General features: G+C 41.6%; 3 protein-coding genes and 1 pseudogene across 6 annotated transcripts; 2 read left to right on the top strand and 2 right to left on the bottom strand.

The window, feature by feature from the left end:
- Positions 1-10,041: 10,041 nt before the first annotated feature.
- zmat5 (zinc finger, matrin-type 5) lies at positions 10,042-14,944 on the bottom strand. Of its 4 annotated transcripts, none has more exon segments than NM_001139637.1 (6): positions 10,042-10,940; positions 11,099-11,207; positions 11,525-11,605; positions 11,696-11,758; positions 13,667-13,843; positions 14,768-14,907. In NM_001139637.1, coding segments are annotated over 5 exon segments (531 nt in total). In that variant the 5' UTR covers positions 13,794-13,843; positions 14,768-14,907; the 3' UTR covers positions 10,042-10,789.
- An 11,264-nt stretch (positions 14,945-26,208) lies between these two features.
- LOC106564283 (cytochrome b-c1 complex subunit 9-like) lies at positions 26,209-27,503 on the top strand (annotated as a pseudogene).
- Positions 27,504-33,707: 6,204 nt separating this feature from the next.
- Positions 33,708-40,254, bottom strand: LOC106564266 (scavenger receptor class F member 2). Its single transcript, XM_014130312.2, has 11 exons — positions 39,906-40,254; positions 39,413-39,471; positions 39,168-39,269; positions 38,086-38,605; positions 37,456-37,674; positions 37,209-37,337; positions 36,975-37,078; positions 36,687-36,786; positions 36,467-36,570; positions 35,766-35,915; positions 33,708-35,074 (listed from the first exon to the last, which is right to left on the bottom strand). Exons 1-11 carry the CDS (start codon positions 40,007-40,009, stop codon positions 33,972-33,974), a joined length of 2,694 nt encoding a protein of 897 aa, XP_013985787.1. The 5' UTR covers positions 40,010-40,254; the 3' UTR covers positions 33,708-33,971.
- A 6,540-nt stretch (positions 40,255-46,794) lies between these two features.
- LOC106564257 (proline dehydrogenase 1, mitochondrial) lies at positions 46,795-62,748 on the top strand. The gene is made up of 14 exons (XM_014130303.2): positions 46,795-47,248; positions 50,955-51,163; positions 54,258-54,292; positions 55,144-55,293; positions 55,504-55,568; positions 55,692-55,808; positions 56,022-56,101; positions 56,224-56,305; positions 56,546-56,638; positions 57,288-57,434; positions 60,737-60,912; positions 61,176-61,274; positions 61,514-61,602; positions 62,023-62,748. Exons 1-14 carry the CDS (start codon positions 46,898-46,900, stop codon positions 62,211-62,213), a joined length of 1,884 nt encoding a protein of 627 aa, XP_013985778.1. The 5' UTR covers positions 46,795-46,897; the 3' UTR covers positions 62,214-62,748.
- The last annotated feature ends 8,309 nt before the right edge of the window (positions 62,749-71,057 follow it).

Genomic DNA, 71,057 nt, shown 5'->3' with positions numbered 1-71,057 from the left:
TCAAGAGTACGTTTAAAGCCGGACTGAGTTCCTGAACAAACAAACAAAAATATATATATTATTGTAATTTTTTGTGTGGGGGGGACACCGCGCCATCCCTAGCGGGAGCTCCCCAAAGTTTGGAAACCATGTGTTATGTTGTGAGCCAATAGGTGATATACACATTCATATAAGATGGTCTCAAAATCTACTCAGGGAAGTTACTAGAATGTGACAGAAATTAGGAAATTATACATAATTGTGTAGCTGCTTTCTAATGAAGTTTGAATATGAATCTTCAAGCTGCTTTCTGTGACAACACCATTAGTGTTGTGGCTGTATCTATACGGTTTAATCCCAACAGGACAGATGGTGGCCCTCCCTTCAGACATACGTAAGGAGCTCTGGGTCCCTGGGACTCAAACCCCAGCATGTGTAGACAGGACAACAGTTTTCAGTTTTATACTGAATAGTGGCAGACATCATTAAGAGAAATCGCTGGTTGATATGGACAAAATCCATTTCGCAATAAATTGCCTGAATTGATGCAATAACAATAAATAGAACGATACGTTTATAACAATGTGCACCACCGTTTAAAAAAAAGATCCTTTAAAGTACTACTACTGGTTTGATGGTTGTATGGGTCCCATTAACAATCACCCATAGTAGCAAACTTATTTCATTTCAAACTTCACATTTCTCTAGTATAGGCTACTTGTTGAATTAAACTACATCAGCAAAATGCCCACTTCTGTTAAGACACATCCCAATGTTCAGTAAACCATACAGTGATGGAAAAGGAGACAGACTGGGTAGGAGACAGATTGTAATTGGAATGTCAATGTTCTTGGTCCATTTCACCTTCTTTTCAGCCTACCATTATTAAATCACATGGGAAGTCATACCAGAGAGGAGAGTGAATTGAAAGTTCTGTTTTAGGTGACTATAATTATTAATCAATTATTCATATGGCAAAATACCAGGAAACCTGTATGAAATTCCCACCCACAGCCTCTAGGGTCTGATAACAACAGAATGGAACATCTTTCTGCCCTGTTTCCTAACATGATGCAAATTATAAAGACAGTGAATACTCAAGTGTGATTGATAAAGTGACATTATCTGAAGATAAATCAGCAGTAAAACATATGGCTATGCTGTTGTATGGAAATATATTTTCAAGGGATGGATGGGTGGCATATTAACCTGACAGCCAACCTAGCATTAATATTATATCACCATGAAGGTAAAATCAATATTAATAGTGTAAAATCAATACACCACAGTAAAGGCAAGGTTCCGTTGGAAACAGATGAAACATATTTGACAGTAATAAGTTACTGTCCCATTGCAAATTAAATCTGTCATTTGATCACGCGGCTCGATTTTCTATGAAACCAAGCAACTAAGCTAAACATATTGAAATTCCTACAAGGTATTCTTCACAGATACTTTGTTTATTGTTATTTCACCAGTTACTGCCCAAAGGGTTCCCAAATCTCTGGTTGTTTACGTGTCAGAATCCTACTTGATGATATCGTGTCTTGACAAGCTGATGACCCGAGAGGCTCTAACATGGAGGCTCTCACTGAATTCTGAGTTTAGTCCCAAACAAGGCATGCCTTCTCTTTACCCCTCTGACAGTGACAGGGCTATGACTCACACACAGGGAAAGCACTCCCTTTCTCCCTCGAGGCCCTCCATCTCACAACACGAGTCTGGCAGACTGTCTATAACATTCCCCTAAGGGGACTTTGGCAGACACTAGTTGCTGGCTTTAGCTGGCCAAAGATCTCTCAAAGGACTCTAATGGCGCTAAGGGAGAGCTCCAGAAGTGATGAGACAGAAGGGGATGGATGTGACTGGCAGGACAATTCAGACTTTTAGACAGACTTTGGATCATATTGACAACTGCATATTTGGTCCCCTGGGAGAAGAACAGAAATTAATTGTTTACTTGATCATAGGAACTTATTCTTTTGAATGCTGGTAAATAGCCAAAGAATACAATAAACTGAAATGATGATGTAATGGATCTAAAAGAGGAAATGGTGCCCATACACCACAGTGCTGTTTATAATGGCTTTCTTTCAGCAGTGCAGATATGCAGAAACTAATTAAAATTGAATGATGGTAATCTATGCCTTTATTCCTTTTCCATCTTTTTTCTTTTGCATATCCGGTTTCCTTATCGCCCTTCATAGACTGTAACACATACCATCTTAGAAAAGAGAAGAGTCTAAATAAATTATATTCTAGGGGACTACAAAATCTAATAATATCGACATCCCTTTGAAAACATCTAGACAACTTTCCAGACAATGGAAAAAATAAATTCCTGAGACACATTTTAAGTTTAGCATATTTTTGTGGATAGAGTAAGACTCAACACTTCTGTTTTAAAGATTCATACAACATGTTATTCTCCTGAGATTTGCCAAGCCGTTTAAAGTATTTATATTTGTTCGAAGAGAAACAGTGGAGGTCAGTGCCGTTTAAGATGAGGGAGGATGATTAGTTTTTTTATGAGCACGGGCTTATTTCTATTACAGCATATTGGATGACTGTCATTCATATTCCATTCATCCAGATCAATGTAACACCAATAGGTTTAGGCTACTATAAAATACTCAAAAATGTCCTGTGCCGATCATGAGTTTGCTACAACCTAGCCTATTAATTAAAGTTTACAATGTAGGTGCACAGGTAGAAAATTTTGAGTAATCAAGGTGACAGACAGTGACACATTCAATACCGCCTTGCACACTCTTGCCTGCATCTATCTGATCTAGGGTGTAATCATTAGTCCAACAGTTGCAAATTTGAGTTTCTATTGGACAAGTATGTTTATCTCCGTTTCATTCCGTTTGCTTCCGTTTACGAAACGACGGAATGAATACACCCCTGATCACACACAAACAGCTCACTTTCATAGCTGCCACATAAAAACAGCATGATCACTTTGCTCATTGTATATATAATTCCTTCTTGCAACTATATATGTGCTCGCCTCCTCTCTCCTTTTTCCTTTGCTTGTGGACTTCAGTGCACAACACGTCAGCTGTCTGTGACCAGGCGGAAAAACCTTTCCAGGCCAAACCTTCATATTATGACCGCTAACCGCTACACACAGCCTACATCATTGTCACTTCATAGTCAACTAGAACTATTAGAACTTAGTAAACACGTTACAATCATGAAGTACAGTGTAGAGTCAGAAAACAGTTAAGCAGCCACACCAACGGCCCCGGTTGCAATATATTAATAAAACCAAAAGCTTACCTTGACTTGGAAGAGTTCCGGTGTTGGATAGCTATAGCTAGCTAGCTAACATAGCATGCCTATCTTTTTGAGCCGGGTGTTTGAGTAGGCTAAACTAGCTAGCTGCATAAGCAGTCTAGCCGTTACACCGGTGGGCCCCAGTGGCAATAAATTCATAAAACCAAAAGCTTACCTTGACTTGGAAGTTCCAGTATTGAATAGCCATAGCCAGCTAGCTAACAAATCATCCCTCTCTGTTCGAGGTGGGTGTTTGAGTAGGCTAAACTATCTAACTGAATTTGCTAGCTAAGTAAATGTGAAAGTAAAAAAACACAACCAAATCTCTCTCTCTCTCTGTGTTGCGTCTCCTTAATTTTGGAAGAAATGAATGTTCAAAACTGTTCAACTATTGTCTTTCTCTCTCTTTGAGTCAACTACTCACCACATGTTATGCACTGCAGTGCTAGCTAGCTGTAACTTATGCTTTCAGTACTAGATTCATTCTCTAATCCTTTGATTGGGTGGAGAACATGTCAGTTCATCCTGCAAGAGCTCTGATAGGTTGGAGGACATACTCAGGAAGTTGTCATAATTACTGTGTAAGTCTATGGAAGGGGGTGAGAACCATGAGCCTCCTAGATTTTGTATTGAACTCAATGTACCCAGAGGAGGACAGAAGCTTGCTGTCCTCCGGCTAAACATGGTGCTACCCTACAGAGTGCTGCTGAGGCTACTGTAGACCTTCATTGTAAAACATTGTGTTTCAATCAGTTATTTGGTTAAGTGAATCTGTATTTAGTATAGTTTTATCTAAAAAGGATATATTTTTTTCTGTTTCACTATTTCAATTTTTATGAAATTCATTGAGGAGGATAGTCCTCCCATTCCTCCTCTGAGGAGCATCCACTGAAGAGAAAGATGAAATGGTGGGACGGTTTTAAAACAGGATCTATGTTTGGAATAGTGCCTGCAGGTACTGAATTACTGAGAGGCAAGAGATCAACTGGGGGTAAGCCTTGGACTCATTCCCCAAAAAGCGATGCAGAAGGCTGCTCGTCTCTTAATTAAATGTTTAGACTTTTGGTGCTTGTCTCGGGAAGGGGAGAATGTGCCCAGCCTCAATAATGATTAATTCATGCATCTCGGACTGCCTACCAATGATGGGTCCAACCAAGCAGCCGCCTACACTATGAATATATGAATATATGTCCACCTCCCTGCGGACCTGGCATCCTTTCACTCCCTCCTCTCTACATTCTCCTCTTCTGTCTCTGCTGCTAAAGCCACTTTCTACCACTCTAAATTCCAAGCATCTGCCTCTAACCCTAGGAAGCTCTTTGCTACCTTCTCCTCCCTCCTAAATCCTCCTCCCCCTCCCCCCCCCTCCTCCCTCTCTGCGGATGACTTCGTCAACCATTTTGAAAAGAAGGTTGACGATATCCGATCCTCGTTTGCTAAGTCAAACGACACCGCTGGTCCTGCTCACACTGCCCTACCCTGTGCTTTGACCTCTTTCTCCCCTCTCTCTCCAGATGAAATCTCGCGTCTTGTGACGGCCGGCCGCCCAACAACCTGCCCACTTGACCCTATCCCCTCCTCTCTTCTCCAGACCATTTCCGGAGACCTTCTCCCCTTCCTCACCTCGCTCATCAACTCATGTCCCTTCCGTCTTCAAGAGAGCGAGAGTTGCACCCCTTCTGAAAAAACCTACACTCGATCCCTCCGATGTCAACAACTACAGACCAGTATCCCTTCTTTCTTTTCTCTCCAAAACTCTTGAACGTGCCGTCCTTGGCCAGCTCTCCTGCTATCTCTCTCAGAATGACCTTCTTGATCCTAATCAGTCAGGTTTCAAGACTGGGCATTCAACTGAGACTGCTCTTCTCTGTGTCACGGAGGCTCTCCGCACTGCTAAAGCTAACTCTCTCTCCTCTGCTCTCATCCTTCTAGACCTATCTGCTGCCTTTGATACTGTGAACCATCAGATCCTCCTCTCCACCCTCTCCGAGTTGGGCATCTCCGGCGCGGCCCACGCTTGGATTGCGTCCTACCTGACAGGTCGCTCCTACCAGGTGGTGTGGCGAGAATCTGTCTCCGCATCATGCGCTCTCACCACTGGTGTCCCCCGGGGCTCTGTTCTAGGCCCTCTCCTATTCTCGCTATACACCAGGTCACTTCGCTCTGTCATATCCTCACATGGTCTCTCCTATCATTGCTATGCAGACGACACACAATTAATCTTCTCCTTTCCCCCTTCTGATAACCAGGCGGCGAATCGCATCTCTGCATGTCTGTCAGACATATCAGTGTGGATGACGGATCACCAGCTCAAGCTGAACCTCGGCAAGACGGAGCTGCTCTTCCTCCCGGGGAAGGACTGCCCGTTCCATGATCTCGCCATCACGGTTGACAACTCCCTTGTGTCCTCCTCCCAGAGTGCTAAGAACCTTGGCGTGATCCTGGACAACACCCTGTCGTTCTCCACTAACATCAAGGCGGTGACCCGATCCTGTAGGTTCATGCTCTACAAAATTCGCAGAGTACGACCCTGCCTCATACAGGAAGCGGCGCAGGTCCTAATCCAGGCACTTGTCATCTCCCGTCTGGATTACTGCAACTCGCTGTTGGCTGGGCTCCCTGCCTGTGCCATTAAACCCCTACAACTCATCCAGAACGCCGCAGCCCGTCTGGTGTTCAACCTTCCCAAGTTCTCTCACGTCACCCCGCTCCTCCGCTCTCTCCACTGGCTTCCAGTTGAAGCTCGCATCCGCTACAAGACCATGGTGATTGCCTACGGAGCTGTGAAGGGAACGGCACCTCCATACCTTCAGGCTCTGATCAGGCCCTACACCCAAACAAGGGCACTGCGTTCACCCACCTCTGGCCTGCTGGCCCCCCTACCTCTGAGGAAGCACAGTTCCCGCTCAGCCCAGTCAAAACTGTTCGCTGCTCAGGCACCCCAATGGTGGAACAAGCTCCCTCACGACTCCAGGACAGCGGAGTCAATCACCACCTTCCGGAGACACCTGAAACCCCACCTCTTTAAGGAATACCTAGGATAGGATAAAGTAACCCTTCTAACCCCCCCCCCTTAAAAGATTTAGAAGCACTATTGTAAAGTGGTTGTTCCACTGGATATCATAAGGTGAATGCACCAATTTGTAAGTCGCTCTGGATAAGAGCGTCTGCTAAATGACTTAAATGTAATGTAATGTAATGAATATATGATCAATTATCCCAATTCGTCTTTACCAACTATTATTGCGGCAGAATGCATTAATCAAACTTTATTTTCCATTCATTTTCAATCAACCTTTGGATTCCAAACAAAGCAGTGAAATGTTTATTAGATACTTATCAGCCAAATATTAATTTCCAATTGTTTTATGTTGTCGTTTTCTAGAACTGCATAATGATCTACATTCTTACCATGATAATTCCACGTGTTGACCCTAATTCCAAGATATCTACTAGGGGGATATATAAGATAAAAAGATTACATGAATGATTAATGACCAATCTGTGAAATGAGGTTTGACCTGGCTGGCACGTGCTGCTCCTCAAACAACTGAGTCAACATCCACATCTGTTCCTGGTGCATATGCTTTCAACAGAGAAGCTGAAGACTTGCTGCTAGGGAGCCATCTTTTACAACTGCGGGTTGCAAATCAAAAGTAAAAAATGCTAGTGTTGATTTGGTGTTTACTCTGCATTTAACCTTAAGCCCATAATATTCAGATTCGATGCTTGAATGACTGGATTGTGAAAAACAAATCGACTCACAGTCACAGCGAACGGACCTCTGCTACTGCCTGGTGCCTAGAGCACAAGTCAATAACGGAACATCTGTAGGGACTTCTGAAGAATAACAAAACAACACAAGCTGCTTTTAGTAACACCTATGTCAAACGCAATCACTCTCGCAAGAACGCTCAACATCAACCTGTTATAAAATAGCCTACTGCGATATTTCCAAGACACAGGCAACTTGTTTCATCATGGATTCAAGGAAGACAGCCTCTATGTACAACAGAGCTCCATTGGGACTCGGCTTGTAAGTCTCTCTTGCTGAGTTGAGAGAGAGCTTGTTGATGTGTCACATTTCAGCAGGGAATTGACTCAGTATTCAGTACTGCAACTTCTCATTTGTGGAGGTTAAGGTCTTAAAGAGCAGTTATGATGGTAAAGGAGAGCAGGGCACAGAGTGAACTGACAATTAAGCAATCAATGCAAGCTGCATATTAATGACATTGACTAAAAACTTTTGTACTTGGAATTGTGTTTGGGTACATGTTGGTGAATAGTTTTGAGTACATGCAAAACTACAAGTGTGGATGCAAGTTATCCACAGTAAAATGTAATAACTTTTTGGTAATTATCAACTTAATTATGTGAAGTTATTGTATGCCTGGGAATCTCATGGCCAGTGAAACATATCAAAGCTCTCGGTGGCAGTTACGCAGACACTAAGGCTTTGAGACAAGTCATTAACTGTAGTCCTGCTCCAATATTGGCCCTGCAAGTTTTTATCACAGAACCCAGAGATGCGAGACAGCCAGCATGGTCATAATATTCATCAGAATATTATTCACACTGCCGGCCAACCAACCAGGGAAGGATCCAACTGTCCTGTTATCTCCCTCAGGGAGACTATCTGAAACAAATTGAAAATGTTCTTTTAGGGTGTAGCGGTTTCGGTTTCAATCTGTGTTACTGTCACAGGAAAGGCAGATGCTGCCAGCAAAGGGTCCCTGTCACAGGGTGATGGGACATCCTACCAAGATCTGGTCTGGACCGCAGCTGTGTGGCACATACGGACAGTCCTCCATTAACACACTGAAGTAATGTCCTGAATACCACTTCTTCTGTTATCCCCTAGTTGTTCTTGCAAGTGAAACAGGGGAAATAACAATACGTCCAGTTAAAACACTATTTTATTACCAGAAGATAGGAAATTTAAAACCATTTTGTTACAAAAGTGGCCAGCCATCCTTGGCCAACATCATTGGCGAGGTAATCACTCGTGGACAAACTACATAAACATAAATGGTATTGTAGATCTGTCATGATACGGGAAGGTTTAATAACGAGCAGCATTAGTTCCGATGCTTTGGACAAATCAAGATTTTCTCTTCTTTCGAAAAACATAAGGGAAGGGGACATTCGGCCAATAGACTTGCCTGTAACTCAGAGAGAGGGTGGAGCTCTTTGTTCCGGTTCCGATCCTCGTTCTCTTAATACGGTCCCTGAACTTAAATCGGTGGTAAAACAGTATGCCATCCATTAGAAATAAATCATCCCAACATGGACAAACCACTTTCCCATCACATAGAATATGTGGAGGGAACCAAATCACAAAATACAAAAAGTATTTTTTTTAAATAAACTCAGCAAAAAAAGAAACGCCCCTTTTTCAGGACCCGGTCTTTCAAAGAGAATTTGTCAAAATCCAAATAACTTCAGAGATCTTCATTGTAAAGGGTTTAAACACTGTTACCCATGCTTGTTCAATGAACAATAAACAATTATGGAACATGCACCGGTGGAACGGTCTTTAAGACACTAGCAGCTTACAGACAGTAGGCAATTAAGGTCACAGTTATGAAAACTTAGGACACTAAAGAGTTCTTTCTACTGACTCTGAAAAACACCAAAAGAAAGATGCCCAGGGTCTCTGCTCATCTGCGTGAACGTGCCTTAGGCATGCTGCGAGGCATGAGGACTGCAGATGTGGCCAGGGCAATAAATTGCGATGTCTGTACTGTGAGACGCCTAAGACAGAGCTACAGGGAGAGAGGACGGACAGCTGATCATCCTCGCAGTGGCAGACCACGTGTAACAATACCTGCACAGGATCGGTACATCCGAACATCACACCTGCAGGAGAGGATGGCAACAACTGCCCGAGTAACACCAGGAACGCACAATCCCTCCATCAGTGCTCAGACTGTCCGCAAAAGGCTGAACTGAGGGCTTGTAGGCCTGTTGTAAGGCAGGTCCTCACCAGACATCATGGGCACAAACCCACCATCGCTGGACCAGACAGGACTGGCAAAAAGTGCTCTTCACTGACGAGTTGCGGTTTTGTCTCACCAGGGGTGATGGCCGGATTCACATTTATCGTTGAAGGAATGAGCGTTACACCGAGGCCTGTACACTGGAGCGGGATCGATTTGGAGGTGGAGGGTCCATCATGGTCTGGGGAAGTGTGTCACAGCATTAATGGATTGAGCTTGTTGTCATTGCAGGCAATCTCAACACTGTGCGTTACAGGGAAGACATCCTCCTCACTCATGTGGTACCCTTCCTGCAGGCTCATCCTGACAATGCCACCAGCCATACTGCTCATTCTGTGCATGATTTCCTGCAAGACAGGAATGTCAGTGTTCTGCCATGGCCAGCGAAGAACCCGGATTTCAATCCCATTGAGCACGTCTGGGACCTGTTGGATCGGAGGGTGAGGGCTAGGTCCATTCCCCCCCAGAAATGTCCGGGAACTTGCAGGTGCCTTGGTGGAAGAGTGGGGTAACATCTCACAGCAAGAACGGGCAAATCTGGTGCAGTCCATGAGGAGGAGATGCACTGCAGTACTTATTGCAGCTGGTGGCCACACCAGATACTGACTGTTACTTTTGATTTTGACTCCTTTGTTCAGGGACACATTATTCCATTTCTGTTAATCACGTCTGTGGTACTTGTTCTGTTTATGTCTCAGTTGTTGAATCTTATGGTCATACAAATATTTACACGTTAAGTTTGCTGAAAATAAACGCAGTTGACAATGAGAGGACGTTTCTTTTTTTTGCTGAGTTTATATCACGGTAGCCACTCCTGTTCTGCTGCTTTCCTGAGGCCATCATTTAAAAAGCATTAGAACCTCACATTCTGTACATTTCCAATTCAGAATACATTTTCTTTAATACAAGGACCTACTCAACAAAATCTCTGCATGCACGCAACTCAATTTTAATGTAGTCTGTGATGGAGAAAATCAATTAAAATGTGAAGATTACAAATTCACTCACTTCTATCAAGTAAAAGCTTGAGCCCTAATAGCAATTAATGATCCGTTCTTGCATCACCACATCAAACTTTGAGCAAGAAATGATGAACCAGCTTTAAAGTTCCCATGCAGTCTTAATCATTTTTAAATCACTGTATGTCTAATAAATCACTGTGTCTTTATTTCATGAAAATATTTATTTCCCTGGGGCTCCTTTTGCCATTGAAATGCTCAGTCTGATCGTGTTGATACACACTTAAATATATTAATATACACAACCCTGATTGGCAGATAGGATCATCTAGACTGAGCCTACCCTGCTCACCCCTTCAAAGTAGGATACATATGCAAATAAAAGATAACTGGTCATTGGTCAGAATAATCAGATCAGTTTGCCAAAAAAAATCCACCTTAGGTTGAAATTCTAGTTTTTTTTTTTTCCCCAAACAGCTCTTACAATTGTGATAATGCCCCTTTTATGTAACAAATTTCAGGATGTTATTTTGACCTCAGTGTGGGACTGCCATTAACTGCACTGCCCCTTCAACCCCATTCAGTTCTGACTTTGACTTTCCATCCTCCAGGGGGAGGGGGCAGAAGGGAGGGAGGAAGGTCAGGAATGGTGAGGAAATGTGGAGGTATGTCATTCTCTGGTTGATTATCTTCATCCTCCTCATCTTCCTCTTTCAGAACACTGTAGAGAGTATAATACTTTAAGAAAAAGGGGAAAAGTATATTTTCACACTAACTGTATCAAATCTGACTCCATGCAAGCGTAAATAACATATTTTAGCACTAACATGCACTGCATGTACATGCACTGTAGCCTTTGACCATTGATTCATACTGTACCTTCCACTGCTGAGGGCGGCTCTCTTCTTCTCTCTCCTGGTGAGCCACTCCTCTATGCTCCGCTCAGGGGACGATCTGTGCTCCGGGTCCTCTCTGCTCCGTCTTTCATCTAGACATTAGACTACACCTCTTAATATGGATTTCATTAACACAATCACCATGGGAACATTGAATTCTGAGTGAAATTAGTGAAGATGATTACTGTTAGAGATTTCATTGAACCACCTAAATTAACAGAGTGGCATTGTGTGTTCATAATTGAAATACCCGAGTAACTTGCCACCACAATGATGGAAAATTGTACTTCTTAAAAATGTTAGCATCATGCAAGGTGCGACAACAATGACAGCATTGCTCATAAATTAACACTCTCAATATGAGGACCATGTCCATGGCAGACAGTGCCATCTTGTGGAAACAACTTACCTTCAATCTGCATTCTTAAGTTCTCCATGTCCCTCTCTGACATGTGAGAGAACCTACAGTTGTTGCCAAACACACACTGGCCTGATGCAAAGGACAAAAAAAGAAGCATTACACACCGATAGTTGTAAGGGTCTTTCATTAAAATGTTCATTATATCTTTGTTGTCTTTACCTGTCTGAAGAAATTTCCTGCAGGGTTTCTTAGTTTGTTCATCATACAGGATGGCTGCTGCATCTGTGATGAGAAAAGAGGTGTCATATTGTCTACAGCCTGTTACGACAAGTATCTGTCAGATGTTGCCAGAAGATACCAACCCTAACGGAAAACATACAGTAGCCACAGCAACCACTTTGGAATGGCAGTGTCAGCCAATTATCTCCATTGTTGTTCAACGTGATGTGCCATTCAATAATGGCTGCTGTGGCTACTGCTAGCTAGCATGAAGACGATAAGGGCAGTTTTCCAGGAAAACTGGCAGTAAGTTTTTCAATCTTCTCGATGGAGCAGTGTGGATAACGGTAAAACATTTGGAGTACAGTGGCATATCCCCATCCCTGTACTGAGGTATGCTTTCTGACCACAGTGCAGCTCAGTGTAAACAAGCGTAAGGGTAGGATTGGTATCTTCTGGCAACTGTCATAACAACAATGGACTGCAGTTTCATTTAGAAAAGGACTCGAACTGAAATGTATTTGATCACATCATTCTGAATTGAACCCCAACCATCTCTTTATGCTGTTATTTTGTTTAATTACGTTACATGTCTTCTAATTGGTTACTGTGTCAAACCTTTAAGCCCCGATCTGATGATCTGAAGTCAAAACATGTTGGCCCTGCTATTTTTAAATATGTCTATTGAAATTCCAAATAAATAAAGCCTTTTTAAATCAAGACGTGCCTGCATTCGTTCTTTAAGAGCACAAGATAATTATTTTTTCTACATTTAACATTTCTGAAGTAGTGGCCACCATCCTTTTTCAAAGAGCACCTTATACCAAGTCTCCATTATTAGCCTTTTTTTTTTAAAGGTCAATCAGCAGTTGCTAAATCCATTTTTAGAGTTACAAATTAATGATATGTACCCACTGATTCTTAAAGATTATAAATGCCTCATGAGCTTAGTTTAACTGTCATCGGAATGCAAAATATGCTTGTTTTACTCCAATGTTTGTAAACAAAGTAAATGTAAACAAACACGGTATAGCCTAAAAAAAAACATGGTTAAAACAATAATTCTGATATTATCGATGGTCAGTCCCTGTCCTTGCGTCCAAAGCTCTGTCTAGGAATTTGGGAGTGATTACATTTCTCCAGCCCCATCCCTCAGCTTTCTACCGAAACAGTGGCTTTGTTATTGTTTTAACTACTGATTGGCCCTTTAAGAGCACCATGCAGTTTTTTTCTGACCCACAAACCATGTTGGACAAATGGTGCATGCAAGACAACTGGGAACTCCCACCCCCAAAGAAATCTGACTGGGAAGACACTTTTTACGGTCATCCAACTCGGAATTACAAGTCAGAAGCTCAGGCATAAAAAAAAATAATAATAATATTGAACCTTTATTTAACCAGGTAGGCCAGTTGAGAACAAGTTCTCATTTACAACTGCAACCTGGCCAAGACAAAGCAAAGCAGTGGGACAAAACAAAACAGAGTTGCACATAAACAAACGTACAGTCATTAACACAATAGAAAAAAAATCTATGTACAATGTGTGCAAATGTAGAAGAGTAGGGAGGTAGGCAATAAATAGGCCATAGAGGCGAAATAATTACAATTAAGCATTAATACTGGAGTGATAGATGTGCAGATGATGATGTGCAAGTAGAGATACTGGGGTGCAAAAGAGCAAGAGGATAAGTAACAATATGTGGATGAGGTTGTTGGGTGTGCTATTTACAGATTGGCTGTGTACAGGTACAGTGATCGCTAAGCTGGTCTGACAACTGATGCTTAAAGTTAGAGGGAGATAAGACTCCAGCTTCAGAGATTTTTGCAATTCGTTCCAGTCATTGGAAGCAGAGAACTGGAAGGAAAGGTGGCCATCATCCTAGATTTCTGACTTCCCTGACCTGTTAGTTTTTTTGTTCTCAGTTGTCTTAAACGTACCATGAAACTCTTGGGAAATGAAATGACTTACCCCTGAAATTGTCAAACCAGGCCTTTTTAGATCTGTGGTGTTGAACACCATACAGGTGTTTTTTCCTGTTGTGCATGTTGTCCTGAAAGGACCGGTCACAGTAGTCGCAGTAATACCGCTTCCCCATGGTTGAGATTCTGGTCTTCACTTCAGTCAGCTGTAGGTACCCTCACATCTCTGAAACAAAACACGCAATGATTTGCAACAATGACTACCACAATATAGGCCTAATCAAAGTGCTAAGACCTTGAGGTGCTTACAATAAATTTCACTTCAACTTACTGAGCCAGTGGGTAGGACAGTTGGTCCTTTAAACAGAGGGAATTTGAGTCAAAATATCTAAAGCAACTTATTAAACAACTTTCCAAACGTGGGTCTGTTATAGACAAAAGTCCTCTGCTTACCTCCTGTCAAAATAAAAGTCCCCCACAAGTATTCCTTTTTTGTCAACATATGGCGCACCTGCAGGACTGTTATTTTGACACGAGGTAAGTGGAGAAGAAATGGGTCTACAACAGAACCACGTTTGGAAACGCTTTAATAAATGTTATTTCTTCAGATATTTTGACTCAAATTCCCCCGTGTTAATGACCAACCGTCATGACCACCGGCACAGTCCGTTTGTGTAAGTAACGCTATATTTAACTTCTGAGGCGTATTCATTACACCGAACCTGTTGCAAAACGTTTCTTAAACGGAAGCAAACGGAACGAAACGGGGAGGGACATACCTTATTTTTTTCAATACAAACTCTCGTGTTGCTGTTTGCTTCCGTTTGGTTCTTAAACGATAAACTGCTTCCGAAATGAATACTCAATGCCAATACAAAAGGGACCAACGCTGTAGTGTAAACACACAAGCCTTGCTAATAGCAGCTACTACTGGGTATGCAGACTTTTGCTCCAACCTTACTCTACACACCTGATTATATAGGCTTCTAATCCCGCAACCCCCTGCTCATCAGGGATTTGATTAGTTGAGGCAGGGCTGGAGAGAGCTGACTGCAGACCCTCTCACTCCAGCCAGGAGGGGAGGGGAGGGAAAGGAACGGAAGCTAACGCAACCTTTGTCTTTTAGTGTAAAGAAATAAGCAATACGAACCCTTTTATGTGAGAATTTAAAGACAATCCAAGGGACACTCAATAAAAGTTTTCAGCCAACGTTACATTTTAGGAAACTGTTTAGCTCTAAACTGTTAAGTTGTTATGAATTCGACAAAAGATTATTCGGAGCGAATAAATTTGTCAGCATCTTATCAGCAACACTAAAAATAAGTACTTCCGGGTTACGGAACGGCGGACTATTTCAAAATAAAAGTCCCCCGCGTAATGGTAGAAAAGTGGCATTAACCGGTAGTTATTCATGAGGTATGTTTAAACATGAAGAAGGATTCATATTTGTTCATATTTAACTGACATTTGCATCACATTTGTGTTTTAGAACATGCTCCATGGTCAAATAAATGCCCCCAATGCAAATGTATGACATATTCGTTTATAGAGAAAAAAATATTATTTGTGCTAACACAAAAGTGAGGTGGGGAGTACTCAGTAGGCAGGGTCTACAGAATCTAGATATGGTGTCATTTCATGGGGCTCTGAATAATATGGAGTGTTGCTGGACTTTTACTGTGGTCAAACAGCTGAAAATGTGTTGACTGGACACTATATGGTACAAATACAGCACTGTACAGGAAAAAATATTATTTGTGCTGATGTAAAAGTGGGGTGGGGAGTACTCAGTAGTGTCTGTAGAATCTTTATAGGGTGTCATTTAATGTGGCTCTGAATAATATGGAGTGTTCCTGGCAGTGGCGTAGCCAGACATCCGTTGATTGCAGTGCCAGCAAAAATGTAGGTGGGCCAAAATTTGGGAACTCAAATCATCATTAAATAATCATAAAAGCCTAGCCTACCATATACCCAACTGTAATCGATTGCACACAACAAACCATCTAACATGTGATTTCGCATTACAGACCTAATAGTCTTGTAGGCCTACGGAAATCCATGACTCTTGCATTTTAACATGTGACTGACATAGACCTACACATAATTAACCATAAGCCTATAATTAATAGACTATGAGACTAGAACATAATGCCTTGGTATAACAATAATAATCCTAATGTAACAGAGTTCACCAACTGTCTGAACTTGGCCCAGTGGGGGATTTTATTTGGCCTCCCAAGTTTTGTTCTTGAACATAAAATACTGTAAAAACATCAGCAAATCAGCTCCAAGTAATTTACATTTTGGAAATCTGTTCTGAAGTATTCCCACCCATAATAGATAGATACATTTGTATACGATCACATATACTGTAAGCAAGGTTTGAAATGATTCTGTTTTAGTCAAATATGATATCTGTTTGGGCTTCTTGCGGTCAGTTTGCAGTCTACAAATTATTTGTAATGATGTTCCAGCCCCCTGACCATCCGCTCGGCTGAATGTAGTTCATGATCCCTGCTATATAGACTAGAACAGTGGTCACCAACCTATTTTTAGTCGAGATCCCTTCATGAGTCAAAATGCAAGCCGAGTGCATTTCCTAAAAATGATAGGCTATTTACATTGACTGGAAATAAATTTGTTTCATTCATTTGCCTATTTTCATATATAGTAAGAGAGGTCTGATTTTCTCCATGTCGGCCTATCCCTTATTATAAATAACGTAGTGTCCCTTATATTTCAAAAGTTAAGTCTTAAGCTAGGCTATATGATAGCACTGGTCAGAGGTCAGTTGTTGTAGCCAATTACTTACGAGGCACAAATTGAAATACGTTTTTTTTTTTTTCACTGGACTGATGGTCATGTCTCAACGGTGGAAGAGATAATGTGCAAGTCGCAAGTGGATAAGTGTTTCATGCTTTTTAAAAGTGCTGAATAAAAACAGTGCTGTAGTTCTGGTCATTGTCTCTGAATGTACTGAAACTGTCTTTAAGGACCACGATTAAATCATTGCAATCAGTGATTGGTATAGAAGGAGACTGGAGGCCCTTCATGTCGAAATTACTGATATCAAATTACTTGGCAAATTCTACAGACACGGTCTCTTGAAAAAATACAACATTGAGCTTTTGTTTGGCCATTTTGCTTGTTTTTGCTAAACAAGTTGGCTAGTGAGTCTTAGCTAGCTAGCTAACGTGAGTAGCCTACACGTTGTAGCCTAGCTATTGTTTAATGCACATGGATTCAGTTCGAAGTGGCAAGTGCAAGAACCTGCACATTATTTTATTATATAATATGTCCTTGAGTGTCCTGAAAGCCATCTGCCAAATAACATGTATTATTATTGCCAATATACACTGAGTGTACAAAACATAAAGGACATCTGCTCTTTTCATGACATCGACTGACCAGGTGAATCCAGGTGAAAACTATGATCCCTTATTGATGTCACTTCTTAAATCCACTTCAATCAGTGTAGATGAAGGGGAGGAGACCAGTTAAAGAAGGATTTTTAAGCTTTGAGACAATTGAGACAATTGCCTATGCCCCTGGTTCCTGACCTTTTACTGTGGTGAAACAGCGTAAAATGGGTTCCCTGACACTATTTGGTACAAATATAGCACTGTACAGGAACAACTAGTACTCAGTAGGGTCTGTAGAATCCATATACAGTGCATTCGGAAAGTACTTGACTTTAAATTTATTAAATTGCTTTCCCCCCCTTGTCAATCTACACACAATACCTCATAATGACAAAGCAAAAACAGGTTTTTAGAAATGTTTGCAAATGTATAAAAAATACAAAACTGAAATAAAACATTTACATAAGTATTCTGCGATTACAGCCTCGAGTCTTCTTGGGTATGACGCTACAAGCTTGGCACACCTGTATTTGGGGAATTTCTCCCATTCTTCTCTGCAGATCCTCTCATGCTCTGTCAGGTTGGATGGGGAGCATTGCTTCAACGCTATTTTCAGGTCTACCAGAGATGTTCGATCGGGATCAAGTCGGGCTCTGGCTGGGCCACTCAAGGACATTCAGGACTTGTCCCGAAGCCAATCCTGCATTGTCTTGGCTGTGTGCTTAGGGTCGTTGTCGTGTTGGAAGGTGAACCTTTGCCCCAGTCTAAGTTCCTGAGCGCTCTGGAGCAGGTTTTTATCAAGTATCTTTTTCCGCTTTGTCATTGTGGGGTATTGTGTGTAGATTGATGAGTTTTAACTTTTTTTAATCCATTTTAGAATAAGACTGTAACGTAATAAAATGTGGAAAAGGGAAGGGATCTGAATACATTCCGAATACACTGTATGAAATAGGTGTTGATGAGCCTTTACACATTCATGAAATCAGCTCATGGCCGGCCACGTGCTAACAAATGCACCAGGTCAATCGCTTGGCCTGACAAATAAAACATTTTTTAGGCAGTATACTAAAATCATGTTTCTATAGGTTTATATCACCCCAATTATACATAGCCTTATAACGTTTTTCTTAAACGGTCTTTGGTGGTCTACACAATAGCAATCAATCAAAATGTTTGCCTCTTTGACTTGGGTTTTGGACTGAAAGTCAGAGGAACCTGTGTTCTGGTTTTGGCAATTGTGTGAACATTTTATTTGCCTCATAAAATATGTGCTCACTAGGAAATGTCATAATCCATGGATCATATCGCCTATATTGCTCTATTGTCATTTGTGAGAAAAATACAAGATTATTACCTTGTTTCATTCAGCTTCAAATTATGGGTGGGACCTGCTTTGACAAGGTACAGTAAATTACCTAATGTCTTATTAGAAGGCTCTTTTAAAGTTCTAAACAAGCACAAAATGAGGATGAAATACAATCCCCTAGTATACTGTACTAGGGGATTGATTTGCACATAATGGTGGTTTTTAACTTGTGCTCCTCCTGTAGCACAACCATCAGCCTCCCTTCCAATTGCTGGGTAGCATTTCCTGCAGAAAACTCATATCCCCTAAATCAGAGAAACGGGACAATGGATATTTACACACACCTTGGTTGGACTTACCTTGGTTGACTCAGTTTGGGGAATCAACAGTCTTCAACTTGATCTCTTCAGCGACCATTGGAGAGAGGCCTTGTTGCTTTATCAGGTATGCAACAGGGTCTCAATACAGTGATTTTGTTGTTTATTGGTAAATTTTGTTGTTACTATTACTGTTTGTGTATGTATGCTTATGTGTTGTTAATTGGATAGAACTACATGAGTTAGGTAGGGTCAATTCGAATTGAAGACAGTCAGTTCAACGAGTGATTTGATTTACAAAATGGAGAGAAAATCATTGACAATTAGCTTTTTCTTATCAGCTTATTTAGAAGTAAATGAAAATACAGTTGGAGTCAGAAGTTTACATACACTTAGGTTGGAGTCATTAAAACTCGTTTTCAACCACTCCACAAATTTCTTGTTAACAAACTATAGTTTTGGCAAGTCAGCTAGGACATCTACTTTGTGCCTGACACAAGTAATTTTTCCAACAATTGTTTACAGACAGATTATTTCACTTATAATTCACTGTATAACAATTCCAGTGGGTCAGAAGTTTACGTGCACTAAGTTGACTGTGCCTTTAAACAGCTTGGAAATTTCCAGAAAATTATGTCATGGCTTTAGAAGCTTCTGATAGGCTAATTGACATCATTTGAGTCAATTGGAGGTGTACCTGTGGATGTATTTCAAGGCCTACCTTCAAACTCAGTGCCTCTTCGCTTGACATCATGGGAAAATCAAAAGAAGTCAGCCAAGACCTCAGAAAAACAATTGTAGACTTCCACAAGTCTGGTTCATCCTTGGGCTTGCAATAGTATAACATTGAATGTGATAAAGACTCATTAAAGCAGTATGAGAAGGAACCGGAGGGCATTCTTCACTCACTACAGAACTATCTGGCGTTACAGTATTCGGCATTACATGGAAAGGTTGTGGACATTGTTCTGAAATATGAATTTTCTCATTGTTGTGGCAATTTAAAAGCTCCAGTAGATAGATGGAAGTAGTTGTGGTCCCCATGTGTTTGTTTACTAATTCAGTCCTATTTGGAGATAACAGCAATGAATGCATTCACAATAACATGATATGTTGTACTTTGTATGAATTATCAGAAAAAACATTATTGCATTAATGTTATGTAAGAACGTGTATATCAGATTCATTGAGTATGATGGTGAACACCTTGAAATAATGCTTCCATGTAAATTGTCAAAAGAAGATCAATCTGTAGTGATTAAGTGGTGTAACCTGCAAATGTCGTATAGTTCTCAGATTGTTTGGTGTATTTCATGAGCTGACATCCTGAACGCTGACCATGCATATCATTTGAATCTTCTGTGTAATTGTTGATGATCAATTTGATTAATTAATTTCATTGTGATATTTGTTATGAATAAAGTATCAATCAAATGTATTTATAAAGCCCTTCTTACATCAGCTGATGTCACAAAGTGCTGTACAGAAACCCAGCCTGAAACCCCAAACAGCAAGCAATGCAGGTGTAGAAGCACGGTGGCTAGGAAAAACTCCCTAGAAAGGCCAGAACCTAGGAAGAAACCGAGAGAGGAACCAGGCTATGAGGGGTGGCCAGTCCTCTTCTGGCTGTGTCGGGTGAAGATTATAACAGAAAATGGCCAAGCTGTTCACATGTTCATAGATGAACAGTAGGGGCAGATAATAATAATCACAGTGGTTGTAGAGGGTGCAACAGGTCAGCACCTCAGGAGTAAATGTCAGTTGGCTTTTCATAGCCGATCATTCAGAGTATCTCTACCGCACCTATTGTCTCTAGAAAGTTGAAAACAGCAGGTCTGGGACAAGGTAGCACGTCCGGTGAACAGGTCAGGGTTCCATAGCCGCAGGCAGAACAGTTGAAACTGAAGCAGCAGCACGACCAGGTGGACTGGGGACAGCAAGGAGTCATCAGGCCAGGTATTCCTGAGGCATGGTCCTAGGGCTCAGGTCCTCAGAGAGAGAGAGAGAGAGAGAGAGAGAGAGAAAGAGAAAAAGAGAGAAAGAAAGAAAGAGAGAATTAGAGAGAGCATACTTAAATTCACACAGGACACCGGATAAGACTGGAGAAATACTCCAGATATCACCGCCGTTCAAAGTGTGTTGTATTATGATTCTAAAAGGTCGATGCATTAACTTTACAAAAATCATGTGATCAAAAGTAATTACGTTTTTGATGAAGCCACCTTCAAGTCGCTGCAGTGCAGTTGCTTCTCACCAACTGAACCATCCAGCCAGGTGCGCAACTTTGGTTTCCGCTTGGAGGCGTCTGCATGGTCCTATAGCACACCGTTGTCTTCTTTTGTATCACATTCCAATGATAAAACTGGGGGGGGGACAAAAATGCAATTTCAGAATGTCCCCCCCATCCCCAGTGAAAGTTGCACCCCTGCATGCAGCCATCACCTGCATTGTGGGGAGGCACTATTTGTCAACTAACCATTAGCGTGTTTTTGTTTGACCCACACAAACACAGCCAAATACATGACTGAAATAGGAACAACTTTGCATGATTCTAACACTACAGGGATACAAATGAAAAGTGATAATTAACCAATTAATTGTATACATGTTTTGTTTCTAGTGTATGACATGAGGGTATAGAAAAGTTTATTTAGACATTTTAAACAGACAAACTTGTATATATAATAGCAGCTGCGTTGACACTGCCACATTGATCTGAGCCTTGAGGTTGGAAAACCGCTACAGTGTCCGACTTTTGCCTGTCGCAGATGGACCTCCCCTGACTTCACTAGGTGACTTTCATCTACACTTGGCTTCGTTAGACTTTTGAATACACCCATTATCATTTCTTCCTGTAGTATATCACATGATGTTCTTCCTTGGTCTAAATTGGCTGAAAACCTGCATTTGAGTGGTAAGACTAAAGCAATTGACTGTAGACAAAAGACGAGGAGTGTTGTTGGGTGAGGTGCGTCAGCAACAGCCGAAAGTCAGACACTAATGTGGTTTTCCAACAGCAAGTCTCAGATCAACATGGCAGTGTTGCCATTGTTAATAAAAAAGGTTTTCTTTATAATGACGAAATAAACATGTCCAACACCCATATCACACACCCACATCATATGTGTGTACATTATAGAATCAATTAGTGAGACTCAAATATTTGTATATATTTATATATATTTGTATATATTTACTCTACCAGAGATGAAGAGGCAAAGTGAGAAGATTCACTTACGCTAAAAATAAGCCCAATCCTCTATGGCTCTATGGGTCTATGGGTCAAACAAAAACACCCTAATGATTTGTTGACAATAGAGACTCCTGCAATTCAGGTGATGGCTACATGATGAAGTTGGTGAAGATCAACTGCTGAATCTTGCAGACGACCAGTGACGACCCGTCATTCAGGGCAGGTGGGGCAATCAAGTCGACAATCTACTGGCAAATCCTTTTTAATCCTTGTCATATGAAGAGAAATAATGAAGAGAAATTATAGGTAAAACGTATTGGTACTCATCGGCCATTGGGCATAAACATTACACAAGTCGGAAATCGCAAATTCAACAATGAGGGGTTTGGAAGGAATCAGTGTGGCTAACTGCAAGCATTGGAAAGCAATCATTAGCCTGCTGTTCAGTGGAGTGGCTGTGTGGTCCCATGTCTAAGATTAAGGGTCTCTTTTACTAGTTTAAAACATTCAACATTGGTCATGCTGTCAATGAAGCATGACTTGTGCCGAGCTCCAAACAACAGTTAACTTGGAACTGCAAAATCTGACTTTAGTGAGTTCAAGATAACTGGTAAGTCGGGAAAAACGAGTTATGACTGGGAAAATACGTTTTGAACTTTCATCCAACTCGGAATTGTAAATTCGGAACTCGGGCATCTTTCTAGAGCTAAAACCTGAAGATCACTGACGTCATCATGATTCAACCTTTTTTTTCAGATTCCCCAGTTGTCTAGAAAGCACAATAAATCCAGAAAATGCAAGACTTTGATGACAAAGTTTGATGACACAATTTGCCACCTTCCTGTTGAAGTGAGCACAAGGTAAGTCCAAAAATGTCTTGTATGCTGCTGCATAAATGATGTAATATGCCAGGGAGATGTGTATACTGTAGCTAAGAAAGTAATAAAGAAAGTAATAAATGTGCCAAGGAGATGTGTATACTGTAGCTAAGAAAGTAATACTAAGTGTATGTTGTGTTAAGCTGTTAGTAAGCTGTTAGTAGCCCATGTGTCTCATTCTAATAATTTTGACTATTTTCACCTCTTAATTTCGCCTACTGTTCTGACTTGGTAGTGCACATGTAGCCTATAACCAGTTTTTGAGAAATGTAATCATCAAATATTGCTTATTTGCCACCTTTACTTATTCTACGGTTCTGACTTGGTCTACAGGGAGAACACTGTAAGAACAGCCCATGTTCTGAATTCTGTTGCTGTACATTTCAAAAGTGCTGAACAAATAGTTATATTGACTATGTCTGTCGTAGCTCGCTCATTAATGTTTTAATTGTTTTTACGGATTGCCTCTCATCCACTTGTCATCCCCTTATGCCATAGTTTGTACATCTCAATTGTCAGTAGAAACCACATTTGTTTAAGCAAGTCAGCCATATCAGCTATGTTTTTTTATAAGGCAGTAAATGAGGCTGAATAAACTGTTTTGCTGCCAGACAAGGCTCCGCTGATAAGGTGTAGCAGTGGTAAGGTGTTGGGACTGCAGTTGGGAAAGCTTTATATAGACCCCAACAGTTTGTGGGCACCGTTTGTCACCGTTATAGTGCAATTCATGTATTGTTTAGTGTTGTGTTGTGTAGTGGCTTTGCTGGCATGCATCCCATATTTTTTGGTTTTGCGCCACCAAGATTTACATGCTAAAATCGCCTCTGCAGACGACTACAGTCAAAACTTCATTACCTTTGATCACATGAGTTTTGTAATGTTCATGCAGTCGACAAGTTGGCAAAAATTTTGCCCCAGAATGCAACACACTTTAAAAGGCGGTGACCACGATGGTAAGCGACTTGATAAAAGTGATCCGCTGCAATGCGCCCAATACCTCTGCTGCTCTCCAAAAGCTGTTGACTGCACCTACAGGCCTTTTCCTCAAACCGGAAAACCTAGCTATAGAGAATGATAGAGGCCTCTAGTGGCCAAAAGGCAATTTTAGCATGGGCAGCGCCATTGAGGGCTTCCACCATGCTTCTGCCATTTTAAAATAGTGGGTATTCCTATGGGTTGTAGCCTCAATGGCGCTGCCCATGCTGTCACAGACGCTATAAAATACCACAGCATGAGTCCTAATACCCATAAAACCTAGCAGTCAAACAGGGAAATGGTTCCAATCATTTTTCGACCATTCATTTTATAATGGATTTTAGAAACACTTCAAATAAGGGCTGTGTTTTGTGTAGGCTTACCCTGGTGTGACATTTTGATAACCGTGTAAAACTCTCGAAGGTTACTTCTATCAATATATTCACCTGTATTTACCCTCAAAAAATGAAACACTAATTAGCTGCTAATGTGGCTATCATAAAGAACTACAAATACCATGGTGATCTGGACAGACTGCCGAATCGAGTCAAAGGTAAGCAACATTTCTTTAAATGTACAATTCTGTGAACTGTCTTTTGCAAGTTTTAAATGGACACAATACCTGTTAGCAAAGGTGTCAGCTAGAGAGAGATTTACATGGTTATCAACACGTCACGCAAGGCAGTGGTGGGAAAAGTACCCAATTGTCATACTTTAGTAAAAGTAAAGATACCTTAATAGAAAATCACTGAAGTAAAAGTCACCCAGTAAAATACTATTTGAGTAAAAGTATTTGGTTTTAGATATACTTAAGTATCAAAAGTAAATGTAATTGCTAAAATATACTTAAGTATCAAAAGTAAAAGTATAAATAATTTCACATTCCTTATATTAAGCAAACCAGACGGCACAATTTTCTTGTTTTTTTTTTATGTCTAGAATTCCCTATGGGGAAAAATGAATGGTGGAAAAACGTTTGGAATTATTTCCCTGTTTGACCGCTAGGTTTTATGGGTATCATGACACCTCCACTGTGGGGCCCTATAATGGCACAGATATAAAGATGAGTCCTCTTTCTTTCTCTATTGACCTAGACTACATGCAGAGACGCAGAGATGCCCAACTCAGTGGAAAATTTGCCTCCATCCAGCAGGCAGAGTTTTTTTCACCCACCAAGCAAGTTTTTGTATGAAGGTCAATGACTGTTGAATTTGGTCAACAACAAAAAAATGCATCACTTATTTGCTGCATGAGGTTTATTTGAGCTAGTAGAAGTTCAGTAATGCTTAAGTTGTTAGGAGTGTACTGATATAAGCAGCACACGTGACATCCTGGCAACTTGAGAAAAAACACTTCATATCGGAGATGGCTCCGCATATTCATAGTATGAGGCTAGTAGCATAGCATCTCTCTTGATTGACGTCACCCTCATCGAATATTTAAAAATAGATTACAATGGTGTAATGTATCCACCAATCCAAAGAAAGGATAAGCAACCCACCGTGCTGCTATGTGGACAACGACTCCCATTGTTAGGCTGGAGATATCTTGTATCTTGTCACCATATCCATAATCTTTGCTACAGGTTGGAGTCCTCTCTGTAACATGTTTGATATCTTTCCATCTTGATGTACACCACAGTTTGTTGTACTTACCGTAAATTCCGGACTATAAGCCGCAACTTTTTTCCCACGCTTTGAACCTCGCGGCTTAAACAATGACGCGGCTAATATATGGATTTTTCCCGCTTTCAATTTTTTTTCTAAAAATAAACGCATTCTGTGACGTGCTCAGTTTTTTGGCGGCATGAAGCTTTCATTAGACCAATGAAATTGCCGAACGGGTTAAGGTCAAACAACTTTTTTGTTTACTGTTTAGATTAAATCGAGCGCTCTCAAACTTCCCATCATTCTGATCACGGTAGTCATTTTGTCACCCTCATCATGGCAAAGACACGGAGAAATGCATATGATGCAGCTTTCAAGTTGAAGGCGATTGATCTGGCTGTTGGAAAAGGAAATAAAGCTGCTGCACGGGAGCTTGGTCTTAATGAGTCGATGATAAGACGTTGGAAACAGCAGCGTGAGGAATTGACTCAGTGCAAAAAGACAACTAAAGCTTACTGCAATTTTTTTTTTGTTACAAGCCATGTTTCGTTAAAGCCTATTTATTTTTGTTACAAGCCGTGTTTCGTGAAAGCCTATTTATTTTTGTTACAAGCCGTGTTTCGTTAAAGCCTGTGTAAAGTTCATTTGTTTCAATGTACAGGTAGGCACCTGCGGCTTATAGACAGACATGTAGCGGCTTATTTATGTTCAAAATAATATATTTTTTTTAATTCAGTGGGTGCGGCTTATATTCAGGTTAATAGTCCGGAAATTACGGTATATTTGTTAGACAAGTAAGTATGTATTTTAATCTTAAAGACCATGTATTATATCGTCAGTATTTTGTTTTAGAATTTCCTTTGGCGCACAAGGATATGACTCACGTTTACAACTACATTTCCCATCATACACTTCAGGTTTACGTTATTCTGAGGTAATTTCCTCCTTTCTAATCACCATCAGTCAACATGTCGCTTGCGAAAGGAGTCTAAAATTTGCTATTCAGAAGAACATCTACTTTTGCCATTACCATCATGGTCGGAGCAGTGTTCTTTGAACGAATGTTTGACCAAGGAGGAGATGCCATATTCGAGCAATTGAATCGGGGGGTAAGTCTATTGACAGATCTTCTCGTAACTTAATTTAGCCCGACCTTGCTTAGGACAACTGCCAGTGGTTAACGTAAAGCCCAAATCAAACGAAAAGTGTTTTACGCGCTGGAATGACGCCGCGTTCAACACAACTGGGAACACAGAACTTGGAAATCACCGAGTTTAGTGCTCTCTAAAGAACTGGGAACTCGGAAAAAAATATTTGAATGGTCTTCCGAGTCGGAGTTTTATAAAGCGGCCGGAGTTCCCGAGCTGGAATTCCAGTCAGCTCCCTTTTTTCCCGATGAACCAGTAGTTTTGGACTCACAGAAGTCGGAGCTTTCCGAGTTGCCAGTTCCCAGTTGTTTTGAACAGGCAGTCGAATGCACTGTAGTGAAAGAGCGCAGACGGGCCGGGGCGTCAAATTAGAAAGTACATTTCTCGTGTCAGAGCGGATACATTGGCAGAAAATACGTTTTGTACATTTGTTAGTTCTGGAATTGTGACATGTAGGGTTAAAAAAGTGTATTTCATGTTGATTATAATACTGCCAGTGCCAATAATATTATTATAGATTTTCATTACTATTAAGTTGGCATATGCTAAGCAGTGTATGTGAATTGAAGCGCTCAAATATCGTGCGCAAATTTTGACGCCGTTGATGACATCTCTCCGAGTGATTTCGGCTTTACCTGGCTTGTCAGTAGTTACTGCTTAGCTAGCTATGCCTATGTCCTTTAACTTGGTTGTTCAGCTAAATTCTCCATAGTTAGGATACACCATAAGTCGTTATAAGTGTGATCCAACTTTCAATGTTGTGTTTGTTTCGTAGAAACTCTGGAAACACATTAAACACCAATACCAAAACGAGGAAGAATAGAGAAGTGGCCATATGTTGCGGCAGAAAGGAAGCCAAAGCCACACTTCAATTTCCATTCCTGAGTCAGTCTTCGTGAACCATCACCTTCATTGATCTGTCACTGCGGGCTGATTGCTCTCTATCAGAAACTCCATGGCATGGGAGTTTAAAAAAGACTGGTCAAAACATCATGGAAGTGTTTCAACTTGACCTTGGATACTGTCATGATCTCCTTTCCCTCACCATTTTGTAAATGTACTGATACTTTAAAACTGTTAATAAATTCAATGTAAACATGTTTTGATTTGTAGAATCAGATAAGTAGCTAGCTAGCCATCAACTGTACTTGACATTTGTCTCTTGTTAGATATTGCACACTGTTACCCCACCACATCTACTATTTTAGTATTAGCATTGCGTTGTAGAAGATAACAAGATGTCTAGTTAATCACTTTAGTACAGTGCTGTAGAGTTCTGTCGTGGAGATTGTTTTGCATTGCACATCAATAACCTGGGACTGTGTGGCAGTAATATTTGGCCCATTTTTATTTATTAGGATTCAATAACTGGCAATGAGACCTGATTGTGTTGCCATTAGGTATGTGTATGACTATGGACTTATTGAATAGTGTTATTTATGGATGCTGTGAGAAGCACGCAAACTTCATAAATAACACCTATCCACAAGTCAAAGAAAGCTCAAGTCCAATACAGGTCAAAGGTCAACAGCACTGGGTTTATCCTTAAGTCAGTCCTAGAAGAAACACAGACCTATTCTTAATTAGATTTGCTCAACTTCTGTGTCCTCTCTAGCCTTCTTTTGAACAGGTCAAGGCGAGGCTGTGAGAAGACGGAAAGTGAACACATCCACTTGTATGAAATGACTCCAATTGCGCGTCGTCAGGCAAATGACTGTTACAGGGTGGAATCCCAAAATAAATGTATAAAGTGATCAAAACAAATGTATCTAGTTGTGCAATACATTTAGTAAAGGGTTAAGTAGCATATTGTTTTTAAATGTTTGCGTGCTCTTCTCCTTCGGGAAAATAATAGCTGATTCAAAGGGGGTAGGATACACTTGTGTATTCAGGTAGAATATACCTGTGCTTCCTTGCCAGAAGGAGGCTATTGATTAAGGGAGGACCATGGGAGATTCTCGTATGGGATAAAGACCATCCTCTTGCCTCGGTCCTCTGTGACCTGGAAATCGAAAAGTTGTCGAGTAATGTGTCATTTCGTTAGTAGGCAAATGAAGAGTGTCCTAACTTTTTTGTTTGGATCACTTTACACATTTTATTTGGGATTCACCCCTGTAAACATAATTTGCCTAATATGGAGGTTCTCCTGTAAATGTAATTTGCCTGATGCTCTTCTCTCCCTCACCATTTGTAAATGCTGATACTTTAAAACTGTTAATAAATTCAACATAAACATGTTTTGATTTGTAGAATCAGATAAGTAGCTAGATAACCATCAACTGTAGTTGACATTAGTCTCAATTGGAGGAGCCATTTCATACAAGCGGATGTGTCCACTTTCCGTCTTCTCGCCGTCTCGCCTTGATTACCTTTGACCTGTTCAAACGGAGGCTAGAGAGGACACAGGAGTTGAGCAAATCTGTGGAGAAGGACAGTCTCATTTCAAGCAAGTGCATTTCCATTCCGCTATCACTCCTCAATTTAACTTTGACCTTTTCAAAAGGAGTTGAGAGAGGAGGCAGGAGGTGAGCTAATTTAATAAAAGGCCCATCTTCTGAATTGAAACACTCAGCCACTTCTTGGTGAGAGAGGACGGAGGACAGACTTTTGCCAAAATGGGAGAACCCCAAAGGTTATTTATCAGAAGATGGTTGTCAGTAATCGTTCGCTCACAAGGCACTGCTGTCCTTGGTTTCCCTCACCGGGAGAATTGATCTATGGTCACAGGTGTGACAGCTAGGTCCTGCTCTATTGGGTAACACACAGACTCAGTCCCCAACAACTGGATGTTCAGTTTTTCCGGGGAAATGGAAAGAGCCTGTGAAGCAACTTTTTTAAAGTTGACAAGGTGACACTCAATCTTCACATTTATGGGATTGGTTGAACAATGCAGAAGAGATCCTCCAAACAGTTTTGTTTTCTTCTCGTCAAGACCAGTATGTAATGGGATCTATACAAAAAGAAAAATACAAACGAAACAGTTTCAATGATTTTAATAAGTTACAGTTCATATAAGGAAATCAGTCAATGTAAATACATTCATTTGGGCCTAATCTATGGATTTCACATGATTGGGCAGGGGTGCAGCCATGAAATGGCCTGGGAGGGCATAGGCCCACCCACTTGGGAGCCAGGCCCAGCCAATCAGAGTGAGTTTTCCCCCACAAAAGGGCTTTATTATAGACAGAAATACTCCTGTTTCATCAGCTATCCTGGTGGCTGGTCTCAGACGATTCCGCAGGTGAAGAAGCCGGATGTGGAGGTTCTTGGCTGGCATGGTTACATGTGGTCTGCGGTTGTGAGGCCGGTTGGATGTACTGCCAAATTCTTTAAAATGACAGACGCCTTATGATAGAGAAATGAACATTAAATTCTCTGGCAACAGCTCTGGTGAACATGGCACATCTGTGGCATTGTGTTGTGTGACCCAACTGCATATTTTAGTGACCTTTTATAGTCCCCAGCGCAAGGTGCACCTGTGTAATGATCATGCTGTTTAATCAGCTTCTTGATATGCCACACCTGTCATGTGGATGGATTATCGGGGCAGCAGGTAGCCTAGTGGTTAGAGCGTTGGACCTGTAACCGAAGGTTTGCTGGATCGAATCCCTGAGCTGACATGGTACAAATCTGTTGTTCTGCCCCTGAACAAGGAAGTTACCCCACTGTTCCCCAGTAAGCTGTCATTGTAAATAAGAATTTGTTTTTAACTGACTTGCCTAGTTAAATTGAAAAATCTTGGTAATGGATGTAAATAAATTTGTGCTCAAAATTTGAGAAGCCTTTGGTGCGTATGCAAGGTTTTTGGTATATTTTATTTCAGCTCATGAAACATGGGACCAACATTTTACATGTTGCACTTTATATTTTTGTTCAGTATAGTTTCAGGCATTTCTTTCACCCAGCTATAGTAGGTAACTCAATGAGGACAGTGTCCAGCAGATGGAGCAATTCCCTTTTTTTGTAGAGTCCATTCAGCATCCATCTATTTTTATCCATGTGCTGTTTATGTAATGCTTTATATCCCACATCTAAGGTCGGTACAACCCAATGATTTATATATGCAATAGTGCCGCCATCTTGGCACTCCCCCTCCATTGTAAAAAATATTTTGGAAGCTATAGAAATGCATTTATTAATTTCTACATTTATTTTACCAGGCAAGTCAGTTAAGAACAAATTCTTATTTACAATGATGGCCTTACTGGGGAAGAGTGGGTTAACTGCCTTGTTCACGGGCAGAACAACAGACAACAGACCTTGTCAGCTCAGGGATTTGATCCAGCAACCTTTTGGTTACTGGCCCAATGTGATAACCACTAGGCTACCTGCCGCCCCAGTTACAGACACCTTAATGCATACTTTAAAATTATATTTGGTCAGCTAAACATAAAAATGAAAGTATTATTTATTTTGAGATGACTAATGTTGATATCGCCACTACAATAAAGAAATACTTGTACATGTAATTTTGTCCTTGAAACATTGCATTGAAATACTGTAGAATTCCATTCATTCCAATGGAGGACTGCTTCTACTGGGGAGTGCAAAAATGGCCGACCGGTGGCTTCAAAGCCTCTCAATGGCCAATGCATAGCATCAGCAATCCAGGGTTTATATAAACCATTTGTACAACCCAGATGTTTTGACAGATTTTTCTATAGTATAAACATGTAGTCAGAGCACCTGCATGGACACTAAAATGAATGCTATACAGCCAGATTGCGGATTCTGGTGAAGTATAATCTCTGGGGGTAGAGAGAGATCATGAGCAGTTTTATTGCGGATGCTGTGATTGTGTCCAGAGAATAACAGATGAGTTTAAGAAGACTAGAATGTGGTCCTGACAGACAATGAACTCGTATGTTAGCAGAACAAGAATGTTAGCATGGAAAGATGGAGCCAGTTTTGGTATTGCTTGCAGAGATGAGATAACGTGTGCTTTGGCCTACATGTTGACGATGATAGCAGCTTTTTCCAATTTATTGTGGCACACATTGATTGACACCCTTATTTGAGTGGCTCCAATATGACCATGTGACTGATTAAAAAGTTATTACACAACATACAAAGGAAATTCCCTTTTTGATGAGTCACATCATAACACTGGTCCTGGCTATGATCCTGTTTGTTCATTGTGGGTCGCCTGCGCTGGTTTCCAATTATGATATTTCATGATGTCTGTACTTTCCATTCCTGTTTCGGAGAACAGAGAAAATGAAAAGATCATGGGGTAGCATTGCCTACACAGAAGGTTCCCACCATCCCGTTCATACCACAGCGACTAGACACTCACAATCATGTAGTCATTCCCATAGAAAAGTCCTGCCATTTGCTTGTGGTGTGATATACAGTACTTTTGGAGCCATGTATTTGACTTGAGCCAGTTTTTAGTTGCAAAATGAGTCCGTTAGTAATTGCATATTGTGCTTATTAGTAGTAATAATTTGTTATTGGTTAGGATGTTGGAGCCAGAGAGTGTTATTGCAGGGACAAAGGGAAGTACAGAAAGTGTCTATGTCCACATATGTTATTGTTGTATATTCATATTTCTAAGAAAGTAGGTAAAGAGCCACAGCTGACTCTCAGTTCCTGGTAAGGTCAGGTGAGATTCTGTGGAACTGGAACTGGATTCTGTGGAACTGGAGAAAGTTGAAGAGTGAAGAAACCTCTGGGAGATGGGCTAGAGGGGCCCATCCCAACAATACTCCAACTGTAGTCTTATCACACACACACATTCACATCCCTGCCCATGAAGGTTCTGGAACACCAATAGGAGGAACATACTTAGTTATTGCCCAGCAACACTGATTGTTTATCCTCGACAGACAAGGAGGTGACTCCTAATCGGAAGGCATAAATATATGCTTGTGTAAATTGTGTGCTATGCAGCTGCAGCATTCAGTTTGGATGGAATAAATCTAGTCTGAGCTTCCTTTGGTGTCCGACTGGATTTGTACCAGAACTTAGAATCTAACACATGTATGGCCCATATCCAAAGTAATTTTTTTATACAACATTTCAGAAAATACAATTCTCAATGAATGATCCTCTACCATCTTGGCATTCCAAAATATATTAAGACAACAAATTCAAACCCTATTTAGGTAACAACTTATGTTTTTCTGAGACCAAGGTTTCCAATTAGGTCATACTGATGTTTAGGTGTTATCAGCCTTCCCTGTAGCTCAGTTGGTAGAGCATGGTGTTTGCAACACCAGGGTTGTGGGTTCGATTCCCACGGGGGGCCAGCACAGAAAAAAAAAAATGTATGAAATTGTATGAAATGTATGCATTCACTACTGTAAGTCGCTCTGGATAAGAGCGTCTGCTAAATGACTAAATAAAATGTAAATCACTCTAGGTTTTCTGCTTTGCTTAGCACAAAATATTTGTTTTTTTCCCCTCAAGTCGTAAATGCTTTTCCATCGATGTAATGGCTACAAGATGTTAATGCTTTCATAGGGTGTCTCTATGCTAACCACTGTCTCCCAAGAGGATTCTGGGACAGGATTGAGTTGGCGGTTGCTTCTCAAGGCCTGGCATTCAGTTACAGACCAAGCTCCAGGGAGACGTTTAAACAGGCAGTCAAAACGTAATTCTAGTCCCCTTCCCACCACTAGACCCGATTCCCTTTTCCACAGTAAAACTTCTAGAATTAAATAACATGCAGCAATGCACACAGTCATGCCTTGAAAGCATGTTTGTTCACTAAACCATTGGAGCCTCTAAATGTGTTCATTATGATCTAACATTCACAACAAGGCAGCTGGTCTTTGAGGACATGTTCCTGTATTATTTCAAGTGATCTGCCAATCTTACTATGTTACTTACTTACAATGTTACTTATTTACATGTAATAACTTATTTTCAGGACCTTGCTGCTCCTAAATGTGTCTTTGCTTTGTCTGTGACTCCTGATAGCAGAGGGAGAGATGTTCCTGTCTAAGCAGGTCACATCATGGATTCAGGATGACCGGTGCCAACAGTCTGGATTCAATTAAACACCATATGATCTTCTGTAGTCTTTACAGCTTAACAAACTGCACACACACACAACTGTAGCACATGTGTCAGACAGCCACACGGCCCTCTACACAGACCCCAGACTGTTCCACCATCAATACACCACACCTCTTGTTTGTCTGAGGTCCTGTCGTGGCTCCAAAGTTCTGGGCAGTGGGATCAACTTTCCAACTTAAAACATTGATTAGATATGGGAGATGCAAAATACAGATTTTGGGGTGTTTGGTCTATTCGATATGAACAAATTAGAAAATGAATAAAATAACGAGGGTAAATAATTATTCTGATGTCTTAGCACTTTTACTAATATATTGATTTTACAATAACTAAAGTGAAGGAATATAAAAAGTTAAAATATAAAGAATACTGCATTGTATAATAACGTTTCTCAAGATCAAAAACATCCACCCAAGGGAAAAGATTCCATCGTTATTCGATTTGGTGCTAAACACAATGAAACATGTGTCCAATAAATTATTTCAAGCATCACAACATGTGCGTCATTGTTTTTCCAGAATTGAGAAACATCCAGACTGGCTGTGCTAATTTGCAGCCTTTGGTGGCATCACTGCAACCTTTGGAGCAGTAGTCTGTATTTTTGACTCTACATTACCTTCCTTGCTCTTTTTCCGAGGAGGCTTTTTCATTGGGGTCTTATTTTTGGGCTCTCCCTTATCTGAGCTGCTTTCAGAGTTGTTAGAGTCTTGTTTCTCTTGGTATTTGGCTTCTTTAGATGGACTATCTGGCAGAGGCTTCTGTGAGCTGTCGGATGTGGGAAGCAAATCCTTTCCAGCTCCAGGCTGGGTGCCCGAGGTCTTTTGGGGCGGGGTGGGCTTCTTTCTCTGGACCTGGAGGTGAGACAGGCTCTCCTCACAGCTGCCGTTCTCGCTCCTGTTCAGACTCTGAGTCTTCTCCTTCAGCTGAGCAGTTAAGAGGGAGGCTACCTCAGAGTGTATGTTCGGTTGGTTAACCTCCCTGTTTAGGGATAAGCTGGGCCTCTTCTCTGGGGACTCTTTCGGGATTGCAGCTTTCCGGTCAACACGGAAATTGCCCATTTTCCTCAGGACACTCTGCACTGCCCCATTGATGTGCTCTATCTGCAACAGACCTGGTCTGCTTTTATTAGGCTTCTTCTCACCTAGGGAGCTGGCCCCATCTGTACCTGCAGACTCTGGGGCGTTGGGAGCTCGCTGCTTGCTGGCTTTCTTTCTGGAACAAATGTTATCCTCAGCCACAGTCTCTTCCTGACTTATCTGATTCTGATTTGGCCCAGGAGATGCATGGATCCAGGAGAGCTTGGGCTTGGTGGAGGGGTCTGGTGGCTGTGGTTTAATCCTCTCAGCAGCTATAGGCTTTCCATTATATTTGACGTTGTTTGACCCTCCATTGTTCTCTGGCTCCTTGCTGGACTGCTGTGGTGGCTGAGGGGCAGACACCCTGAGGCAGAGGGTGCTGGTGGCTGACTCTGTGCCACTGCAGGAGCCCTCACTCTCTGATGACTTCTGGAGTGGCAGCTCACTGGTGTTAACTGAAGCCTGCTCAGTCATATCCCTGTCCTCTGGCAATGTGTCTACCTCAGAGACATCATCATCAGCTAGTACTGTAGTTTCTGTTGTGTTGATTCTGTCCCCTTTCTTTTTGTTCTCTTCTCAGAGGGCGAGAGAAAGGGCGAGAGAAAGGGCGAGAGAGGTTCAAACGTCAATTTGTATTAAATTAAATAAAAGATAATCAGAATCCAACTCCCCTTCAGCTCTAAAGATGTTAAGGAAATAAATACAAATACTTTGGGAATGTTTTAAGTACTGGATTACCTACTAGTAACATTTTCCTGTTCATGCTTACTTTAGAAGCAAGGGCTTTAATTGGATGATATGGCAGCAGATTAGGCAGTGGATTTAGGGCAGATCAGTATAATTATGATCTATCAAGAACTGTAGTTTACACAATCACCCTCTGGATCTTACACCGGATATGACTATGCAGCAGTTGTTTTGACAAAAATCTCGTCATTGCAGAAAATTGGTGAATCATACAAAAACAAAACATTGTGTGCAGCCAAGGACTCAACATCACCTCATAATGTTCTGTCATTCCAAAATGATCTCTTGTTTTTGGAATGACATTCCCATCATTATTGGAGCTCAATGTGAAAAATGTAACCTTCCTTCACATATTTTGTACAATCATTTGCCTTAACAAATTCCCATCACCTGCAGAAATGAAGGTTCTAAGATAGACAGGTGGGACTGTCACAGACAGAACAGACAGAGGGGTTTTTAATGCAGCACTCACTATCATACAGGAGTGACAGGGAAGATTTACTCTGGGACACTCACCGTCAGGCACAGCATAGACATGTCCATCCTCTGTGGTCTCTACGGAAGAGAAGGACGCTCTGGATGACCCGGAGGCGGTGGGTTGCTCCACTGCAGAGGGGGGCTCAATGAAACTACAGTTGAAAGTATTCTCAGGGTCATGGTGGGACACTGTGGAGAGCAGAAACAGAGCAAACACTTAGCCTCTTAGCCTCCTAACCGTTAGAACCTACATTCACTAAAGCTTTGAACTTATTTGTTAACAAAAATAATCCTTCACTACATTTTGTCCCTTCAAAGAAATTGTGTTACACATGGGACCTTATATTTCCCCCTGACTTCCTGTGTCATACATCAGTCCACCCAGACCAAACGTTCCCCCTTCTAGCCCCGCTGCCCCTGTTCCAGTAGAGAGAAATTGCAGGTTAGGATAATTTTTGCCACTTCCTGTCGGTGGTCCAGAGGGGCCCTCGATGGAATGTAGAGAAATGGGGAGGGTGAAGAGGGGGGAAGCAGGACGCTGTTGAAGTATGGTTTTAAATAGACGCTGAGTTCACTGTGACAGCCATTCAGAGAGCAGGCAATGTAAAAAACCAAGGAGAAGGGATGCTACTTTGATTTTGGAGCGAACTATCTTTGGGTATTGGACTGGTTTATCATCAATCATGAGAACCCAGTGAAAACAGACATTAACATTCATAGTTTGTGCAGGTAGGACCTACCAACAACTTTGGGTAGCTTCTGCCGTCTCAGTGGGATACGAGGAAGTTTAGAGCTGATTCGTGTGAACCCTCCACATAGTCTTCTTTTGGACCTTTTCTCAGGGCTAAATGCAATCAACAGAGAAACCAAAGAAGATGTGAAGTATAAGTTTAACTCCAGCTAATGTGACAATACATTTATGATGTACTGTGCCCCAATACAAACAACAATCCTTCTTACTCATTCTGTCTGCAGACACAGCAGCAACACAGCAAGGAGAGGAGCAGGAGACAGGTGACCAGCACCCCTGCTGCCATCACACCCATCCTCTGGTTAGGCTCTGTTCAAAGAGCAGGGGTCATACATCTGTCCCACTTGCCACAGAATAGACTCCTTTTAAAAATAAATATCTGCCATGTGTGTTTTTATGGTGGATACATATGTTACCAATAAGCTCTCTGGAATATAATATATGACACTTTTTCCCCTCATCACATTAGATAAGTCTGTTTTAGGAAAGGTTCTTACGTAGGTTGCATGCTCCAGTCACTATGTTGCAGTTGTTGTCATGGCAGGAACAGGTCTGGGTACAGTTAAGCCCATACTGACCCGCTGAACAGCTCACATTACAGCTGCATAGGAAAGAGTGTGAAATTTCATTGATGTTCAAAATTAGTCTTGACACCATCCATATTACTTTCTCTATTTGTTACATTCAATTAGCTTTTTTCAATATTTGCATGTAAAATGCTTTGCACTCACTAGGCACCAGAGAAGCCAGGATTACAGAGACAATTTCCTGTGGCGAAGTGACACATCCCATTGAAGCAGCTGTTGCAGTCATTGACACAGTTCTCTCCATAGGTTCCATTTGGGCACTTGACCTCACATCTGTGAAGACAAATGGTTGAAGATCACGCACAAACTCAGAGGTGATGTAATTCCCTTTCTTATCTACATTTGATTAGAGATGCCGAATGTGATCGGAAGCTCATAATCGTATTCCTACCGATCACCCATCCATCCAGGGTTGCAGTGGGGGCATTTGCCATTGATGCGGTTGCAGAAGTGTCCGTCTTTACAGGATGGGCAAACGTCCTTGCAGTTTTCACCAAAGAACCCAGGAGTACACGTCTGGTCACACCTTGTGCCATTCCAACCGCTTTCACATGCGATGCAATGTCCCTCTGCCACCATGCAGGGCTGCTGGCCTTTGCAGTGACCACACCTGGAAGAGCAGTAAGACCAAGTCCTGAGTAATATTGTAACAAAACATGAATAGCATGGACTAACTAAATTCATTACAGTAATATTCATGCTGGAATAGTGTTTCCAAATGGTTGGTTCCCTCTTCCAGAGCCTTTCAGCCGAGGCTAGATCCCTTGTGGTTAGAAACTGGCTTGTGACTAGAGGTCTTATTGCCAACAGCTTCAGGTGGCCAAACTCTTTAGGTGTTTCACAGCTCAAAACAGTTTGTAAACCACATTAGATTTGCCAGCTTCACCACATGGTTACCACAATGGCCACCGTACAGCAGACTGAAAGAGCAAAGACATGCATGTCTTATCCAGCTAAATAACCTCTGGCTACCAGAGTGGTTCCAAGTAAGTCAGCTTTGTCTAACACAGCTGTCACACACCTGTTTCTGCAATTTTGTCCGTAGAATCCAGCTGGACACGTCTCCCTGCAGAACTTCCCTCTGAATCCTGGCTTGCAGGTGCACGATCCATCCGCCGGGTTACAGCGTCCATAGAGACACTGGCACTTGTGCTCGCAGTGAGTACCCCACAGACGCTCTCGACACTTGCAGCGGCCGCTGAGCTGGTCACATGGAGAGGCGTTGCAGGCACACTTGGCACCGCAGTTCCTCCCATACCAGCCAGGATTGCAGTGGCACTGGCCTGTTCCCACATCACACATAGAGTTTACTCTGCAGAAACAGTTGTTAGAGCACTGAGGGCCCCAATAGCCTGTGTAGCACGTACAAGCGCCTGTCTCCTGGTTGCATTGGCCCTTCTGGCAGCCGCAGGCTCGCTCACAGTTTGGCCCCCAGCGATCAGGGTTACAGGTGCAGGCCCCAGTGACATCATCGCACCTCCCGTTGGGATGGCAATCACACTTACCCTTGCAGTCAGGCCCCCAGAACTTGAACGGACATTCTACAGAGAGGATGTAAGGCAAATATGTATAGACAAAGAGATCATTTGTACACTAAGTTCTCTGGACGTAGGCTACTTAGTTCTGAGAAGTAGGCTACCTGGACTGGCTGTATGTGAAAATGACTGCCGTGTTAACAGACTTACACTACCTTTCAACGGAATTGATGCTTTAAATAAATAGCAAAATTACAATCTGCAATTGCTACTTCCATTTTTCCTTCTGTATAAATGATATGTACCCATTGATTCTTGAAGAATATAACTTACTAATGCCTCATGAGCTTAGTTATTTAACCGTCGTACCCCATCACAACCCCAAATATACGCTTGTTTTACTCCAATGTTTGTAAACAAAGTAAATGTTAACAAACATTTTATAGCCTCAAAACATGGTTAAAACTATAATTTTGATATCATGGATGGTCAGTACTTGCATCCATAACTATGTCTATACATTTGAGCTTTTATTGAAACAGGGACAGGGAGAACACTTTGTTATTGTTTCAACTGCTGATTGCTGCTTTAAGGATTGCTGTGAGGAAGGAACAGGGAACTAACTTACTCATATCACAAGTGGCTCCAAAATAACCATGACGACAGCGGCATTCGTGGGGTCGCACACAAACTTCATTCTCTTTGCAGGTGAAGTTACCCTCACAAATTGCTGAAGAAAAACCATTGGGCAAGTTAGTTCACAATAAATAATTATGCTTTTAGAAATGAAGAGGAAAAATGGTTGGGGAGTCTAGTCCCAATGGTCTGGTTCAGGTTTGTTGAATGGGATAGTACAGGCTTTCGAGCACTCACGTATTAAGCACTCATCTCCTTGCTGTGCCCAGCCACTACAGCATTGGAGCCTGTCAGATCTGGGAGGGAGAGAAATAACATGAGTTAATCTGGAAATCATCTGTATTTGATTTATAGAAACTAACGTAATTGAACTCCTTCCATCCAAAATAATGTTATGATCACATTTCAGTCATGGCAAATAGACTAAGACATTTAAATACTGAACATTATCCTAATCACATTCAGATGCAAATCTGTCACAGCATTTATAATGCAGGGAATTACTGGCACAAAGACACAATGTAGCAGTAGACTAAATGAGCAGAGATCTGAGGAAGATTATCTGTGTATAGAAGGGCTTGGGTATTCAGAAAATCTCAAACTTTAACATATCTAAAACAAGTGAATGTATGTTTATCTACCTTCACTGACATGAATCAGGCTAATGTAATAGTTTTGTCCATCAATTTCAAGCATAAAACTTATTTAAAACAGGTACACAATGACTTACCCAGTTTTGCATACATTTCTGCCGCTGGGATTTAGTTCTTGGCTGTAAGTCCAACAACAGAAGACACTTAGAAGCACAATGACTGAGACATATCTTGTTTCCATGTTGTTATGAACAGCATCCCTCCAAGGGCTTTCCAGTGGAAATACGTCTGACTTCTTTCCAAAAAGTACATCAACTCTTTTCTTGTGTTGTCCAAAAAGTTACCCATCCAGAGGGTGGCGGTATACAGTAGTAAATGAAGTATCCTACCGGTAGGCTGTTACCCTAAAGTCGGTACTTGAATGACAATTTGCAAATTCGGTATGAAGAGGTAATGGCAACAAGTTGTAATTCTCTCTGGGACCTCCCCACAGAACCAACATCACCACAGGCTGCAAAAAAACTCCCCACCCCCAGTAAAACAGACCCTAAGAAAACATGACCAGTTACAGAGCAGACTTAGCACTTAGCCAATGGCTCCCTCTGTTGTTGACAATAGGAAGCTGCACATCCTCACAGTACACACACACACACACACACACCCTACAGATGGACTATCCAAATCAAGGGTTACCGAACAATTTGAGAGAGAGAGAGAACTTGACACAAAGGACATGATTCTGTTCTGCTGCGTATGCTTTATGTATTTTCTGTGTCTAGCAGCGTCCTCAGAGCATGCGCAGACCAGCTGGCTGGTGTGTTTACGGACATATTCAATCAATCCCTATCCCAGTCTGCTGTTCCCACATGCTTCAAGAGGGCCACCATTGTTCCTGTTCCCAAGAAAGCTAAGGTAACTGAGCTAAACGACTATCGCCCCGTAGCACTCACTTCCGTCATCATGAAGTGCTTTGAGAGACTAGTCAAGGATCATATCACCTCCACCCTACCTGACACCCTAGACCCACTCCAATTTGCTTACCGCCCCAATAGGTCCACAAACAACGCAATCGCAATCACACTGCACACTGCCCTAACCCATCTGAACAAGAGGAATACCTATGTAAGAATGCTGTTCATCGACTGCAGCTCAGCATTTAACACCATAGTGCCCTCCAAACTTGTCATTAAGCTCGAGACCCTGGGTCTCGACCTCGCCCTGTGCAACTGGGTCCTGGACTTTCTGACGGGCCGCCCCCAGGTGGTGAGGGTAGGTAACAACATCTCCACCCCGCTGATCCTCAACACTGGGGCCCCACAAGGGTGCGTTCTCAGCCCTCTCCTGTACTCCCTGTTGACCCATGACTGCGTGGCCATGCACGCCTCCAACACAATCATCAAGTTTGCAGGCGACACACCAGTGGTAGGCTTGATTACCAACAACGACGAGACGGCCTACAGGGAGGAGGTGAGGGCCCTTCGAGTGTGGTGTCAGGAAAACAACCTCACACTCAACGTCAACAAAACAAAGGCGATGATCGTGCACTTCAGGAAACAGCAGAGGGTGCATCCGCCTATCCACATTGGCGGGACAGTAGTGGAGAAGGTGGAAAGTTTTAAGTTCCTCTGCGTACACATCATGGACAAACTGAAATGGTCCACCCACACAGACAGCGTGGTGAAGAAGGCGCAACAGCGCCTCTTCAACCTCAGGAGGCTGAAGAAATTTGGCTTGTCACCAAAAACACTCACAAACTTTTACAGATGCACAATCGAGAGCATCCTGTCGGGCTGTATCACCGCCTGGTACGGCAACTGCTCCTCCCACAACCGCAAGGCTCTCCAGAGGGTAGTGAGGTCTGCACAACGCTTCACCGGGGGCAAACTACCTGCCCTCCAAGACACCTACAGCACCCGATGTCACAGGAAGGCCAAAAAGATCATCAAGGACAACAACCACCCGAGCCACTGCCTGTTCACCCCACTATCATTCAGAAGGCGAGGTCAGTACAGGTGCATCAAAGCTGGGACCGAGAGATTGAAAAACAGCTTCTATCTCAAGGCCATCAGACTGTAAAACAGCCATCACCAACATTGAGTGGCTGCTGCCAACATACTGACTCAAATCTCTAGCCACTTTAATAATAAAAAATTGGATGTAATAAATGTATCACTAGTCACTTTAAACAATGCCACTTTATATAATGTTTACATACCCTACATTACTCATCTCATATGTATATACTGTACTCTATACCATCTACTGCATCCTGCCTATGCCGTTCGGCCATTGCTCATCCATATATTTATATGTACATATTCTTATTCATTCCTTTACACTTGTGTGTGTATCAGGTAGTTGTTGTGAAATTGTTCGATTACTTGTTAGATATTACTGCATGGTCGGAACTAGAAGCACAAGCATGTCGCTACACTCGCATTAACGTCTGCTAACCATGTGTATGTGACCAATAAAATGTTGACAACTGGTTCAACATTGATTCAGGTCATGTATGCATATTTATTGACTTGGGTGAAGTGTTATCTTCTTCAACAGAAGCTGAACATAAAACCTTTATGACTGCATGGTTGTAAAATTCTGGCTCCCAGACAGTATTAAGGTGTAGGATAAGCTCATCGATTGCTGTATTTTCAGACAGAAGATGCCGTCAGGCAAACTGTTACGTTCCCCAGTTTCTGTGTTGTAGTTTGTATATTTGTGAGTGTGTTTCAGGTAATGGCTTCCTGAAGTTCTCCAAGCAGCTGATTGGTCGGCCCCATTGCTGATTGGAGAGCTGACCCCGCCCCCTCATCAGGACGCAGCTGTCTCAATTAACAACCCCAATATAAGCCAGTGTGCTGTTGCTCAGGGAAAGAGAGATGATTGTAGAGAGATATTTGCTGAGAGAGGAGGTTGATGGCAGAGGGTTATATATGTTGGGTGTTTCTCAGAAAGAGAATTGGGTATGTACTTAGTTAGTTGTTGCTGAGTAAGCTTATTGTTGTGTTCTGTGTTTAGTGCTCAGAGAGAGTTTTCTTTAATGTCCTGGGTTAGTGTTTTCTCAGGTTTTGTTGTGAAATAGTTTGTACATTTGTGTTATTCTGTTTCCTTTGTTCCCAGGGGGGAAGGGGAAGGCACCTAGGGAGTGCTTAGGCAAGAGGCCCGCGGGCATACATATACCCGTAGTAGTTTACTGTCTATGCACACTAGGAAAGACCTGGGCGGACCATCCCCTGTATTTTGGTTAGTGCACCAGGTGGTGCTAGTTAGGTAAGTAGTGGGTAGGCAGGTAAGGTAGGAGAGGGGGCTTTGATATTTACTTTCTTTGCTTTGGTTCCGTCCAGCCCCTTTTCCCAAACTTACCGTATGAAGGAATAAATTCCCTGTTAACGGTATTCTCTGCCTATTTGTCATCCTTACTCACACCTACAGTCCATATCTCTTTCACACCACGGAGAGTTAAGTTGTAGTAGGGTGTTGTGTTCCCTCTTTCTAGAGGCGTGCGTAACACAAACACACTACCAAACCTTACCAATAGGCTTACATTTTCCGCATTGACTGACCTCCATGTCTTAAAGTAATGATGGACTGTTGTTTCGCTTTGTTTATTTGAGCTGTTCTTGCCATAATATGGACTTGGTCTTTCACCAAATAGGTCTATCTTCTGTAAACCAACCCTACCTTGTCACAACACAACTGACTGGTTCAAATGCATTAAGAAGGAAAGCAATTCCACAAATTAACTTTTAACAAGGCACACCTGTTAATTTAAATGCATTCCAGGTGACTACCTCATGAAGCTGGTTGAGAGAATGCCAAGAGTGTTTAAAGCTGTCATCAAGGCAAAGGGTGGCAACTTTGAAGAATCTAAAATATTAAACATTTTGATATATTTAACACTTTTTTGGTTACTACATGATTCCATAGTTTTGATGTCTTCACTATTATTCTACAATATAGAAAAAAGTCTAAAGAAAAATCATTGAATGAGTAGGTGTGTCCAAACTTTTGACTGGTAGTATATACACTGCTCAAAAAAATAAAGGGAACACTAAAATAACACATCCTAGATCTGAATGAATGAAATAATCTTATTAAATATTTTTATCTTTACATAGCTGAATGTGCTGACAACAAAATCACACAAAAATAATCAATGGAAATCCAATTTATCAACCCATGGAAGCCTGGATTTGGAGTCACACTCAAAATTAAAATGGAAAACCACACTACAGGCTGATCCAACGTTGATGTAATGTCCTTAAAACAAGTCAAAATGAGGCTCAGTAGTGTGTGTGGCCTCCACGTGCCTGTATGACCTCCCTACCACTCCTGGGCATGCTCCTGATGAGGTGGCGGATGGTCTCCTGAGGGATCTCTTCCCAGACATGGACTAAAGCATCCGCCAACTCCTGGACAGTCTGTGGTGCAACGTGGCGTTGGTGGATGGAGCGAGATATGATGTCCCAGATGTGCTCAATTGGATTCAGGTCTGGGGAACGGGCGGGCCAGTCCATAGCATCAATGTCTTCCTCTTGCAGGAACTGCTGACACACTCCAGACACATGAGGTCTAGCATTGTCTTGCATTAGGAGGAACCCAGGGCCATCTGCACCAGCATATGGTCTCACAAGGGGTCTGAGGATCTCATCTCGGTACCTAATGGCAGTCAGGCTACCTCTGGCGAGCACATGGAGGGCTGTGCGGCCCCCCAAAGAAATGCCACCCCACACCATGACTGACCCACCGCCAAACCAGTCATGCTGGAGGATGTTGCAGGCAGCAGAACGTCCACGGCGTCTCCAGACTCTGTCACATGTGCTCAGTGTGAACCTGCTTTCATCTGTGAAGAGCACAGGGCGCCAGTGGCGAATTTGCTAATCTTGGTGTTCTCTGGCAAATGCCAAACGTCCTGCATGGTGTTGGGCTGTAAGCACAACCCCCACCTGTGGACGTCGGGCCCTCATACCACCCTCATGGAGTCTGTTTCTGACCGTTTGAGCAGACACATGCACATTTGTGGCCTGCCGGAGGTCATTTTGCAGGGCTCTGGCAGTGCTCCTCCTTGCACAAAGGCGGAGGTAGCGGTCCTGCTGCTGGGTTGTTGCCCTCCTACGGCCTCCTCCACATCTCCTGATGTACTGGCCTGTCTCCTGGTAGCGCCTCCATGCTCTGGACACTACGCTGACAGACACAGCAAACCTTCTTGCCACAGCTCGCATTGATGTGCCATCCTGGATGAGCTGCACTACCTGAGCCGCTTGTGTGGGTTGTAGACTCCGTCTCATGCTACCACTAGAGTGAAAGCACCGCCAGCATTCAAAAGTGACCAAAACATCAGCCAGGAAGCATAGGAACTGAGAAGTGGTCTGTGGTTACCACCCGCAGAACCACTCCTTTATTGGGGGTGTCTTGCTAATTGCCTATAAATTTCCACCTGTTGTCTATTCCATTTGCACAACAGCATGTGAAATTTATTGTCAATCAGTGTCGCTTCCTAAGTGGACAGTTTGATTTCACAGAAGTGTGATTGACTTGGAGTTACATTGTGTTGTTTAAGTGTTCCCTTTATTTTTTTTGAGCAGTATATATCCAGACTGGCATTACACTATCGCCTCAGTGGGTTAAAACTTCTTCAGGATCGATGGGTCCCCCACAGGACGGTTGAGCTAATGTAGGCTAATGCGATTAGCATGAGGTTGTAAGTAACAAGAACATTTCCCAGGACATAGACATATCTGATTTTGGCAGAAAGCTTCAATTCTTGTTAATCTAACTGCAATGTCCAATTGCTATTACAGTGAAAGAATACCATGCTATTGTTTGAGGAGAGTGCACAGTTATGAACTTGAACATTTATTAATAAAACAATTAGGAACATTTGGGCAGTCTTGATACATTTTGAACAGAAATGTAATGGTCCATTGGATCAGTCTAAAACTTTGCACATACACTGCTGCCATCTAGTGGCCAAAATCAAAATCTAATTTGATTTGATTTGATTTGATGGGCTGGAATAATACATTATGGCCTTTCTCTTGCATTTCAAAGATTTTTTTTGAAACGGTTGTTTTTTTCTTTGTATTTTCTTTCAACAGATCTAATGTGTTATATTATCCTACATTCATTTCACATTTCCACAAACTTCAAAGTGTTTCCTTTCAAATGGTATCAAGAATATGCATATCCTTGCTTCACTGCCTGGGCTACAGGCAGTTAGATTTGGGTATGTCATTGTAGGTGTTTTTTTTTTTTTGAAAGGGTCCGATCCTTTAGAGGGTTTTATTAAAGAACATTTCTTCAAGTACAGTAACAAAAACCATAAAGCGCTATGATGAAACTGGCTCTCATGAGGACCCCCACAGAAAAGGAAACCCAGAGTTACCTTTGCTGCAGAGGATAAATTCAATAGAGTTAAATGCACGTCAGATTGCAGCCCAAATAAATGCTTCACAGAGTTGAAGTAACAGACACATCTCAACATCAACTGTTCAGAGGAGACTGGGTGAATCAGGCATTCATGGTTGAATTGCTGCAAGAAACCACTACCAAAGGAAAGAAGAACAGACTTGCTTTGGCCAAAAAACACAAGCAATGGAGATTAGACCGGTGGAAATCTGTCCTTTGGTCTGAAGAGTCCAAATTTGAGGTTTTTGGTTCCATCCGCCGTGTCTTTGTGACGCAGAGTAGGTGAATGGATGATCTGCGCATGTGTGGTTCCCACCGTGAAGCATGGAGGAGGAGGTGGGATGCTGTGGGGGTGCTTTGCTGGTGACAACTGTCTGTGATTTATTTAGAATTCAAGGCACACTTAACCAACATGGCCACCACAGCATTCTGCAGCTATACGCCACCTCAAGATTTACAATTCAACAACCCAAATGTCACCTTTGATTTTATTGTATTTCTTATGAAGGACATGCTGTCCTCCTATTATTTGCAGAACAGTGGGAAGGGGGAGTTCCTCATAACACCGAGTTCATGCTAAACGCGTCAGAGTAGGCGGTCCTTGGCTTATAAACACTGGGCATGCGCACCAACTGTCAGTCTAGCCACGAACTAAAACTGCTTTAACCACGCGCCCTCTAACGCAAGATTTATTTTTTACGACTTTAAATACAGCTAACTAATGTCGTACACTAAAGTAATACCAGGTCTAGTCAGGCCAAATTCTGACAACATCAAGAGAATATGCTTGTCTCAGGGGAGATTTCGGTCCACGGTCACATCCAAGCAACGTAAGGAGGTTGAAGGAGGGAAAGAAGAGCAGCAACTTGTTGAGTGCACGGTGGTGAAAGCTGTTCAAGTAGACCTCATCAGCCAAACAAAAAATAACACCGATGCTCAAACACGGAAGATCGCAATCGACTTTGATAATACACATGAAGCGTATAAAAGTAAAGATAACATTGAGCTGCTTAGAAGTCTGTTGGTCTTCAAACTTTGCACATTCGACTTCCTCGTTGACAAGAACAAGCAGGTAGGGACATTCTTTTGATGACATTGTTTTTGCTACATTGTGGTTAGGAGTAATTGGTGTGGTTTGTAGAACTATGATACAAGTGATTACATTTCTGACTGTCAAATAGCCATTATTCAAAAACACGAAACAGCATGTAAAAAAAGTAAATAGTTAAGAGGTTAACAAGGGTCCAGGGATTCTCACAGTGAAAAAGCTCAAATTCACTACTTTCATTCATTTGCTTGCTCTGACCTCATTTTAGCCTGCCTTATGCGCGACCGGTTCTTGGTGGGGCTCAATGTGTCCGGAGGCCCACGTTTTACCCCACCCACCGGTGTTTTTTTGTTGTTGTCCATTTGAGGTTTGACAGTCACACACAGAATACAAAAACACACGTTTATGAAAGGCATTGTAAGAAATATTATATAAAGTGGTACCAGCACATGTTGTAACACGTTTTGGTTCATGTTCTATTTGAGACAAGCTACTGATATTGTTGCAGTGAACAACAGACTTGTTATGTATGTCATGTACTGGTACAATTGTGTTGATAAATGTTATAACTTTCTAATTTATATTATTTCATTGAGCATATATATATATATATATATATATATATATATATATATATATATATATTATATATATATATACAGTTACTACCTATCCTGATTTATAATGCTATTTACTTTCCTCATGATAATGGAGACCATATAGACATACTGACAAGCTGAATGTGCTTTGTACATTGTTATACCAGCTCTAGTAAAGCGATCAGAGACTCAGGTGACTTCTACGTCATCTTTACTAAACAACATAACACAGTCCCCCTGGGGACTGTTTAAGGGCCTCTGGATGCTGATGGTATGTCAGGTGCTTCAGAAACGGTGTTCTGTTGATTATTGTTGCCGTGCAATAGCAACAATGAAAGTGTGTCAAATTTCTACAACTGAAGCCACACTTTATGATTGTGAACTCTGGAAGAGAGGAATAACAGTAAAGTAACAAGTTATACAATTAAATTAAATGCACTGATGTAACTGAAAAAAATAGGGCAAATCAAAAAATGTGAATGTCAACTATATTCAATAAACAAAGAAAGAAATTGTGCCTCACTGACGCATGACCTTTGATGTGGTTGTTGACCATATATTGTTCAGCCATATATGTGCAGAAGGGGCAGTGATGAAGTTGACTGCTGCTGCATTTTTTTATTTTGGGACTCTTGCCCTCCAATAACACACTAACGTGTCTCTATACATCAAAGAAAATAAGCATAGACATAAAAGGCATGATAATTAGAAAGGCATAAAATAAGGAATAGGCATTTCATTTCAGTATTGTATATACTATGTGTAGGCTGTGTAGACTCGCTATGTGTAACTTAGGGAATGGCCGTCAGCATCAACAATACAGATTTAGAGCCAGCCAAACACAGCAAGGGTTACATTGAAGAAACACAGAAGATCGATTACATAACTGTACATGTAAACCTTGGCTTACTGCTCAAGTAGGCAAATTTGTCCTTTAAGATTCCCTCGTAAGCAATTAGCTAGCTCATATGCCAAAGGGTGCTATTGCTAATTAGATCGCTCATGTGCAAATCGTTGCTAATTAACGCTATGCTAATTTCGGTGCGGTAGTTGGTTATATAGAAATATACCACTGCACTGGTATAACATAAATATTACAAAGTGCATTATGCATAATGACAGTCTCACTTCCGTGGTTTATATTTTTATCCATGTAGGTTTGGTTCGAATTAAGATTTCGCTTTCGTTGATGTTGATTCCTCTGACGTGAACCTCAACTTGGGTGACCTTGAAGGAGACTGGAAGGGTTCGGGTTAAACGTGTTTGAATCCGCCCACATTGAGCCCGGCCCGATTTGCACACTGCAGTCAGGGGCTTCTCAGAGAGGCTGGTGTTAGCAAGACTCAGGGGCGCAACTTTGGTTTTTTTTTATTTTTATTTTAAAGACCCCAAACAGCCTACCCGACCACTCTGAGGCGTTATAATGCTCCTAAAGCACACTGACGCCTCGTTTTGTATCACATTCCAATGATAAAACTGGGGGGGACGTCCCCCATGTCCCCAGTTAAAGTTGCGGCCCTGGAGACTACTCATATTTAGCCTCACACTGAAGTGTTTTACCATTTTCTTTTAAGGACAACCAGTGCTACAAGTAGAACACAACAATTTGACATAAACATTCACGAGTTAACAAATGTCAATATTTAAGTAAGGTTCACCAATCAAAAACCTGATTTAAAAGAAACAAAAACATTTATAAGAATGCTGTAAGTACAGAAATTGTTTGGTCAGTGGGAAATGAAGATCCAACTAGTCAGTGACAACTGTGGAGTTTGACAGCAACTAAGTGAGCTTATTATACACACTATGTCCTGGGATTTCCTATGGTCTTCTATGAAGAAGAACCCCTTGTCGTATAATAATTATTGTGTGGCTTGTGATGTCATAATAGTTTTAATCTCAAATCGTTCGGGCTTGTTTTGTGAGGAGAACCATCTTCAGGATTCGCCATTGTCTCAAACACCACTCTAGCTCAGCCCCCAAGTTAGATATTGCTCAAGAGGCACAATGTTTAAAAGGGGTTAAAAGCACGCTGGCGTGTTTCTGGGACCAAGCATTTCCAGGTGTACAAGTAGCCTAGGCTTATTATCATACCATTTGCATTGAATCTTATTTTTTATTTTTTTAATTTAAATAGGCAAGTCAGTTAAGAACAAATTCTTATTTACAATGACGGCCTTGTTCAGGGGCAGAATGGCAGATTCTTACCTTGTCAGCTCAGGGATTTGATCTAGCAACCTTTCGGTTACTGGCCCAACACTCTAACCACTAGGCTACCTGCCGCCCTTAGGTTCATGTGCAATGCACATGTAACTTTCACTAAGTGCTTTCTCAGATCAGGTCCTAGATGGATAAAATCAATAGGCCGGGACGATACAAGTATCGCGATACTTGTAAGTATCGTGGCAAGGAAACAAATCACAAAGCATATTTAACTTCTGGGAAACAGCCCTAATGTTGGAAACAAACAATTACAGTTGAAGTCGGAAATTTACATAGGTTGGAGTCATTAGAACTCGTTTTTCAACCACTCCGCAAATTTCTTGTTAACAAACTCTAGTTTTGGCAAGTCGGTTAGGACATGATACAAGTAATTTATCCAACAATTGTTTACAGACAGATTATTTCACTTATAATTCACTGTATCACAATTCCAGTGGGTCAGAAGTTTACATACACTAAATTGACTGTGCCTTTAAACAGCTTGGAAAATTCCAGAAAATGATGTCATGGCTTTAGAAGCTTCTGATAGTCTAATTGACATGTGACGAAAGAAATAAAAGCTGAAATAAATAATTCTCTATTTTTATTCTGACATTTCACATTCTTAAAATAGTGTTGATCCTAACTGACCTAAGACAGGGTATTTTTACTAGGATTAAATGTTAGTAATTGTGAAAAACTTGTCATCCAGAGTTACATTTATGTGGTTTCCAAGCTATAGCTCACAATATTTTAACATACAGCGGGTTTTTAAAGGACCAAAGACTTTGATCTGCTTCGTGTTTTAATTATCTACATGGAAAAAATATTGCAATACTGGTATCGTCACAGCCTTACAAGTTTTAAGGAACACTACTCTAGCTGGGGAGTTGTGGGTCTAACTCAGTTGATTATTTCCTCTGTCTCAGTTGATGGACCTCAGCAAGAAGGTGTTTGGCAAGCGGCTGTTTGAGAGGCTGATGAAGATGACGTTCTACGGGCAGTTTGTGGCTGGGGAGGACCACAACTCCATCAAGCCTCTGATCCATAAGAACCAGGCCTTTGGCGTGGGGTCAGTCCTGGATTACAGTGTAGAGGAGGACCTGACCCAGGAGGAGGCAGAGAAGAAGGAGATGGAGTAAGTAGTCTCTGTCATCCCTAGTCTCTGTCATCCCTAGTCTATCTCTCACAAACCCGGCCTCTATAACTCTAATAAAGGATATAGGGTTCCACACTTCAAACACAAGCTTAAACGTTTTCTAGTTTCATAAGTTATTGATTAGGAATCATTGATTTATTTATAGCTATGTGCTATGGAGTGAGATGCCTATATTGCTACCTCAGTGGCCACTATGTAAACATGTTATGCAATTGACCTACGGCAAAATGCCACTGCCAAAATCACCCTATCTGATCCAATACTATTTGGCAAGGTTACGGCATACATTTCCATATGTTGTACTTTTTTCAGATTTTACTGTAGGTTCTCCCTGCTATGTCTGTCTTTCTCCCTTTCAAACCTACAGCCCTACTCATGTTTCATATTCATAAAAACCGGTGTTTACAACTTCCCACCATAAAACATTTTTCTTGCACCACTTTCAGTATCTGATGTTGCACAGCAATACTCAGACACTATTGGTCAGTTCAGACATACCCCTCTCGCCAGATTTGTTGAGCTGAAGGAGCACATTTATTCCAGTCCCTTTGAGAATGCAGTCACGTGAGGTGGATTGAGACAAGCCAGCCTTGTTGGGTAACTTGACGCAGCCTTTCAAAGGAAGCCCAGGGAGTGTTATGTAATGTGTTTTGGAAAGCAGCCCTCTCATGTTTGGTCAGGGATTTTCTTACAGACGGGCTATGCACACATTCAAGCTGAACTAACAATCGGAAAATACTGAAGCGGGCCCGCTGAATGGTTCCAATTAAAGTGTACATTTGAGGAAGGAGCTTGAGTCCAACAGAAATACATTAAATGTTAACAAATGGTATATTTTGTGTTACAGAAAGATTCTGTGATGCATACCATTTATGCATACACAGCGTGCATTTCGTTATTAAAAACATGTTGCAGTAAACATGTTGTGAACAGAATCCTGCTGTCTCCATCAACTGAACCATAAGGAAATGTCCACATATGACAGTATTAGGGTCTACAAATCATTGCAAGTTATGGAAGAGCCTAGAGAAGGCTGTGTACTAGGTGGCTCAGTATTTTGGGTTACCCATCAGCCAGCTGCCTCCCTCTCCATCGCCCCTGGGTTGTTCTGATGTAAAATAATGATTAGGGAAGGAGTTGCTGCTTAGCAATGTCTCAGCAACAGGTCAAAGGTGAGCCAGGGGGTGTTTGGTGGATGGGAATAACAGTGAATGGGTTAGTGATACCATCAAAGACAAACTTGTTAACATTCTGGCCTTACCTCATAATTGCTGTGAAACTCTTCACATGAGACTAATCTGCACCTTTTAGAGCCAAACTACATGAATGGAATAACGCGAAACATCCTCTCCTCTTGTGTTAATAACTGGACGTACCAGGGTGAAGGATGACTCATATTCACTGGAATTGTTCAGACAAGTAAGGCTTTAACACCCCCTTAACGTGATGATGGTCCGTCCGTACAGGATCAACCTTTTGTGAATTAATCATTATGGGAGTGTACCAGAGTTCCGGTCAACCTTTTTTATTAACGTTGGTAAAGGACATGCTTTGCGTTTCAGAAGTCTATGGCTTCCAAACCTCCAGACTCAACTAAAGGATGTTCAAATTTCCATTGAGATTGTAGAGTTCAGCCTGTGCAATTATTTATCCCCAGATAACATTTAGTGATGGTGCAAAAAATACATGGCTACATATCGCGATATTATTTTGGGACAATATTATATACACTGAGTATACTAAACATTTTTCCATGACATAGACTAACCAGGTGAATCCAGGTGAAGCTATGATCCTTTATAGATGTCACTTGTTAAATCCACTTCAATCTGTGAAGATGACGGGAAGGAGACTGGTTAAAGAAGGATTTTTAAGCCTTGAGACAATTGAGACATGGATTGTGTATATGTGTCTTTCAGAGGGTGAATGGGCAAGACAAAAGATTTAAGTGCCTTTGAACAGGGTTTGGTAGTAGGTGCCCTGACAAATTGAGGCTGTTCTGAGGGTAAAAGGGGGTGCAACTCAATATTAGGAAGGTGTTGCTAATGGTTGGTATACTCAGTGTACATATTTGACTCCAAGTATCAATTGTGGAAAAATAAATAATACAAATAACATGTTACTGTAGGTAGAGCTTGTCGGATCTAATTGCGCCAAAACTCCAATATTTGTTTTTATCCTATAGCTTGTTCTCCATCTTCTTTTTAAATAGTGAGCCAACATTTTTTTTCAGCACTGTTATTTCCCTGACTGATCAAAACCTGTTTTCTCATGCTCTCTCTTGTTCCTCTGCAGCAGACTTATAGTGAGCAATATGCTTGGGACAGCAAATCGCAGTATCGAATGGCAATACATATAGAATCGTGAGAATCGCAATACATATTGTATCAGCACCTAAGTATCGCGATCGTATCGTGAGGTCCCTGGCAATTCCCAGCCCTAATAACATTGAGCGATGCAGACACTGAGACAACCAATAGCTCAAAGAGATCAATTCAGTAATGTGCTAATGAGAGATCAATATCCATTTTATTCAAGCTTGGGTTTTAGAGTGGTGGATCTAGACTGGATTAACCTAGGCCATGTGTGATGCACTGAGGTTTTGAAACAGCCCCCCCTGTGACTCACAGTCAGCACTCTGTTATCAAAAGTTCACAACAGCACAAGAGATCAAATAGCAGGACATTTGCACTTCTACCTAACGTTAGGCCCCCTGTGCTGCCATGCGTACCGTTTATAGCACAGTCAACATATTGGCACACACACTGGATAGGTTGTAAAACGCTATGCTCAAACTGATATTAACAGCTCCTGCATGGGGAGCCTGTCACAAGACGTGATCATCTTTAGCGCATGACCTTGAGTTATGAAATTCTAACTCATCATGCATTTGAAGACCTCATCTTACACCTTATCTACTTACTTCAACATGATGTCCAACATCTTATATGGTACTAAACACCAGAACACTTCTACAATTATTATTTGCTGTTATAGTAGCGGTGGCTGACCGGCATTGATATTAGACCTAGTTGTGTTATTTCATGTTAATTTGATGTTTCATCTGTTTCAGCTCATGTGTGTCTGAAGCTGAGAAAGAAAGTCCAGGTGTGTATTTGCTGGTGGAATGTCAAGTTTTCATTTACAGTACTTTATGATTGACTTGTTTTTAATGTGCACGTAATTTGTTTCAGTGCCAGCTGGAGAACACTTTGTAACGCAGGAACATGACTAGAGTAAATGTTACTACTTGACAGAATTTATTTTATTTCTGGTTGCTTCAAGCCATCTGGTTGGTGGATGTGGGGGAGTGAAAGCAGCGGGGGTCACATTGCCAAAATGTCTGTTTACTTCTGCCGTGTGTCTGAATGCTAACCTCCTGGGTCTATGTCAGCGGTCATTTAAGGGTTGATATAGGACTCTTATAGCAGGTGACATGAGAGTTTGCATGGTTCAGGCAAGTGGTTTCATCTGGATTTACTCTGGAGGCTAGGAGAGGGGTTAAAGAGGGCAGATATGCATGTTAAGTTAGAGAGAAGCTGAAACCCTGGTTCATGTCATGTGTTGCATGTTTTGGGGCCCTGGACTTAAATGTATGTAACTCTCCCCCCCATGTATTTTTTCTGAGTGGCACTAGATATCTAAACATCTATTTTCTTAGACTTCTTTTGACAAATTTTCCACATTTCCAAAAATGGTATGGTATGCATATGAGTCAGTGTTTTATATTAAAGAAGCACAGTCCTGCTCATGCATGTGTTTATGCTAAAGAAAAAGATCTTCAGGTATCTGTGCCAAATTAGACCCGCGGTAGATGATTTAGGCGACGGTGGTAAGGGTCATTCCTATTGACACTAGGCTACTCCTGTCCTTTCCTCCCAGTGGTTGGTGTGGCTACTCTAGTCTAGAGGAAAGTCTGGTCGCCTAGATAGACGTCTTATGTTGTCTTCTGACTGTAGGCGTTGACCGCCGTGAGAAGAAGTACAAGGCCCACCGTCAGTTTGGGGACCGTCGTGGGGGCGTGGTCAGTGCCAGGACCTACTTCTATGCTGACGAGGCCAAGTGTGACGCCCAGATGGAGACCTTCCTGAACTGCATCAAAGCCTCAGGCGAGCACACAATAAAAATGCAGTGAATGCATCAATTCATGCCATTTTTCTAAGTGTCCTTGAAAGGTCAAACTAACAATCCTTGAAAGGTCAAACTCATTGCAGACTCTTTGCAGATGTTCTTCTATCATGCGTAATATGATTCTTATGATCTGTTTATCAATGGTGTTGTTGCTGCACTAAATATTATATCTTCATTATTCCTCTCAGGGGGGGCCTCTGTAGATGGATTTTCTGCCGTTAAGATGACTGCCCTGGGCCGCCCACAGTTTCTGGTGTGTAAGACACTTCCTGTTAGACGCTGTCTTTTAGCCCTTGATTTAACATTGGCAGTGATCGTGACAGAGTCCAGATTTATTAGTAAAAAATGATGACCTTTCTGCTTCTCCCCTCTCCAGCTCCAGTTCTCAGAGGTGCTGGTGAAATGGAGGAGGTTCTTCAACCTCCTAGCAGCACAGCAGGGGAAGTCTGGCATGGATGCACTGGAGCAGAAACTGGAGCTGGAACAGCTGAAGGTGCGTATCGCCTGGAGCAACACTTAAAGTAGAAATGTGACTGAGGTCAAGCAGATTCCCAGCTTAAAAAGCCGATTCCCAGCTACTGAAAAGACTCCCTAGCGCTAACAGACTTGATTTCTGTGACAAATGCTAGTGATTCCTTCTATCTTTAATGTTTCATCAGTAATAGGCTAGTTATTGATATTATTACATTTTTTTTGTTTCCCGTAGGAGAGTTTGGCTAAGCTGGGTGTTGGAAATAAAGACGACATTGAGAACTGGTTTACTGGAGAGAAACTGGGCTCATCAGGGTAAGAGGTTAAACTCACCTGGAATGCATCATGAGCGCAAAGCCTATCTACTATACAATGGAAAGGATGTGTGTACCTGGACTGGATTTGACTGAGTCTGCCATTTTCATCATGTTCCCCAGAACAATAGACCTCCTGGACTGGAATAGCTTGATCAACGACAGAACAAAGATCTCAAACCTGCTCGTCATTCCCAACGTTGAGGTGAGCTATACACACATTTACACACATTTACACACATTTACATGCATATCCTTACAATATTTAACATGCAGCCATGCTATCCACCTGAATGTGTTTGTACACAGAAACTCGAAGTACAAGCACAAGTCCATCCATCCATGCAGAGTGTACATACATTATATGCATGCATACATTAATGCATTTTGTAGTTCAAGTCAAAGTTTACTCTTAATGAAATGTGTGTTTCCGCTGGTCTTCTAGACTGGTCAGCTGGAGCCGCTGTTGAGGAAGTTCACTGTTGAAGAGGAGAAACAGATGAAGAGGATGCTGCAGAGAGTGGATGTTCTGGCCAAGGTAAGGCGATTCTAGAGTTCAATATAGGGCACTGCTGCCAAACATGGTTTTACAATTCAACAGTTGGTTAACAACAGTATATTGACCCAGCTGTTCACATATGAATTGGATCATGGGATGCAGTACATCTCTCATTTTACGAGAAACCTCAGTGAGCAGGCCATACAATAGTTTATTGGAAAGAAACCTTTTGGCAATAGTTTTGTTTGTCAGATTTACTAACTTCAAAAAAGAATAACGCAACTTCAGCAATGTTGTCATTGTTGGGAAAGGTTTCAGCCCCCTCTGTTTGAATTACAATTGCCCTCCTACAATAGGAGCAAGAGTCTACTTCTATGACGTGTTGTATCCAGAGTCTGTTTGCTCTGAAGTGAGTCTCTATAGATAAAAGTAATAGCTTGGTCCATAGATATTACGTTATCATGGCTGTACTAAAGGCAACAGTAGTTGGCAGAGGCCAAGTGCCTCCAAATGCTCAGCAACAGAAAAGAAGGCATAGCATGACCACTGAAATGTTTCAAGTGATCCAGACAAATGGCTTCACTGTTGTGTTGAATAAAGCACCATTTGTATCCCAGGCGGTACCTAGGGTTAAAGCTGACTATCAGTGGAGGTTAACACAAGGCTGTTGATGCTTCTCATATCCCAGCATGCAGTGGACAATGGGGTGAGGCTGATGGTGGACGCTGAGCAGACATACTTTCAGCCGGCCATCAGCAGACTGACCCTGGAGATGCAGAGGATCTTCAACAGAGAGAAGCCCATCATCTTTAATACCTACCAGTGCTACCTCAAGGTGAGTCCTCGACACTGTTCACCCCCCCAATCTCTAGTTGTTGTTCATCTTCATATGGAAAAATGTTCCTTGCATTTTTGTCAAGTTCGGGACTGTTGGGACTACATGTACAATCTCGTAGATTATGTATGTAGGGAGGCCATCTGTCTGTGTATGGACTTGTCATGCCCCTAGGAATAGAGGAAAACAGATTTCATAACCCCTTTCATAGTTAAAACCTCTCTGGGGTATGTGGGACGCTAGCGTCCCACTCGCCAACAGCCAGTGAAATAGCAGAGCGCCAAATTCAAAACAACAAAAATCTCATAATTCAAATTTCTCACACATACAAGTATTATACACCATTTTAAAGATAAACTTCTCGTTAATCCAACCACAGTGTCCGATTTCAAAAAGGCTTTACGGCGAAAGCATACCATTAGATTATGTTAGGACAGCACCTAGACAAGAAAAACCACAGCCATTTTCCAAGCAAGGAGAGGCATCACAAAAACCAGAAATACAGCTAAAATGAATCACTAACCTTTGATGATCTTCATCAGATGGCACTCATAGGACTTCATGTTACACAATACATGTATGTTTTGCTCGATAAAGTTCATATTTATATCCAAAAACCCAATTTACATTGGCGTGTAATGTTCAGAAATGTTTTGCCTCCAAAATTTCCGGTGAATGAGCACATCAATTTACAGAAATACTCATCATAAACGTTGATAAAATATACAACCGTTATGCATAGAATTAAAGATAAACTTCTCCTTAACCTGTCTGGGCTAGGGGGCAGTATTTTCACGGCCGGATGAAAAACGTACCCAATTTAAACAGGTTACTACTCTGGCCCAGAAACTAGACTATGCATATTATTAGTAGATTTGGATAGAAAACACTGAAGTTTCGAAAACTGTTTGAATGGTGTCTGTGAGTATAAGAGAACTCATATGGCAGGCAAAAACCTGAGAAAAAGTCAACCAGGAAGTGGAGGATCTGAGAATTGTAGTTCTTCTTTCTAGTCCCTTTCGAAACTACAGTATCCGTGGGGTTACGTTGCACTTCCTAAGGCTTCCATTGGCTGTCTTAACCCTTCAGAAAGTGGTTTGAGCATTCTCCTATCACTGGGCAGATAATAGGAGCTCAGTTTCTGAGTGGACTGCCTGGCAACAAAGGGATTGGATATGTGCGGTCATGCGAGCGCGCCGTTCCTTCTTTTTCTTCTTGAATGAATATGCTATTGTCCGGTTGGAATATAATCGCAATTTTAATTTAACAATACCATAAAGTTTGATTTTAAACAGCGTTTGACATGCTTCAAAGTACGGTAATGGAACATTTTGACTTTTCGTCTCTGGTTCCGCGCTCGCGCGTTATGCCTTTGGATAAGTGATCTGTACGCACGAACAAAACGGAGGTATTTGGACATAAATATGGATTATTTGGAACAAAAACAAAATTTATTGTAGATGTAGCAGTCCTGGGAGTGCATTCTGACGAAGATCAGCAAAGGTAAGAGAATATTTCTAATACTAATTCTGAGTTTGGGTTGCCCCGAACTTGGCGGGTGTCTGTATAGCTCGCCGTGATGGCTGAGCTATGTACTCAGAATATTGAAAAATGTGCTTTCTCCGTAAAGCTATTTTAAAATCTGACAAACTGGTTGCATCCAGGTGTAGTCTATCTATAATTGTTTAAATAATTGTTATATATTTTGTCAACGTTTATGATGAGTATTTTTGTAAATTGATGTGCACATTCACCGGACGTTTTGGTGGGAATACATTTTCTGAACATCACGCGCCAATGTAAAATGCTTTTTTTGGATATAAATATGAACTTTATCGAACAAAACATACATGTATTGTGTAACATAATGTCCTAGGAGTGTCATCTGATGAAGATCGTCAAAGGTTAGTGCTTCATTTAGCTGTGTTTTGGGTTTTATTTATTGACAATGTCCTTGCTTGGAAAATGGCTGTGTGATTATTTTTGTCTATGTACTCTCCTAACATAATCTAATGTTTTGCTTTCGCTGTAAAGCCTTTTTGAAATCGGACAATGTGGTTGCATCAAGGAGAAGTGTATCTTTAAAATGGTGTAAAATAGTTGTTTGTTTGAGAAAGTTGAATTATGACATTTTGTTGTTTTTGAATTTGCCGCCCAGATATTTCACTGGCTGTGTCCCGCAGGTGGTAGCCCATAGAAGTTAATGCAACCGCTGTGTCAGATTTCAAAAAAGCTTTACGGCGAAAGCACACTTTGCAATAATCTGAGTACAGCGCTCAGTCACCAAAACAAGCCATACAGATACCCGCCATGTTGTGGAGTCAACAAAAGTCAGAAATAGCATTATAAATATTCACTTACCTTTGATCTTCATCGGAATACACTCCCAGGGATCCCAGTTCCACAATAAATGTTAGTTTTGTTTCGATAAAGTCCATATTTATGTCCAAATACCTCCTTTTTGTTTGCACGTTCAGTTCACTATTCCAAATGCAGAAGGCGCATGCACAAGGCCAGACAAAGTCAAAAAAGTTAATAATATTTCAACCGGACAATTCCTTTGTCTTCAGAAATGAAAAGGAACTCGGCTCGCTCTCACGGCCGTGCGCATGACTGAGCTCATGCCAATTTTCCAGACATCTGATTCCAATAGCTCTATTCTCTCCCCATTCACAGTAGAAGCCTGAAACAACGTTCTAAAGACTGTTGACATCTAGTGGAAGCCTTAGGAAGTGCAATATGACCCCACAGAGACTGTATATTGGATAGGCAATCACTTGAAAAACTACAAACCTCAGATTTCCCACTTCCTGGTTGGATTTTTCTCAGGTTTTCGCCTGCCATATGAGTTCTGTTATACTCACAGACATCATTCAAACAGTTTTAGAAACTTCAGAGTGTTTTCTATCCAAATCTACTAATACTATGCATATCCTAGCTTCTGGGCCTGAGTAGCAGGCCGTTTACTCTGGGCACGCTTTTCATCCGGACGTGAAAATACTGCCCCCTACCCCAAACAAGTTAACCCATAAAAGCCTTCCATATTTAACCTATAAAAGACCAACCTACTATATAAACCTGTTAAACCTGCTATATCCATGTTTATGCTGCATCTTTGTAGTTTTATGATAAGGTGTGTACACATGAACCTGATATGAACATATTAAATGAAAATAACATGACTGTGTTACTCATTTACCCTTTATAAGAGATGTAATGGACACTCAGGTGATTTGAATGGCAAGATTTCTGTTGTTAACCATAGCGTTCTATAATTCTGTGACCTATTATGATTTATACAGGAAGCGTATGACAATGTGTCTGTGGACGTGGAGCTGTCCCGGCGTGAGGGCTGGTACTTTGGGGCCAAGCTGGTTCGCGGCGCCTACATGTACCAGGAGAGGAGCAGGGCGGAGGAAATCGGTTATGAGGACCCAATCAACACAGATTACGAGACCACCAATAGAATGTACCACAAGTAAGGCCCCTAATGTGCTTGGGTGTGAAGTTGCCCCTAGGTACAGATCTAGGATCAGCTTCCCACCCCCAATCTTAACCTTTAGTGTGGAAAATGCTAAACTGACCTAAGAACAACTTCACCCTACTCCCAGTGGCGTTCTGTGTGACTTCAGTAACTTGGTATTTACTTGTTTGAGTAGGGATATGCATTATGTGATGAAGTCATTATATCAGATCACTGGATTAGCTGAAGTTCATTGTCTCTTCCCTGATCCTCTGAAGGTGTTTAAAGTTTGTGTTGGAGGAGATCGACCACAACAGAAAGGCTAATGTCATGGTGGCGTCACACAACGAGGACACTGTCAAATTCACCCTGGAAAAGTAAGGCCAGCCTCTGGGCTTTTTTCAATCAAGAGGCAGTTAGACTTGTTTAGGGTAGGGCATGCATCAGCTAGTAAATTCGTACATACATTTTGTTACACAAAACACCAAACCAATAGTGACACAACTTCATAGAAAGCAAATGTATTATATAAATGCTTACATCAGTGAGGTGATGTTTATTATTGAGCAGTGTTATGTTTTTGAAACTTTGCAACCCATCTGTGTTGTTTTGGCAGGATGAACGAGATGGGTCTGTCCCCCACTGAGAAAAAGGTTTATTTTGGACAGCTGCTCGGCATGTGTGACCAGATAAGCTTCCCTCTAGGTACAATAATATCAACACGGTACTGTAGATTGTTGCTACATAGTCAATGGGTTTCTTGGAGATCAAGATTTATTGATTGGCATTTTGGTTAGGAATCTTCTGAGAAAAATCTTCAGAGAGCTCTTGAAGGCAAGCCTCCTTCAGGCCTCCATACCACAGACTCAACTATAGATGACTGCGAAACAAACAACTTCAGGGTCTCACTCAGTCACCTTATACCATACCATAGCTCTCCTTACACATTTGGTTATTATATATAATATTGCTCTCTATTGTTTTGCAAAATTAGTTTAGAAACTAAAACGTTTAGACAAAACAACTCATGTTTTTTGTGCTTGTGTGAAAAATATTGCCTGTTGTAGCTTCTCTAGTCATGTAACATGTTTCACACTCCCTCTCCGTCTCTGTCTCTGAGAATAGGCCAGGCTGGATTCCCAGTGTACAAGTACGTCCCCTACGGCCCAGTCAATGAGGTCATCCCCTACCTGTCACGCCGTGCCCTGGAAAACAGGGGCTTCATGAAGGGATCCCAGAGGGAGCGCAGCCTGCTGTGGAAGGAGCTCAAACGCAGGCTGCTCAACGGACAGATCCTCTACAAGCCTGTGTACTGACTGTCTGGCACACCAGCACTCTGCCCCTTTAAAACATTCCAGTGTCTTAACTGAACCTGCCCCGGTCACAATGGAGGAACCCTAACTGCCACTTAAAAGGAATTTTCACATAGTCATGCACTAATGTCAATGGGAGACTAAAGTGAAAATTTGACTTGCAGTAAATGGAAGTTAGGGTTTACCCCTGTGGCTTTAGAATGTACTGTAAGTAGGTGTGTCTAGTACTGAGATATGATCTTAATGCCAAGTGACCCTCTACCTACCTTTTGCTCTATTTATTGCTGTTGAAAGTGTCCTTTATTATATACGATGATCCTTATCCACTGCTTTTGTCATGGTCCAGTGGCTTGCCAAAGTATTCACCCACTTGGCATTTTTCCTATTTTGTTGCCTTATAACCTGGAATTAAAATAGATTTTTTGGGGGGGTTGTATCATTTGATTTACACAACATGCCTACCACTTTGAAGATTCAAAAAAATAAAATATTGTGAAACAAACAAGAAATATTACAAAAAAAACTAAAAACTTGAGCGTGCATAACTACCCCCCCCCAAAAAAAAAGTCAATACTTTGTAGAGCCACCTTTTGCAGCAATTACAGCTGCAAGTCTCAAGGGGTATGTCTCTATAAGCTTGGCACATCTAGCCACTGGGATTTTTGCCCATTCAAGGCAAAACTGCTCCAGCTTCTTCAAGTTGGATGAGTTCCACTGGTGTACAGCAATCTTTAAGTCATACTACAGATTCTCAATTGGATTGAGGTCTGGGCTTTGACTAGGCCATTCCAAGACATTTAAATGTTTCCCTTTAAACCACTTGAGTGTTGCTTTATCAGTATGCTTAGGGTCATTGTCCTGCTGGAAGGTGAATCTATGTCCCAGTCTCAAATCTCTTGAAGACTGAAACAGGTTTCCCTCAAGAATTTCCCTGTATTTAGCGCCATCCATCATTCCTTCACTTCTGACCAGTTTCCCAGTCCCTGCTGATGAAAAACACCCCCACAGCATGATGCTGCCACCACCATGCTTCACTGTGGGGATGTTCTTCTTGGGGCAATGAGAGGTGTTGGGTTTGCGCCAGACATGGCGTTTTCCTTGATGGCCAAAAAGCTCAATTTTAGTATCATCTAACCAGAGTACCTCCTATTTGTTTGGGGAGTCTCCCACATGCCTTTTGGCGAACACCAAATATGTTTGCTTATTTTTTTCTTTAAGCAATGTTTTTTTTTCTGGCCACTCTTCTGTAAAGCCCAGCTCTGTGGCGTGTACGGCTTAAAGTGGTCCTATGGACAGACACTCCAATCTCCGCTGTGGAGCTTTGCAGCTTCTTCAGTGTTATCTTTGGTCTCTTTGTTGCCTCTCTGATTAATGCCCTCGCCTGGTCTGTGAGTTTTGGTGGGCAGCCCTCTCTTGGCAGGTTTGTTGTGGTGCCATATTCTTTCCATTTCTTAATAATGGATGTAATGGTGCTCTGTGGGATGTTCAAAGTTCTTTTTATAACCCAACCCTGATCTGTACTTCACAACTTTGTCCCTGACCTGTTTGGAGAGCTCCTTGGTCTTCATAGTGCTGCTTAGTGGTGTTGCAGACTCTGGGGCCTTTCAGAACAGGTGTAAATATACTGAGATCATGTGACAAATCATGTGACACTTAGATTGCACACAGGTGGACTTTATTTAACTAACGTTACTTCTGAAGGTAATTGGTTGCACCAGATCTTATTTAGGGGCTTCATAGCAAAGGGGTGAATACATATGAACACCCCATTTTTCCGTTTTAGATTTTTGTATTCATTTCACACTATTTTTCTATGTCCATTACATGAAATCCAAATAAAAATCAATTTAGATTACAGGTTGTAATGCAACAAAATAGGAAAAAATGCCAAGGGGGTGAATACTTTTGCAAGGCACTGTATTCGGTGGTATTTTTTTATGTAAATAACTTATTGAGTGGTCGTATCAGTTTAACTGTAAATTGATTAAACTATATTTGACTAGATTTTTTTCTGGATTTATTTAGGCTCCTCTTTAATGTGTCCATTGTCTTTGTGTGTTTCATGTCATGTTCAGAAACAGTTTTTGTCAAAATAGAGTTGTCTGTTTAGAGATTCTCTGGTACTTACAGTATGTACATGGTCCTGTGTGGCTCAGTTGGTAGAACATGGCGCTTGCAACGCCAGGGTTGTGGGTTTGATTCCCATGGAGGACAAGTATGACAAATGTATCCACTCACAACTGTAAGTTGCTCTGGATAAGAGTGTCTGCCAAATTATGTAAATGTATCATTTTTAACCAGTAGTTCTGAAAGTAGTGCACACGAGTTAATAGTGGCCCCTGAAAATTGTATACTGCGTCAGATGCAGTGCATTCGGAAAGTCCTCAGACCCCTTCGCCTTTTCCACATTTTGTTACGTTACTGCCTTATTCTAATTCCAAAATGTTTTGGGACACTAAAGTCCATGGAGAATAAGGCCACCTCCTCCCAGCTGCCCACTGCACTAAGGATAGGAAACACTGTCACCACGGATTAAATCCACGATAATCGAGAATTTCAATAAGCATTTCTCTACGGCTGGCAATGCATTCCACCTGGCTACCCCAACCCCGGCAAACAGCTCTTCACCCCCCGCAGCAACTGGCCCATATCCAGACAGCTGATGTTCTGATAGAGCTGCAAAATCTGGATCCCTACAAATCAGCTGGGCTAGACAATCTGGACCCTCTCTTCCTAAAAGTATCCACCACCATTGTTGCAACCCCTATTACTAGTTTGTTCAACCTCTTTCGTATCGTCTGAGATTCCTAAAGATTGGAAAGCGGCTGCGGTCATCCCCCTCTTCAAAGGGGGAGACACTCGAGACCCAAACTCTCACAGAACTATATCAATCCTATTCTACCCTACTTCTTAAGTTTTCGAAAGCCAAGTGAACAAACAGATAACCGACACTTTCGAATCCCACCGTACCTTTTCCGCTGTGCAATCCCGTTTCCGAGCTGGTCATGGGTGCACCTCAGCCACGCTCAAGGTCCTAAACGATATCATAACCGCCATCAGTAAAAGACAGTATTGTGCCCCTGTCTTCATCGACCTGGCCAAGGCTTTCGACTCTGTCAATCACCGTATTCTTATTGGCAGACTCAACAGCCTTGGTTTCTCTAATGACTGCCTCGCCTGGTTCACTAACTACTTCTCAGATAGAGTTCAGTGTGTCAAATCGAAGGGCCTGTTGTCCGGACCTCTGGCAGTCTCTATGGGGGTGCCACAGGGTTCAATTACTCGGGCTGACTCTTTTCTCTGTATATATCAATGATGTCGCTCTTGCTGCGGGTGATTCTTTGATCCACCTCTACGCAGATGACACCATTCTGTATATATCTGGCCCTTCTTTGGACACTGTTAACAAACCTCCAAACGAGCTTCAATGCCATACAACACTCCTTCCGTGGCCTCCAACTGCTCTTAAATGCTAGTAAAACTAAATGCATGCTCTTCAACCGATCGCTGCCCGCACCCGCCCGCCCGACTAGCATCCCTACTCTGAACGGTTCTGACTTAGAATATGTGGACAACTATAAATAGCTAGGTGTCTGGCAAGACTGTAAACTCTCCTTCCAGAGTCACATCAAGCATCTCCAATCCAATTAAATCTAGAATCGGTTTCCTATTTCGCAACAAAGCCTCCTTCACTCATGCTGCCAAACATACCCTCGTAAAACTGACTATCCTACCGATCCTTGACTTCGGCGATGTCATTTACAAAATAGCCTCCAACACTCTACTCAGCAAATTGGCTGCAGTCTATCACAGTGCCATCTGTTTTGTCACCATTTTGTCACCACTGCAACCTATATGATCTCGTTGGCTGGTCCTCGCTACATATTCGTTGCCAAACCCATTGGCTCCAGGTCGTCTATAAGTCTTTGCTAGGTAAAGCTCCGCCTTATCTCAGCTCACTGTTCACCATAGCAACACCCACCCGTAGCACGCGCTCCAGCAGTTATATTTCACTGGTCATCCCCAAAGCCAACACCTCCTTTGGCTGCCTTTTCTTCCAGTTCTCTGTTGCCAATGACTGGAACAAATTGCAAAAATCACTGAAGTTGGAGACTTATATCTCCCTCTCTAACTTTAAGCATCAGCTGTCAGAGCAGCTTACCGATCGCTGCAGCTGTACACATCCCATCTGTAAATAGCCTATCCAACCAACTACCTACCTTATCCCATATTTGTTTTTCTTTTTCTGTTCTTTTGCACACCAGTATTTCTACTTGCACATCCTCATCTGCAGATCTATCACTCCAGTGTTAATTGCTAAATTGTAATTACTTCGCCACTATGGCCTATTTATTGCCTTACCTCCTTACTTCATTTGCACACACTGTATACAGATTGTTCTATTGTTTTATTGACTGTATGCTTGTTTATCCCATGTGTAACTCTGTGTTGTTGTTTTTGTCACACTGCTTTGCTTTATCTTGGCCAGGTCGCAGTAGTAAATGAGAACCTGTTCTCAACTGGCCTACCTGGTTAAATAAAGTAAAAAATAAATAATAATAATTCTAAAACTGATTACATTTTTCACATCAATCTACACACAGTACTCCATAATGACAAAGCAAAAACAGTTTTTTAATCATTTTTGCCAATTTATACAAAATACACAAATACCTTATTTACATAAATATTCAGACCCTTTGCTATGAGACTCGAAATTGAGCTCAGGTACATCCTGTTTCCATTGATCATCCTTGAGATGTTTGTACAACTTGATTGGATTCCATGTGTGGTAAATTCAATTGATTGGACATGATTTGGAAAGACACACCTGTCTATATAAGGTCCCACAGTTGACAGTGCATGTCAGAGCATAAACCAAGCCATGAGGTTGAAGGGATTGTCCGTAAAGCTCAGAGACAGGATTGTGTCGAGGCACAGTGGCCTCCATCATAATTAAATGGAATAAGTTTGGAACCATCAACCACCAGCTGGCTGCCCAGCCAAACTGAACAATTGGGGGAGAAGGGTCACTCTGACAGAGCTCCAGAGTTCCTCTGTGGAGATGGGAGAACCTTCCAGAAGGACAACCATCTCTGCAGCACTCCACCAGTCCCGCTTTTATGGTAGAGTGGCCAGACGGAAGCCACTCCTCAGTAAAACGCACATGACAGCCCACTTGGACTTTGCCAAAAGGCACCTAAAGGACTTTCAGACCATGAGAAACAAGATTCTCTGGTCATGTGATTTGTTCACATGTGTTCATATGTGTCTGAAAACCATGTGTTTTTTTTCATCTGTTTTTTTTTTTGTAGGGGCACTGAAGGTAGTATGATATAATGACCGAGTCTTATTTAGATGTTCTCCAATTTGTTTAAGGAATAAATCATGCCAATGAGAAAAGTCCTGTGCATGTTATTCTCAAGTTTTGCAATGTTTGTCGCTGATATTAGTTTGAGAGAAGGTCTATCAACATGTTATCTTAACGCAAATAGCCTTTTTTAGAAAGGGAAATATCTAATCTTTTAGGGTATTGATGAGAAGATGGAGCTCATGTATTGTCAAATGATAAGCAGTGCTTTGTTGAGTTATAATTTCAGTTCTGTCACGTCCTGACCAGTAAAGGGGCTGTTTGTTATTGTAGTTTGGTCAGAGCGTGGCAGGGGGTGTTTGTTTAGGGTGTTTCGGGGTTGTTTGGGTTATGTTCTATGTTAGTGTATTTCTATGTTATTTCTAGTTGGTCTATTTCTATGTGGTGTTTATTGGGTTGACCTTCAATTGGAGGCAGCTGCTTCTCGTTGCCTCTGATTGAATGTCCTATTTATAGGGGTGTTTGTTCTATGGCAGTTTGTGGGTAGTTATTTCCTGGTTTAGTGTTTGTTGCACCTGATGGGACTGTTTGGAGTCGTTTGTTTTTGTATACGTGTTTATTTTGTTTTTTCTTCTTCAAAAAAGATGAGTATACATTTTCCCGCTGCGTTTTGGTCCACTCCTTACGACAATCGTGACAAGTTCAGTTGTTGTTGCCTCAACTGTCATATCTGTGTGTATTGGAAATCAGATGTTAATGTAGATTGTTTATCAAATAATATGCCGTTCAGATACTGTATCACCAAACTATTTAATGAAAAGGTGAACAATAAATGAACAATGAACAAATGAAGGTCTGTATGTAGTTGTTTTCACATTGATGTGTAAAGCATGCAATGTGTGTTTTTTTTTTTTTTCAGGATTCATGTTACCTGTCCCGTGAATGAACAAAACATTCTGTAATACATTAACATTAACAGCACTGAAGCATTACAGAGAGGTGTCCAACCTCAGTGTCCAACTTGAGGTGTCCAACTTGATCATCTGGAGTTGGCATAATGAATGAGGTAACAATGAGTTACACATACACAGATGTTTCTAGTCTTTCCCTCCCTTTGTCTTTTGTTGATACATGTGTATGCCAGGTGACTAGCCACTTAGTAGAGATTGTTATGTAGGTTTGGAAGTTAAAATAAGCCTGCTTATGCAACTGGTTAATGGAACCAATTAGTTGGTGAATAGAGTAAATCTCCCATAACACATGATTTTCTGACCCTACATGTTAGCTCATTCCACAAAAAAGTCCAGTCTGTTAGGAACATCAAACTTTCTTTTGCATGTATTTAGGATGCTCCGGCTAGCCAATAACTATGACAATTAAAAGCAGTCTATAGACTGTGCAAACCATGTGACTGCAAATTATAATTTGCCCAACCATTCACGCAAAAGTGACAATGGTAGGATGCACGTGACATTGTCATCTGTGGCTTATGATGCCCCCTTGAGGTCAAAATTAACATAGGATGTCTCACACGGAAACTTACATAACCTAAGACATTCATGCAATTTGGAAAGGACATGATATGATGCCTCCACTTCTAAAAAGGAATATAAGCAGTCATTGCCAATGTTTGGGAAGTTGTGTTGAAGGAGAAAAAGTAATACAAAGTTGAGATATTTTCCTATGACTCGAATAGTATCTGATGTTTTATTTTTGTTTGTGTTGCTCTCTAGAGTCTAGAGACCTTGGTATCTCTCCATTCCAGAAGTGATTCTAGCCTTCAGACATCGCTGTGATAACAAACAGGGCAGACACAATCTGTCTCTGGCAAACAAACAGACTGCAGCAGATGGTAGAGACAGTATACAGAGCCATTGTTCCACTGCTGTGCAACATTACTCAATGTTCCATGGCATTCAAGCATTGTATAATAAACATTGTACTCCAACCAGTGCACCACACATGCACCTACAAAGCTTTATTATAATAGCTTCAGTGGGGTGCATGGGGACATAAACATGTAAATCAGGTTCAGTTCGATATCATCATAGAGCGACATTTAATGTGTAAGTTCACCCACAGAGAATTTAATGTGTAAGTTCACCCACAGAGAATTGAATGTGTAAGTTCACCCACAGAGAATTTATTGCATGCACCTGTGGTTCAAATAATTTCTCTATACTGAATCTATATTTGGTGAAGATTGGGAGTTGGTGGGTTTCAGGGGATGGACATTAAGACAGAATAAGGATGACACACAGGGCCGACAGAGTGATGTATGAGAGGTGAAATGGGTTTCCCTCCATGATTTGCAGATGTGCTAGTATTTCTTACACAACATTGTAGTGTACAGTGCATCATGTATCACAGCTGTGGAACGTGTTCTCTAGCTTTGCAGTTGGTACACACACACACACACACACATACTTCTATGGTAGATTACAAAGAACAGCACAGATGACAGTGAGAAAAAAAGTGTTATGCAGATAGCGGAGTGTTGGAACACTTTTATTCTTTATTATACAACGGGTGAATAGTGATACAGAACAAAAATACTGAACGGCTGGGTCGCGTCCATAGATATAGAACAAAAATACTGAATGACTTGGTCGCGTCCATAGATACAGAACAAAAAGACTGAACGACTGGGTCGTGTCTCCAACAACCCTAGATTTGTGTCGGGACTATATTTTGTGGAAGGAAGAAAAAGTATGAATAAATTAATCAAAATAAAATGTTTAATGAAAATATGTCAATATTATTTGAATATGTTGGTAACCTTTTGTATAAAAGTGATAATGCCCTCGAAGCCGGTGTTTGGAAGATATATTGGCACGGTTTGCCGGGCCTCGACGTCATCTCGGGCCTAACAACACCTGTCCCACTATATCCTCCAAACAACCGCTTCGAGGGCATTATCACTTAATTATCTCTGGTAACCTTTCTCTGGCTACAGTAGATTACTGTCAGACAGGAAAGAGGAACTGATGTATTTATCTGACAGCTTATTGAGCAGAATGAAGGTGAAGATGAAGGCCTGGCGTTCCCTCTGTGTCTCCTGCACAATATTCACATGAGCATATTCTTCATTGAGGTCCAACTAGATGTGAATTGTGATGATATAAATCATTATGCCAAGTCGTGACTGTTTGAGAGCAATGCCACTAGTACGTTAAATGTGAAGCATCCGCTTGGTGTTTCCAATCCCTACCAAATATGGTAGTGAGAGGAAGCCCAGTGGCCGGCAGTGGGAGAAGATGAAACGAGATGGATTTTGGCCGACATTCTGCAAATGTTCTAATCCATGAAACACTTGATCTCAATACAGTTTTCTGTTCCCAAAACTATAATCTGTTACGAACAAAGTGGAGTGAAGTTTGTAGACTTTACCCTTTGCCAAAGTCAAAAGAGTGCAAAGGCTAATTGAGTTATTGCGCGCGCACGCGCACACACACACACACACACACACACACACACACACACACACACACACACACACACACACACACACACACAAACAAACACACACACACACA

This window comes from Salmo salar, chromosome ssa01, assembly GCF_905237065.1.
Source record: "Salmo salar chromosome ssa01, Ssal_v3.1, whole genome shotgun sequence".
Lineage (NCBI taxonomy): Eukaryota > Metazoa > Chordata > Actinopteri > Salmoniformes > Salmonidae > Salmo > Salmo salar.
Note: the sequence above shows the minus strand (reverse complement) of the source record. Positions and strands in the feature narration are given on the sequence as shown.

Excerpts from the sequence above, each read along its gene's own strand:
- zmat5 (XM_014128407.2), bottom strand. The coding sequence starts at position 13,793 with ATGGGGAAGCGGTATTACTGCGACTACTGTGACCGGTCCTTTCAGGAC. Across the intron at positions 11,759-13,666 it reads CTGGTTTGACAATTTCAGGG|ATGCAGCAGCCATCCTGTAT; the intron begins GTAAGTCATTTC and ends TTCTCATCACAG. Across the intron at positions 11,606-11,695 it reads CAGGAAATTTCTTCAGACAG|GCCAGTGTGTGTTTGGCAAC; the intron begins GTAAAGACAACA and ends CCTTTGCATCAG.
- LOC106564266 (XM_014130312.2), bottom strand. The coding sequence starts at position 40,009 with ATGGAAACAAGATATGTCTCAGTCATTGTGCTTCTAAGTGTCTTCTGT. Across the intron at positions 38,606-39,167 it reads TGGAGCCACTTGTGATATGA|AATGTCCGTTCAAGTTCTGG; the intron begins GTAAGTTAGTTC and ends TCCTCTCTGTAG. Across the intron at positions 36,571-36,686 it reads TGTGTCTGCAGACAGAATGA|CCCTGAGAAAAGGTCCAAAA; the intron begins GTAAGAAGGATT and ends GATTGCATTTAG.
- LOC106564257 (XM_014130303.2), top strand. The coding sequence starts at position 46,898 with ATGTCGTACACTAAAGTAATACCAGGTCTAGTCAGGCCAAATTCTGAC. Across the intron at positions 55,569-55,691 it reads TGGGCCGCCCACAGTTTCTG|CTCCAGTTCTCAGAGGTGCT; the intron begins GTGTGTAAGACA and ends TCCCCTCTCCAG. Across the intron at positions 61,275-61,513 it reads GTCAAATTCACCCTGGAAAA|GATGAACGAGATGGGTCTGT; the intron begins GTAAGGCCAGCC and ends TTGTTTTGGCAG.